Source organism: Ochotona princeps, chromosome 18 (assembly GCF_030435755.1).
Source record: "Ochotona princeps isolate mOchPri1 chromosome 18, mOchPri1.hap1, whole genome shotgun sequence".
NCBI classification, from domain to species: domain Eukaryota; kingdom Metazoa; phylum Chordata; class Mammalia; order Lagomorpha; family Ochotonidae; genus Ochotona; species Ochotona princeps.
The window spans coordinates 15,955,349-16,008,809 of NC_080849.1; the positions used below are offsets into that span (position 1 = coordinate 15,955,349).

At 41.2% G+C, this 53,461-nt stretch overlaps 1 protein-coding gene across 1 annotated transcript; it reads left to right on the forward strand.

Annotated features, from left to right (window-relative positions):
* Positions 1–14,006: 14,006 nt before the first annotated feature.
* CCDC68 (coiled-coil domain containing 68) lies at positions 14,007–53,146 on the forward strand. The gene is made up of 11 exons (XM_058676835.1): positions 14,007–14,124; positions 23,710–23,834; positions 25,960–26,046; positions 29,205–29,345; positions 30,048–30,173; positions 32,331–32,459; positions 37,423–37,505; positions 41,063–41,168; positions 42,394–42,477; positions 49,652–49,728; positions 52,774–53,146. The coding sequence occupies exons 2-11, from the start codon at positions 23,718–23,720 to the stop codon at positions 52,829–52,831; spliced, it is 1,008 nt and encodes a 335-aa protein (XP_058532818.1). The 5' UTR covers positions 14,007–14,124; positions 23,710–23,717; the 3' UTR covers positions 52,832–53,146.
* Positions 53,147–53,461: the final 315 nt, after the last annotated feature.

A 53,461-nucleotide genomic window follows, 5' to 3' on the forward strand; every position in this document is an offset into this window, starting at 1 on the left:
TATGAAAAAAAATGAGAAAAGTCCCCCAGCACTGGTTCACTTCCCAAATGCCTTCATCAAGCAGGGCTGGGCCAGGCTGAAGCCAGAAACCTGGAACTCAAGACTTGGGCCAACTAGAGTGCACAGAGGTAGGAAACTGGCAGCTGGAAGATGGACCTGGCATTTGAACTCAGGACTCATGATATGGGATGTGGAAGTCCTAAGTGGTGTCCTGGCTTCTGCTCCAAACCTCCCTCTAGATGGAATTTGAAAACTTTGAAAGGAACTCGCAGGTGTAGTGTTGAGAGAAACCTTTTTACTCTCCAGTCCCCACGCCCCCGCCCCGCCTGTTACACACTCAAGCACAGGTGGAAGGTGGAAAGGTTGATCTTACAGAATAACGGTGAGAAGTGGCTAACAGAGGCCAGGAAGGGAGTGGTGGAGAACATAGAGGAAGGTTGGGTCACAGATGGCAAAACATAGGCAGGTATGAGGAATGAGTTCTAGTACTTCCAGCATGCTAGGGTGGCTGTAGTTTACAACATCTTTGTATTCCAGAGAGCACGCGAGAGAGGCACTCCTTGACGCTAAACATAATAAAGGTAGGAGGAGGTGGAAATGTTGATTACCCTGATTTCATCAATACGCAGACCTACATGTATTGAATTAGCATGCTGTACTGCATAGAGATAAACAATTATTATGTGTCAATTAAAATAAATTGTAAAAATTTGCTGTCAAAATAGGTACAGGCAAGAATAAGAATGAGCTAGGAAAATCAATAAAAGTCTTGAAGGATCTTGCATATGGAGTGCTTCAGGAGAGGCTGCAGGAACTACACTTTGGGCATTTTAGACTGTGCCCTTTGGAGTGCGTCGTTTCAAATCAAGCAGAGTGAATAGACACTTATGTTTCTAGTTAAACTGAAATCTTTCCAGCATTTACATATCATTTTCAGTAATTCTACCATATTGCCTACGTTTTTGGATCTCCCTGCTTTCATCAAGTATGTTTTTAAAGAGTAGACCTGTCTTCTCTTTCTCTGTCTCAACTGACTCCGCAGTGAGCTGGACTTCTTTCTCAGCGTCCATCATCTATTCTGATTTATTTTTCATTCCCATACTCAGTTCATTCCCCACTCTTGATTCATTTTACACAGTAGTCTCCAGATGGCTGCTTCCAATCTACTCTCCTCATTCTGCAAAATTTATCTCCCTAAAGCATCGTTCTGTTCAGGTTCTGTAGGTCTTGCCTGGTGGGTCCATGGGGCCTGGAAGAGCACCCTTGGTAAAGAAGGATAGGCAAGGGAGAGGAGACTGTAAGTTCCAGAATCAGGGTGAAAGAATCTGCATCAGACACATCCAAGATGTTATCAAGAGGGAGCTGGGAAATCTATACCTTACTTAAAGACAGAGGGTGAGTCTGATGGGAAGGAGCTTGCGGGCTGGACGATGGAACACTTGTGTTGAATGTGATCTGAACAGCAAGGTGGCATTAACAAACAAGAAGCAATGTTAAGGTTGGCTTTCTCTGACCTACCTGGTGGATGGCTTGAGTCTGAGGTTGCCTTCCCACTCACACTTACCCTCTGGGATTTCTTGGTGTATAATCTGTGTCCACTGTATGCATTCTTGGTAGGATTGTCAAATGATGAAACACTGACACACCTTGATCAAATAAGGCTTCTTTCCTTGGACTTCTGAGTTGAGTGAAGAGAGCAGAACTGTTGGAGTTGACTCAGGAACTGCAGGGCCTTGTACAGTTGCCCACTGGTCCTGTTTGTTGATCACTGGTCCGGTGTAGCCAACAAGGTTTCTCTCCCTTCGGAAACCTGGTTCGGCAGCTTTTCTTTTGATTCTGTCAGCTTCTCTTGTTAGCAAACACAGGATTCCATTTGCTTTGGATGTTGCCAAGTAACCATCCTCAAGCAGAAGTGGCTCAAAGGAAATCTTTATTTACTTGTAATTAGTCAAGGAGACAGGGGGAGGGACAGTTCCCTGCTGAAGGAATTTGCCAGAACATCCACAGCAAGGTCAGGGAAGTGCCCAGGATGTAGAAAATGGGGAACAGCGGGGCTCTTCCTGTTCAAGTCATGTGCGTCTTCATACAATGTGTCAAGAGTCTGAGTCAGACTTTTCTCTTGTGATGTTCTTGCATGTGCTAGTTGGGGCCCTCCTATGAGTACAATGTTGCAAGATAACTTTCCTGGAACATTCTGTGAAAAATCGACTCAAGCAACTAAACTGTTTCAGATTCTCTGCTGTTGGTTATACATAATTCTGTTATTCCAATATTTCTGTTTAGAACATAGCTTTTGCTGTCTCCTATCTGAGAGTGTTGACTGTTCTCTGACTTAAGAATACCAGCCTGTGCATATTGGATGTTTCTACTTCAAACATTCAGTGACTGCCTGTGACCTGCCAGATTACCACCGGTTGTTAGGCATTAAAGCCTGCCAGCAGTGCCCAAGGTCACCGAGGATGAGGCAACGGTATTCTTTGGCCATAAGAACTACTGGAGACAAGCTGGTGAGGAATGTCCATTTATTCAGAACAAATTCTAGGGTTGTAAAAGCTCAGGGAGGGGGAGACAGGAGGGTATCTTCTGGCAGGCCCGTCGCCCACCAAAGATGTTGTAATTGACTACAACACATGTTTATTTTTCCTTACCTTCCAGTCAAATCAGAAGTCATGTTCCAGGGGTAGGCCTGGGAGTTGTGCTTCAGGCTATGGGCAGGTTAGCTGTAAGCCACACCTACCAGGTGGCTGGCAGACTCTGGAGTGATTGCCCACAAGGCATCCCAAAACATAATGATAATACGCAATTCCATTTCCTTACCCACCATTTCTCTACTTTTCCTACTATCTTCATCAATAAATGACCTGACATTGTCCATCTGTGGCGAACCATTCGAACAAATGCTGACATGCCTTCACATGGTCCCTCTTGCATTGACTCTAGCCTTGGCTGCGTGATCTACTTGAGCCAATGAGATTAGTAAATGTGAGAGCTACAGAGATTAGATAGTCAAATAGGAACAGTAAATTTAAGAAGTCTGTAATGCAACATGGTGACCATAATTAGTAACAACACTTTGCATTCTTTAAGAATCTTTTCCACACACAAAAAGTAAGTTGTGGGGAAATGCATATGTGAATTGACTGGAGCAGCCATTCTGGGATGTATTTTGTGCATGCATCCGTCTTAATTTAGAAAAGCCACCTTCTATCTGGTCAGGAACAGGGTGCTCACAGCTTCCTGGTTGAACATTGCTGCTTTGAAGTCATTGCTTGATCCAACCCTGACCTGGAAGACATGGTTTGACTGTGTGTGGATCACCTGGTGGAAATTTGTACTCATCTTTAAGCGCAGATGCAAACTAGTTCTCAGGCCAGTGATATCTTGTGAATTGTCCTTTTCTCGAACTTCCTATCTTGCCTCAATTATCCTTACTCCTATGCCACTGCTCCATGCAGTGACACGGTGAAAAATAATTCCCCCAATACATGCACCACTCAAAACAATCTTCTTGTTCGTTTGATGTCAATATCTGAAATGCTGGCCAGTCCTTTGAATCTTTGTTTGGACAGATTTTTTTTTTTCATCATACAGATAAGTTAGATTCAGTACAAGAAACTCTGGGGGGCATTTTTTAATCTACTTCAAAATTGAGAAGTGCCAAAAACAAACAACCAACCAAAAAAGCAACACCCTGATTGTTTTTAGAATAGCTTTCTTCAATTCAGTAGCTTTCATTTTCAAGGAAATTGTTTTAAATAAGTAACCCCAGTAAAAGAAAAATCACCAAAAAAACAACATGCCAACAGTCATAAGTAAAAAATAAACCTGGCTTTACAATAGAAACCACACTTGTTGTTTTACTATAGCCTGGTGACGTATTTACGTCAATTTTGAATCTTTTTTTTATCAATAAGATATCAAATAATTGAGTGATTTTACAGTTAATGACAGAAAAGAATTTCATTATTAAATGCATTATTCTATGAGACAGAAAGAAATATTCACAGCGATGGATATCTTTGGGGAGCAGTTAAGATGGCATTGGGAAACCCACATTCCATTCGCGTTCAAGACTCTGCTGTACTTCCCTTCCAATGTCCTGAAAACAAAGACCCTGGGAGGCAGCAGTGATGCCCCAAGTAGTTGGGTCCCTGCCACTCACTCTCCACTTCTGGGTGGCCCAGTCTCAGCTGCTGCAGGCACCTGGGGAGTGAACTAACCCATGCAAAATTTCTCTCTTTTTCTAACAAAATGGGATAGTAAATTAAACATACTCACAGATTTTCTGTTTATCACATGGAGGAAGATGCAGTGCAGTATCAGCTGTGGACCCCGAAGTTCAGCCGTATTTGGGCCTTGGCCATGGCCCTGCGGAGGAAGAGAGGCACACAGGGATCTAGGGCTGTGTGCACTGTTGTGATCTGGAAGCACATCTGAGGTCCTGAGACAAGGGTTAAATTTAACTTAGATCATTAGCCAGATGAAGCTTAGGCTGGAATTTCATCTGTAAACAATCTGACGGGTGATTGGCAGCCTCTCATTATGAAATTGTAGTGATTAATTAACACAGAGCTTAATTAATTTAGTAAGGCAAGGCACAGTATTTCTTTATAGTAAAAAATCAATATTTGAATACTTGGAGCCCCTCCTTTCTGAGTTAATCTCACTCACTTTAAATTCTCAGTTCTTGCTAAGTGTTACATGCTTCCAACTATTAATGTAATTGGGAATATTTATGATATTCTATCCAAGTTATTTTTAGAAGAATGTGCAGTATAAACGAGTATGTTCTTCCATTCTTTTTCAGTTTCCAAGGCATATTTACATTGTACAGATCAGGATGTTAGATTATATTATTAAATGCAAAGATGTATATGGAAACTCTGAAACAGTCACTACCACTTGTATTTGTAGAAATTGGATCAAACACTGTTCTTAAATGCACTTGAATCATTTTGATGTTGTTAATAGTTCTTTCTTTAAATATTACAGAGTCTGTGGAAAGGCCATTCTATCATATAATTTAGCAGTAATGTGTATTTTGCAAATGAACCAAGAATGGGAGGTTTTTATGAGAGAATCCAAAGAGAGATGAGAAGTTACAAGTAGGACAGCTGAGCGTCTCCCTCTGGCTGGAAGATGGCTGCCCAGGAGCTCAGGTGAGGGCTGACCTTGACATTAGCCACTGGACCATCTCAAGCCCTAGCTCAGAACAACAAATGAGAATGCCTTGTTTCCTCAGAGAAGGCAGCAGATGATGTGGCACAGCCCAGCTGTGAGGCACAGAGATCCAGAGATGGGTTAAGTGGGAATGGGTCTGTTGAGACTGAGGCATGCCTGGAGAGCAAGGACTCACTGTGAGACCAGAAGTTCCAGGGGGACCTGTGGGTAAGGTGGGTGGCGAGGGAATCCCTTATTCTTTCTGGTGAGTCAAGAGCCAGAGCAGGGCCCAGTGTAGTAGCCTAATGGCTAAAGTCCTTGCCTTGCACATGGTGGGTCCCATATGGGCTCCAGTTCTAATCCCGGCAGTCCTGCTTCCCATCCAGCTCCCTGCTTGTGGCCTGAGAAAGCAGTCAAGGATGGTCCAAACTCTTGGGGCCTTGCAACCTCGTAGGAGACCTGGAAGAGACCTGGCTCCAGGCTTCAGATCAGGGTAGCTCCATCCAGCCTTTGCGGCTGCTTGGAGAGTGAATCCTTGGATGGAAGATCTTCCTCCCTGACTCTCCTCCTCTCTTTATATCTGCCTTTCTAATAAAAATAAAATACATCTTTTTAAAAATAGAGCTAGAGCAAAGCTTGAGGGGACCCAGAAGGACAGAAATCAAAGAACAGAGAGTAAATCGCTCCCTCTGAAAGAACTGGCAAGTACCCTAGGATCCATGAACAGGGAGCAGTTCCAGGACTGACAGAGTAGCTCACCATACCTAAAGCTTGGGCATAATAGCTTTACCTCTGTGGAACTGCACCTCTTGGAAAAAAATGTCTCCAAAAAAATTAGTAGTCATTTGGTTAAGTTATGTGTTTTAGTAAATTCCATTATTTTTGGATCTCCTTGAGGTTGAACAGAGGGGAACAAAATCACCATAGAACTCAAGCATGGGGTATTGAAACCTAAATGTGTGCACACAAAAGCAACTGTTACTGCTAGTAGAAGTAAGCTGTGGTCTTTCATAGTTCTTTATTTCCAGGAACAGGATGCAAACTTGTTGTGTTTTCAGATTTTAAACTTTTTCATCTGTTTGAATTGTTGTATCTCCTTCTCAAAACTTTAATAAATTATTTTTCAGTTTATTTGCATTAACATATATACTTATAAGATTTAAATGTTTAGATACTAGTCATATTAATTCATCAGCTAGTTGAACTTGTGAATCCTATCTTCATAACATGAAATTTTGTCATTTGATTTCAGAGCTATATCAATCTAATTTTTCTCCAAAAAGATTGTTTGCTTTTCTTAGTCTTTGCTACGTCCTCCTCTAAAGATTTTCAACCTACACTGGTTCACCACATCTTGAAGCCAATTATATATTTCTCCATACATGTGGTAATTCAAATACTTATGTATATATATACATTATATGTACGTATCCTTAGTTTGTAACTCTAGACTTACATACTCAGCCAATTAATTGTGACAGCTTCCCAGGTGACTACCAGCTACTTGAAGCATAAAGGTTTTAATAAAACATTCAGTTTTCCTTTAAGCTACATTCTTCCTTTTTAAAATTCTGGTTTCACGGATTAATTCATTTAACCAGCAGTATTGAGTAAATCTTTAAATGATAGTTATGTTTAAGATAGGTGAGTAACAACCAAAGTGGTGGAAAGGCAGGAAAAAATGCAGAAGGAAAAAAAGCAAGAAAATGACCTTGCATGCCAGAGGGTAATCCGTGCTCTATAAAAACAAAAAAGAACAGTAGCTGTAGGGTACAATGGAAAGAGACCAGCAATATTAAATAAAAAGTGATGAGGGAGATGTCACAGTTGGTGGCATTTGAACAAAAATTTGAAATTGATGGGAGTGCAGGCTTGATGGACTGTTCCACACAGAGGAATAACTAACGCACACGAGGTGACAGTGGGCCTGTGTCACTCAAGCAGCTCCAGGAGGCTAGCTGCCATAGACGCGAAGAACTTAAAGCAGGCGGCAAGGTCAGAGAGGGAGCAGGGGCCAGGTCTTTGTAGCTCAGTTCAAGAACTTTGGTTTTTATGGCAGATAAATGGGGGAATCGTGCTGAGACACATGGCCTTACTCATGTTCTTGAGGATCTCTTGAACTCAGGTCCAGAACAGGTTTTAAAGAGGCAGTACTGAAACCAGGGGCTGTTGTTACCTGAATGAGAAATCCTGCTTATCCCAGAGTGAGGACACTATGTGCTTTAGCAGCAGGGCTGATAGAATTTCCTAGATGACTAGACATAGAATAACAGATGCCTAAGAAATACTACAGGAAGAAAGAATTTGAGGATGTCAAGATTTAGGTCCCCTCGAATTGGAATGATCAAGTTGCCAACCACCAGTGGTACAGAGTACAGGCAGAGCACGGCATGTCAGGGTTCATGATCAAGAGTTGAGTTCTGAACATGCGGTATTTGAGTTGACTGTGAGATAGCCCAGTAGTGACACTGAGAAGGCAAGTAGAAAGAAGAGTCTGGACTCAGGGGACAGCCCTGTTAAGAGAATCCATCCTAGATCCCATCCCAGGGCCTGTTGCACCCAAGGTTCCTTGGTGGAGGGAGCCTGAGCTGCCCTATTGTGTTTTACAGGTGACTGCTGTGTAGTTACTAAGTTCTAGAAGACAGAGACAGTGATAGCAACCATTCCAATGTTGGTCAAACCAGGGTAGAGCTGGTGACTTTGATGAGTCTTAGTATAAACAGCTCATTCTACAGAAGGAAAGAAAGGATCTATAAACCTGTCATGCTGATGAGTCAGTATTGAAAACAATAATAATCTAACAGCAAGGAGAAATCGGAGTAGTTGAAAGGACTCAAGAAGTGAGGCCCATTTTGCAGAAACTGAGACCACAGAGATTGTCACGTGCCTAAGTCAATCAGCCAACCTAAATGTTCTCTTGTGGGATGACATAAAAAGGTATCTTCAGAGAAGTGAAGGAGGAAAAAACAAGTTGATCATCTGGGCCAGGTTCCCGCTTGAGCTGGAGAATGAGGCCAGCACCCAGAACCACAAGTGTTCCATCTCCTGTGTTGCCACATGACTCCTGAACGAATCCTTGCCTGCCCTAGGCTAACTCAAGGACGTTGACTTTTCATTTCCAAAATTCTCATCTTTGTAACAAGCCATTAGCCAAAGTATCAATAAAGGCATTAACCAACAACAGCAACAAAACCCCAGAAACAGAGATCTGGATATTAAACCACACTTATCCTATGAAGCAATGCTGTCACAAAAAGCCTGGGGAGCCAAATCTCATAACCCATTCAAAGTGCCTTGAAAAATAAATTGTGGATCCATAGTCTTGGATTTTTAACTAAAGTAATGTGAAGAGAGTTGAAAGGCAGTTAAGTACAGAAAGTATAGCTCATTTGGCTTGGGAAACCATTAGGTTTTCTTCTATTGCTGCAGAACAAATAAAAAACAGTAACAAAGTGTGAACTGATGTCCTTACTAACTGAAGGCAGATTGAGGGGAAAATGGGAGAAAGCAAACAAATGTAGGCTCTATCTCTAATCAATGATCAATAAACATTATCTGACAGGATCTTCCAGTAGCTTTTCCAGCCTTTACTTAGCTTCTGTAAACTTAGAACTTGTCCCCTTTCTACATCTTTCTGAGAATGGCTCAGCCTCTCAGGGAAAAGACAATTATGATTACAGCTATTGATAAAACGGAGTGAACTAAATTCATCTGCTACAAAGAGCCTAGAGAGATGAGAATTTATTCAGTCCATGGGGGTGATTTGAAAGGCATTTCTGGAAGGACAGTTTTGCTAAGAAGGTGATAGCTTTTTTTTTCTTAAAGATTTATTTGTTATTTTATTGGAAAGTCAGATATACAGAGAGAAGCAGAGACAGAGAGAAAGAGCTTCCATTCACTGATTCACTCACCAAGTGGCCTCAACAGCTGCAGCCGAGACAATCTGAAGTCAGGTGCTCTGAGTCTCCTCTGGGGCTCCCATGCAGGTGCAGGGTCAAAAGGCATTGGGCCAACCTCCACTGCTTTTGCAGGCCACAAGCAAGGAGCTGGATGGGAAGTGGAGCAACTGGGACATGATCTAGTGCCCACATGGGATCCAAGGTGAGGATTTAGTCAGAAGGCCATCATGCGGGGCCCAAGAGAGCTAAACTTTTAAGTGATACTATCCCGACTTATTTTTCACAGAAGCATATTGGCTCCCTGCTAAGAGTTAACTATTACAACTGGCATTATTTCTGATTGGTTGGTGTCTCTGCTCAACCAGTAGGCACATATTTTGAATAATACTCTTGGTTATGTCATGGTTTCTGTGTCTATTATAGGAAAGCAAACTTAGGAAAAGCTGCACCTGCTCGAACAGACTTGTGTATATAAGGAGATGCTCATATATTGTTCACAAATGTTTGCTCAGAGTTTTGTCATTGAACTCACAACAACAGGAGTTTCAGTTCTCACAATGATTTTTCTTTCTTTCTTTCTTAGCATAGGTGAACAACAAGTTGCTTCCGGGACATTTTGTGTGTTACTAAAGGGTTGCTCCTATTGCTAACTCGTGTTAATCTCCTAGGGTCAAGCTGTACTGATCTGTTGGGTGATTTCCCAGGCTGTCTGAATGTTGGATTGTTGTGTGCCTTTTTCTCTGCGTGACCTTGAAAGGCTTCCCACAATAGTAAGATAATTATACTGAAACATGCTCTCCTAGAATCACAATAGTTACACTCAAGGTGCAACTTCAATTCTACCTCCACTTGAGGCCTTCCCTAATATAAGAACCAATATTAATTGTCTCCTAGTTTTCCAGTAGTTACTGGTTCTACTTTAACTCTGCAATGATTTGTTGCTCAAGCATATTTTAATGTATTATGTAACTGTGTTAATAGTTACTACCATGTGTATGTGTAAGATAGTAATTTAAAATGTTTATTTAAGACATAATGATAAAAATGGAGCCTTACCCTCAACACAAGGGCTGGCATAGAGTGGAGGGATTGCTCTTCCAGGTGGATAAAATATACTTGGGGCACTATATTTTCTCCAGCAGTCAAAGTGTGAAATTACAGCTGAATGTGCAAGATCTGGGAGTCCCAGAGAGCTAACTTTTGTCAAATGAATGTGGTAATGACCACATTCATACTCCGTTCTTCCAAGAAGTACCACAAAGACCAGGAGACCTGTGGGAATAGGGAAGAACTGAGGACTTGGAGGATTTTCCTAATGCCAGGTATTTCTTAGGGTGTCACATGAGTGCATCATGGGAGAGTGAGAGAATAAAGGAGAAAGGCAGATGGAGGGATCGCCCAGGAAGCAATGGGAGCATGCCTCTTGCACAATTACGCAAAGCTGGCTGAATTTATGTGCTAAATATGGGAATATTAATAACCAGACCTAATTCATACCAGTAGTAATGGGCCCCAATGATGATCACGTTTTAATCCTGAAATTGGTGGATATCTTATATGCCTAGTGACTGTAGGTGCGATGAAGTTGAGGATCATAAGATGGAACAATTATGATGGGTTATCCAGTTGGCTCAGTGTAGTCACAAAAATCATTATAAGTAAAAGAGAGCTAGTCAGTGTCAGAGAGAGGATACTATTTGTTTTAAATGCAGAGAAAGAGGTCAGCAAACAAGAAAATGCTACAAAAGGCAAGGGAACAAGTTCTCTCCTAAAGCATCCATCAAGGAACATGGTCACGTGTTTACACTGACATAGCTCAGTGACTATTACGTCAGGCTACATAACGTGATGATGACAAGCTTGTATTGTTTTAACAACCAGGTTTGTGGCTGGTTGTTATAGCAGTCAATCATAATACAATACCAAATTCAATGTATCAAACATTCTAAAGGAAGCCCTAAATAGGACACCCCACAAAACTGGGGAGCTTAGAGAGGTTTCCCTACATTTAGCTAACTAATTGAAGAGATGTTCCCAGGACCAACAGGAAGATGAAGATCAGAAACATTTTGATCCACAAGGTGGAATGGGGAGGAAACCAGAACAAAAAAAGACATACAGTCGGAAACCAGAGCTGGCTGAGAGTTTGAAAAACCATCCATCTTTACCAGAAGACAGCATACCAGAGAACAAGTGGGAGGGAGAGGTGATTCTTACCTCCTGAGAGTTATTTATGCTTTAAACTGCAAGTCATGGGGAAGGCAATGAGGTGTTTTTTTTGTTTGTTTTTTTTGTTTTCTTTTAAAGATTTTATTGTTATTGGAAAGCGGGATATACAGAGAGGAGGAGAGACAGAGAGGAAGATCTTCCATCCAATGCTTCACTCCCCAAGTGAGCCGCAATGAGCCGGTACACGCCAATCCGATGCCGGGACCAGGAACCTCTTCCAGGTCTCCCACGCGGGTGCAGGGTCCCAAAGCTTTGGGCCGTCCTCGACTGCTTTCCCAGGCCACAAGCAGGGAGCTAGATGGGAAGTGGAGCCGCCGGGATTAGAACCGGCGCCCATATGGGATCCCGGGGCTTTCAAGGCGAGGACTTAAGCCACTAGGCCATGCCGCCAGGCCCAATGAGGTGTTTTTTATAAAGGATTTGTCTATGCCTACTATTGGAAGTTGGAATGACATAGAAAATATTGCATTATAAATAACATCCACACAAAAATAAACTGATCAAAACTATAAGCCTGAGTCTGAACATCACACGTGAGAAGCATTGAATGTCACAAGGCAGGGCATCACATTTGTGGTCAAGTCCACTTTGAATATGGGTGACATTTTTGTACTGTGCCCTAGGAGGAAGACAGTATCTGCTATTCTATCCTGTACCCTAAATCCATTCCAGTTTTAGTGAATTCCACCTGCGGGTAAAGGAACAGGGATTCGTTCTGTAGGGGTGCCAAGCATCGATTGGCAATGCCTTAGTACCCAACAAATTTCTACTAACCTCTATCAGTCTGACCTCTCTCAGACCAAACTAAAGTCATTCCACATTGTTTAAAATACAATGTTGGGTAAAATGTTAAAATGTGAAGGGAGGCAGCTTTGTAAAATTTTAGATGATTTGTGCATGTACTGTCATGAAAAGAGAAACTGAAGGTCATATCCACATCCACCCATGAGAGGTTTCATTTTCCTACTCTGATTTCCTAGCATAGATTTCAGTTTAAAATATCATCACATTTGGGAATCCAGCTTCCATCAATGAATTTTTGGAGGAAACAGTTCACAGCATATTTGCAAAGACTTAGACAAAAATATTTTTATTTCATTTTTACTATGACTAATATTTTTTTTAATAGTTCAAAGACAAAATGGAACCATGTTTTCTCTGTGGTACATATCAGGCCATCCATCTTGTTTTCCTGTGATAAGCACGACTAGTAGAGAAGTTGATTTCCCTCTTGGAGAAGAATAATGTCCAGAAACAGAGGGAGGTAGAACCAGTAAGTAGCGCAGCATCAGATGGTGGACACTATCCCAGCCCAGAAGAAGGAAATGTTGTGTTTATGGGACCAACTTGTAAAGGCAAACAGCCAGCAAACCACAGCAACACAACGCAGCTCCGGCAGCTGGATTTCTTCGATGTTTAAGATAGTGATAAACTCCCACAGCTAAATGTGGAACATGATTTGTCTATACATATACATATATTTGTTCAATAGCATTGCAAGGATTAATTAACACAATATTACCCAAGAACCATCAACTTGGCACTTCTCCAAACTGGGCTGCAATCCACAAATATCTTAGGTGAGAAAAAAAAAATCTCTCTGGCTGTGGTAGAAGTTAGTAGATTCCCAGAAAAATTCTGAAAAGTTGTGTGCCCTGAAATATTTGGGCTGCAATTTTCAAATAGGCTATACCCAGGAGAGGTGGCAGAAGTACTTGCTATCCAAAGCCCTGAATGTTTAGGAACCTTCATAGTGACCAACCTGCAAGACTGCCCAGTGGTCAAATTTGGGACAAGGTGAGCAATAAAATAAGTAACAGAGCATTGAATTATAGCCCAGAGGATAAAATTAATATGCATGAAACCATACGAGTATACAAACGTAACTGAATTGATGCATCAGTGACAGGAGAGGGAAAAGCTTTCCTTAGCGAAAAATTCCAAATAATAACGTACTAGGAGACACACCAGAATTTCAGAGTGGAATATAATCCATCCTTCTCCTAGGTCTGGGCTGAAATGAAGGACCCCCATCAGAAGAAGTTAGGGAAAAGTGGCAAACAGTTAACTTTGCGGTGGAGCAATCCCTTATCCAAGGGTTCAGAGTCAACACCTGCAAAGAAGTCCTACTCCAGGAGAAGAACAAGGGCTTCCCCCAGCCCTGCCAAACCCCACAGCCACCGCACTGAGTAGCACGTCAGACGAAACCAAATGAAGGACTCTCAAAACAAACAAACAAGCAAACAAACAAAAAAAAACTTCAACAGAAATCTTCCAAAGCCATGTGAGTGAAGAAGAGACTAGAACAGCATCACTGGGAAATGCAGAAAACCGAACGCAGCGACACGACGTGGTGTAGGCAGGGGACATCCAGAAAAAAGTCAGCAGAGAAGTCAGCCGGAAGCCTGGCGTTCAGTGACGGCTCTTAATTTCTCAGTTGTGTTAGTGTACCGAGGTTAGTAAGATGTGACCATTAGAGGGCACTGGCTGGAACCTACTGGAAATTGTGTGATCCTTGCAATTTTGAAGGGGAAGATCTCAAACTATTCTAATATAAAAAATTAATATAGAAAATCAAGTAAAAAATTATGAATTTTGGGTAACAATAGAACTTCCGGAAAAAGCAGCAATCAGATGTGGGTTTTGTGCACAGGGCGTGCGCGTCCCGGGTGCAACAGGAGACGACGCTCCTCCCCGGAGTCCGAACTCTGCCCTGGACTCGCCCCGCAGGGCGGAGTTCCCTTCTGCAGCTTTCTGGGAATCCACTCTGGCACCTAGGCTAAGTGCCCGGGGTGGAGCAGCGCTGGGACCCCGCGCTGGCCGAGCGTCCTCCCGGGTAGGCGAGCCCTGGCGACGGCGGCGCGCCAGGTGAGTGGGTGTGCAGGTGCCCTGGGAGCGGGTTTCTCTCACTGAGCTCAGTGTTCCCAGGGTATTTCCGGTTGTGGGTCCTTCAGCATATTCCTCGCTGTAAATTCCAATCTGGAGATTGGATTCCTGGGACGCGAAGTTAATGTGACTCGCCTTTTTCCGAGAAAGTTGCTGTCCTTCGCTTGGCGGGCACCTGATGGTTTATTTATCTGCTCATTACACGATCCCTTAGGCAGGGTTGGTATTTTATACTTTCACCTTCCTGTTTGTGCTGAGTGGCTCCCCACGATTTCTGCCTGCTGCTTTTAGGGGCCTTGGAAAAGACTCCTCAGGAAAAAGCTGTCATCCAACTTCAGCCTGAACAGGTCCCTGCGCCCAGAATTTTTAAGAGCAAATTGAATGAAGGGGGTTGGCTTGCTCTCTGTTCATGTGGCTTCCCTAACGCCGGTGTAGTCAGAGCAGACAGCCCGCCGCCTCGGGACAGTTTTCTGCTGTTTGTGTGGAGGGGCTTTAGGGCATTTTGAAGCTGGCTGTTAGAGGCCTGACCAGCTTTGCAACGGAGCAGTGTTGTCTAACTGATACAAGAGTGCACCTGTATAGATGTGGCTTTTAAACGGGGAGATTCCCCAACCCTTTTTTTTTCTTCAAAAAGCAAAGAAAGAAAGAAAGAAAACGAATGTAGGGATCAGATCATGCAAAATCAGCCTTGACAGAAAAAAAAAGCTGTGCTGCTCACTATTGAGGAGTATTTGTTTTATTTCAGGAATCCAAATTTCTTTCATTTATTTTTTTTTTTTTAGCATACAAGTGTATAGAATGCAGTGAGCATTAGAATACAAAAGGGAATTATCCTGTATTGGAATAAGGAAAAGATAATGTGCCCTTTTGATTTTACCTGCTGTATTAAATATTCAGGGTCTGCTTTCCCAGAAAGCTGAGCTGGGCCGGAGTGTCAGGTGTTCTCCAGGCACAATTGCTGCTCTTGTTTAACTGTGGCATGACCGCCCTCCTCCCGTTCCCCCACACCCACGGTTGGAGAGTGAAGACGCCTGACAGTTTCAATTTTTGCTCGAGGTAGGGGGTATCTTGAGAACAGGTTATACTACCTGAGATCTAGACAAACATCTTAAAGTTCTTATCCTTTGGTATTTACCAAACTAAACCTGTTCAAACTACAAAGGGGCATTTGACACAAATTCAGATGTGATTTTGTGGATTAATAATGTGCGTATTAATCTTGAGCTTTTTTGTTTGTTTGCTTACAGTATGTTCCATGTAGACTTGAGCTGTAAAATAAATTTTGGCCAAAGATGAAAAGTGAGTTGTACTTTTCTTAGAGAAAAATAACTTCCAAAGAAAAATAATGAAGCTTTGGAAGGGACTTTAAGTGTCTTGGGGAGTAGTTTCCAACCTTATGAATTGAGGCACTTGTATCAAAATTGTATGTCCATTCATTGATTGAAACCATTTCATAATGGAAAATATTACCCTGAATTTCATCATAACATTTTAAAATTAGTTCACATTTTACTAAGCACAGAAACAACCACATACACGTGTTTGGAAAATAAAAGCCACTTTAATGTGTGTGTGTGTGTGTGTGTGTGTGTGTGTGTGTAGCGTCAGAGCCTGTGTGGTGCATCTGTGAGTTTGTGAATCTGTTTTCTCATTCACTGACCCAGTATTTATTGAGCATGTATTGATCAGGGCTCTGAGTCAGCACAGAGGATTCCAGCTCAGTGTTGTCTGCCACATGTCTGTCCTCATGGAATCTGCTCAGTCTTCAAGTCCTTCAGGGCATACTAGCTTAGGGACCACATCCATGACCATCCATCAGTTCTGACAGTGCCTGAAACTAGATGAGTTTACACCGATTTAAGCAATGCCTTTAAAAAATGTTGAGGAATTTGTTATCCCAATCAAGTTTCTTTTTTCTTTCCTTCAAGTTGGGAAAGAAGAGTAAATAGCATGGAAGTGTATGATCCGTGTCCTTGCTCCTCTTTTTCAAATTATGCTGGTGAATTATGAAGACAGATGATTTCATTTCAAAGAAATCTAATCGTGAGGTCAAACCACTTGTTCTCAAAAGATGAATCCAATCTATCATCCTGAAGATTTACATGCACTGTGTCGTGGTTACTGAGACCCTCCAAGCCTGCTGAAGTCTTGGTCACGTCTTCAAGTGGGTGGCACAAGAATCGCCCAGTCATTTCCTGACTGGTTGAGAGACCGCCAATGGTGAATCTTCTCCCTGCAGGTTCCTGCCCAGACAAGGAGGGGTCAGGCAACACTTAAAATCCCCCAATCCTTCCGAAAGCCTTTGATGTCTCTCCCCCTCTCATTTTAAGAGGTAGCCTACCTCCTGGTCCTCTCCCAGGGGTCCTTTCCCCTTCCTCTTCTTTCTACATTCAACTCGTTACTTTGCAAGTAATACTTTTTTTTGAAAGATTTATTATTTATTTTATTACAGTCAGATATACACAGAGGAGGAGAGACAGAGAGGAAGATCTTCCGTCCGATGATTCACTCCCCAAGTGAGCCGCAACGGCCAGTGCTGCGCCAATCCGATGCCGGGAACCTGGAACCTCTTCCGGGTCTCCCACGTGGGTGCAGGGTCCTAAGGTATTGGGCCGTCCTCGACTGCTTTCCCAGGCCACAAGCAGGGAGCTGGATGGGAAGTGGAGCTTCTGGGATTAGAACCGGCACCCATATGGGATCCCGGGGCTTTCAAGGCGAGGACTTAAGCCGCTAGGCCACGCCGCCGGGCCCACAAGTAATACTTTTTATTTCTGTACTAAACTGAGGAAAGAACCCACTGAGCTTTCTGGTAACAGTTACACTTGTAGATATGCTGAAGATAATAACTGTAGCACAATATCATAATGATAATGTTGACAATAGATGAAGAATAACTTTCTGATAAGTTGTATGGAACTTGTTGATAATATATGTGTTTGTGCTTGTGCTAATGTTTGCATGCTTTTTCTTCCAAAAATATTTTGTTTCATATCTAAGCCTTTTAATACACATATGTATTATTTACATAATGTTATTATATGTGTTCATTTCTGCTTAAGAAAATGACAAGATTATCACTTGGAAACCGACCTTGGCTTCAGTGTTAGCACGCATGTTTGGTATATTGGGCATGAGTTTCAGGTATAGTCACCTGAGATTTAGCCAGCTGACACTGGATGTCACCATTGTGCTGTATAAGGCAGCTGCAGAGCAGGTATGCTGATAAGTATTCGGGGCATGGTCATTCTCTTCAAGAGATTGGAGCTTCGTGAGTTCACTTCTCATGGTACTTTTGTTGGAAGTGCTTTTGCAGTTTCTGCTACGTGACCTCTGTATGATAGTGGTCAAGAGAGAAGAAACAAAAATGCAAACTGAAAACCCAGAAAGCACAGAACCAGTGTGAGCTCTTGGGTTGCACACTGACACCCTGGTGCTGGCTGACTGGGTAGGAGGATGTGAAGCAACTCCCTTAACAAAAAGGAAAGTTGGAAAACAGTGTCAGGATCCAGTGTGCTGTACTTGCCAGCCTGGGCAGCAGGAAGAGTGGATCAGTGTGTTCAGATATGTTCAGAGGTCTCTGGGGGCCAGTGCTGGCATTGCTGCCACTGCACATGAATAACACTCAGTGTCAAACTCCTTCCCTTTCCTGCACGGTAATGTGTTTTATCACCCCTATCATCAATAAGCCTGGCGGTCTGGTCTGAGTGGCATTTCCTGTGGGACACCCAGCCTGCTGAGAAAACTCTTGTGCTTCTGCTCCTGCTCCAGGGAGTGAGGAGCAGTGAGGCTGGTAATATTCACATGATGGTGAGTCCCTGTGTCCGCAGGCTGGAGGTTGACGCACTGGGTGACTCAGAGCTACCCAGCACCTGCCTGGGAAGCTTCACTCTGGACCAGCAGTAGATGCTGAGACCATTTGGCTTCATTGCCCCTTGCCTGGACTGTCCTTGCAGCCTGAGACAGTGTTACAAAGTTCGCTGTGTCCTGCCTTTCCTTCAGTGTTTGGGGAGTCAGGCCAGTCTTAACTAAATCTGCTTAAACATACCCAAAGAGACCACTCCTTAGAAAAACAAAAAGTTTAAGTCTATGTGCAAAGGAAAGCTCTGCAATATTAGAGAGACTGATGGGAGACATTGCCTGATGCATGGCTCTTAGAATGCTGCTTGAAGCAAATGCCAGCTCTGCTTTGGCTCTCCTTGTGCCCGGAGCCCTCTTCCTCCAGGCACAAGAGCCTTGCACCTTGTTTCGTTCGCATCTTGCTCCAGTGCCAGCCCCTCAGAGCGGCTTCCAGGAACAGTCGTCCAAAATAGTACTCCCTTTTGTCCTGTTCTGCGGGTCTGCTTTTCTTCAGGGCACTACCACTGCTTCCCATACTTGTTTGTTTATTTAGTGTGCACCTTTCTCTGTATACAAAGTCTCTTGGTTCACTGCTGCAGCCTCAGCGCCTGACAAGAGTATTCAATAAACACTGACCATAGGGCTGAATGAGTCAAGGGTTAAGAATGGAAACACCTATGTTAGAGTTGCCAGGCTACACCCAGTGCCTGTGTTTGTTTCTGACGGCAACTCTAACCAGTCCCCAGAAGCCCTGTGGAGGAAGTACAGAAACGTGTCACCTCCCACTTCTAGAAGTTGGCACACAGATCGATGTGTCTGCCGTTGGTTCCTCCTGAGGGCAGTGAGGGGGAGTCTGTGCCAGTACTCTCCGTGACTCCTTGGCACTGGCTGCCATTTGTGGTCTTTTTTTGGCACATGCAAGGACCACGGTTATCTCTGCCTTCATGCTGACCTGGTGTGGTTCTTGTATGGTCATCTCTGTTCAAGTTTCCCCTTTCTGTAAGGCTGTCAGTTTTATTAATCCACAGGCTAATGGTTGAATGAGAGAAATGGAACTGAATTTCACTTGGGTATAAAGGATTGTTACCTGATCATCATGGACTGCCTCCCCTTTTGGGGTTTCTAGTTTTACATGTGGCAGCAGGACCTTACATCTGCCATGACCAGGATCTTGCTTGGGGCTACTGCATAATTACACCTGTAACAATGCCTTGTATGTATCTGTCACATGTTTCTTCAGCTATTTGCATGTCATTGTATGGAATAGTAGACTTAAGTGCCCAGTGATCTGTTAGTTTAGCCCATGGATTACAGTTTACAGTTATGTATATACGTTGTGTAGATTGTAAGCTTTCCACTAAATGTCAAAATTGTTGGTCAAGGATACTGACAGGTTGCTGATGTATTAGCATTAAAGTGCCAGTGTCAAAGACTTCGTAGTCTCAAAATCCTCCCAAGCAGATTTTCCTTTGTAGCCCCTCTCAGATGCAGACTGCTTAAAATATTACCTGGTTCTTCCCCTTCAGAGAGGCAAAACGATCAGATTGCTTGTCAAAATTAATTGTAGATAATTATCTCATATTTTACTTACTGATTAGACCAACATGTACAACTCATTTACTATGCATTACCTTTGCTAAATGCTTGAACAACCTCATGTTCATTATTGTTGTTAATAATTACTACCCATTGCATTTTTTCCTGCTAAGGAAACCAGGCACAGAGCAGTTAAGGGTTTTGTCCAAGATCACACAGCATCTTGGTGGCGGAAGGAGGCTGAGAACCTAGGTTGCCTCTAACCCTTTGAGTGGTGGAATCTCTTTCTGGCCTCATGGAAAAATTCAGAGTTTGATAGAACAAAGCAGAGCCTGTTTTGTCAAAGTTCAGGTGACGGAGTCCTGCTTGCTGGACCGCCCACTTCCTAGGAGCCAGTTTGCAAAGCCAAGTCTGAGAAATAAGCCCTCCTGGCATGGTGCCACTTGTAAGCCGTCTTCAATCCATTCCAGCGTAAAACAAATAAAAGTCTTTCCTCACTTTAATTAACTGATTGTATTTTATTCTGAAAATTTTATCTGCCTAATCTACTTCTGGCTGGAATAAATGCTCGCCTGGGTTTTCCCCAGGATGGTAATGCCATATGGTAATTTGGATTTTGCTGTCTTATGTTCCTCTTGGGGTTTCTCATACAAATCGAGGACTGTGGGCAAAAAAAGCTTTGTGAGCCAATGAGAACAATGGAATTGAATTTCAGTTAGATATAAAACACTGCCAACAGATAGGCGTGAACCACGTCGCCTTGTATTGGCTACTTGCCTTTCCTGGTAATTTATAAAATCAGACATAAGCCAGAGTTGATAACAACTGTCCACGGGTGCTGTGGGAGACCAACAGTTTCTGTGTTTTAAACCTCCTTTTCACAACTGTAAGTGTTAGTATGCCCATTCTACAGATATGTGAAGCTAAGATTTTATTTAACTGGTTTTAGGTGGCTTAACAAGTGTTGGAAAAGGTAGGATTTTTGAGTTATCCTTGTGTGGCAGAATTCCTCAATTGCAGGACTAAAAGGGCCACCATGGAGTACAGTTTAGCATATCTGAGATGAGGTCAACGGAATTTTCAAGTTCAGAAAGATGCTGAGGATGCTGTGGGACTTGTTCTAAAGGGAGTTCATTCCTGAGCAGAATGCCTCTTCTCTGTTGGTACGTACAATGCAAAACATGCTAAAAAGAAAAACAAAGGTAAACCTATAAGATGAAACTGCAGATCAAAGAGGATTGAACCTAAGGAAAAACTTAACTAGGTCTGTTCCCATCACTACTGTCACCTGGAAGGGTGAGGTTGTCACTCTGTTTGCCATGGGTTTTCTCTGTTGCAACAGCTCAACTATGGCCAAACAGCAGAAACCGTGTACAGACAGATAAATGACCAGGGCAGTGTTACAGTAAAGCTTCATTGACAAACACTGAGAATACAATTGAGTTAGAAGATACATCCATTTTTGTGCAGAAGAGCTTTGAAATCAAAACCAGGCCAACATGTCATGTTTGTTTTTAATGTAAAAATGCATAGTAAAATGAAAATTTTAGGTTTTAATTTAAGAGTCCATACAGGAAACCTTTTCAATTGAAAAATTTGCATTCTTATGTAGTACATTTGAAACTAGTCACGTATCGTTGAATATAGTTGTGTTATCATTCTTAACCATTTGACAAAGGTTTAACACAAAGATTGATAAAACACTGTATTCATAGCACAACTGATAAACATGTTATCCTTCTGATTTTTTTCCCCTCCAATGATTCAGAAGCGTAAGAATGCAGGCAGGTGGTGTTGTGCCCCAAGGTAAGTTGCTACTTAAAAGACTCAGTCTTTACCAGAATGCCTGGGCTCCAGTCCTACCTCTGCTTCCAACTTTCAACTTCTAACTAACGCACATCGTGGATGGCAGCAGACACTTGCTCAAGTACTTGGGTCCTTGCCACCATGTGGGAGACCTGGTGGATTTCTTGGATTTCTTGGTTGCTGGCTTCAACCTGGTCCTATGTTGACTGTCATAAGCATTAAGGGAGTGAGTCAGTGGAAGGAAGTTAACATTCTTTCTCTCTCCCTGCTAGTGCGCCTTCCAGAAAGAACTTATGTTTATATATTTTAAAATATGAAAACCTTTCTTGGTTCAGAAACTGCACCAGCAGGTCAGAAGGCAGATTGATTCACGGGCTGTGGTTTGCTGACCTCTACCCTGGCACCAACTCCCTCCTTCTGGTTCCCAAGCATATTACATATTGTGTCCATGGCTTCTTTCACTTCTAGCATCAAAGCATTGTTTTAGGACCAACACCTTAATCTGGGAAGGGACATCCAATGACGAAGAGAAGTATTTCCACTTTCATTTTGCACAAGCTGACTTTTTTAGTTGCTGCTGCCAAGTCATCTTCAGCACAGAAAAAATAGAAGCATAGCCGCTAAGAGGATTTTATAATAAAATGGGAAACTCTTGGCAAGCCCTGTGAGTTTCATTGAAGATTGAAGGATAAATGCAGGACTTGTGGTACTCCCACAAGCAATCTTGTTGTGAAGTGATGCAGGCAAACACAAAATTTCTTTCTGTTTTTCGTAAAATAGGTTGTTGCTAGATCAAGATGGGAGTCCTGGTTTCCTTACTGGTGAAATGGAACAAACAATCCTATCTCATATATCATTATAGTCTTTTCCCCCTAATTCTTCCTCATAGAAATGTCAAGTGTTGGAAGAGTAGAGTGAACACATTTGCTCATCACACAGCTTCAATGATTACCTATATTTTGCTAAATTTATTTCTTCTCTGTCTCCACTTGCTCCTCCCAATTTTTAAGAAAAATTATTTGAAAGAGAGAAAGGAAAAAGTTGCCTGTCCATTGGTTCACTCTCCGAACTCCCTCAGCAACCTGGGCGGAGCCGCAACTGAGCCAAGCATCTGGAATTCAGTCTGGGGCATCTTGGTGGATGGCAGGATGTGCGTCATTGACCTTTCAGGCCGCCTCTCACGTGCCCGTGATCATGACACTGGACTTGGGAGAAATTCAAGATTTGAACGCAGGAATCCCAGTGTGGGTGAAAGCAACATCCTGACCACTGTGTCGGGCACATCGCGCCCTCTCTCTGTCAAGCACATCCACCCTGTCTGCTGTCTGAAAGCAGGTCCTAATGTATTCTCAGTTCACCTGCAACTATTTCAATATGTGTCAGTGATAGATAAAATATTTTCTAAGAATGTCATAATTATATTATAGTTATCAAAACTATAAAAATCCTGTAATGTCAGCTCTTTTCTAGTCTCCATAAAGTCATGATTCAAATAACATGCATATAGTGTAAATGACTATGGGTTTTCTGAGACAATTAATGACCATTTTTAGCTACATTAAGGTTAATAATGAACTCTGTTAGGTTAATAAGTTTTTCGCTAAACTTTCCTCTGGTATCGTTAAATTTGGTTCAAGATATTGCTTAGATATATTATTTCATAAGAACCTGCAAGTTATAGCCTTGTTAACCTAGAAATTCTTTTCAATGTAATAGAAGGAATTTATAAAAACTTCCCTTGAGGTTTTATTGTCTAGGAAGATGTTCAATAAAAGGAGGAAGTTTACATTTTTCTTTGTTGGATTATTTAGTTTTAAAAATTCTAATTAAGGGCCCGGCGGCATGGCCTAGCGGCTTAAGTCCTCGCCTTGAAAGCCCCGGGATCCCATATGGGCGCCGGTTCTAATCCCAGCAGCTCCACTTCCCATCCAGCTCCCTGCTTGTGGCCTGGGAAAGCAGTTGAGGACGGCCCAATGCCTTGGGACCCTGCACCCGCATGGGAGACCTGGAAGAGGTTCCTGGTTCCCGGCATCGGATTGGCGCAGCACCGGCCGTTGTGGCTCACTTGGGGAGTGAATCATCGGATGGAAGATCTTCCTCTCTGTCTCTCCTCCTCTCTGTATATCCGACTTTCGAATAAAAATGACTAAAATCTTAAAAAAATTCTAATTAATAATGGCTTTAGGTGGTATTGCTTTTAAATTAGATGATTGTTGAATTTACAAATATAGACTAGTGATTTATAATTTTGATATTGTATTTGACTACAACAATAACTTCTTCAAGTTTATGAGACATATTTTCATGCAAGATAAAGTCTGGTCTGCTAAATGGATGTATGTTTTTCTGATGCTAGGATTCACAATGACAGCGGTAACGGTGACCACGGAAGTCTTCCCAAAGGGCAAGACAGAAGAGAATTCTGCCTGGTATGATTCCACATCAGCTCACATTATTGAAGAAACAGAATATGTGAAAAAGGTATGTTTAGCACAATGGTTTTTTTTAAGATTTATGTATTTATATTATGCATTTATATTGGAAACACACACACAAACATATATATATATATATATATATATATATATATATATATATGGAGAGAGAGAGAGAGAGAGGAGGAGAGACAGAGAAGATCTTCTGTCTGCTGATTCACTCCCCAAGTGGTCATGTCAGCTGGAACTCAGCTGATCCAAAGACAGGAGCCAGGAGCTTCCTACAGGTCTCCCACACGGGTGCAGCCTCCCAAAACTTTGGGCAGTCCTTAACTGCTTTCCTAAGCCACAAGCAGGGAGCTGGATGGGAAGTGGGGCAACCTGGATATAAACTGGCACCCATATGGGATCCTGGTGTGTGCAAAGCAAGGACTTTAGCTACAAGGCTACCAGGCTGGGTCCACAAGGTTGATTCTTAAAAGATTTATTTAGTTTAAAGAGTTACAGAGAGAGGGAGGGAGAAGGAGAGAGAGAGAGAGAGAGAGAGAGAGAGAGATCGATCTTCCATATGCTGGTTCACTCCCCAAATAATCGTAATTGCCAGAGCTGGGCTAGTCTGAAACTGAGAGCAAGGAGCTTTCTCTGGGTCTCCAGGGTAGGTAGGTACAGGGGCCCACGGCCAATACCAGGGAGCTGAATCGAAAGTGAAGCAGCCGAGACACAATTAGAGCTTGCAGGGAATACCAGCACTGCAGGCTGCTCCAACATGCTGGCGCCAGGGTGTGAATAGCTAAGATAAACTGTAGAAAGTATATAATGAGTTAAACCACTACTTGGGACACCTGTCCCCCAGGCACGAGTGCCTAGTTTGAATCCCAGCTCTGCTAGCTGGCTTGCTTCCTGCTAAGGCAGCAGATGATGGCCCATGCACGTGGTTCCCTACCCAGCCATGTGGGAGACCCAGGTGGAGCTCCTGGCTCCTGGTTTGGGCCTGGTTAGCTCCAGCTCGTGTGGGTTTTTCGGGGAGTGAACCAACAGAAGGAAGAGATTCTCTCGTTTCCCCTTTTTGCTTCTCAATTACATTTTAAAGCAGATGAATTCTGGAACCAATTGGTATATTTGGTCGTCTTCACGGCAGAACACTCCTTTGATCAAGGGCAAATTGGTAGCTGAGATGTAAACAGGTTAGTCATGCCTCTTGAGGGTATGAGCATGTTTCGCACCTAGAATGAAATGATCTTCCCTCACTGAAACTGAGTGATAGGAAAGAGGGTCCCAAACAGCAAACAGCACTTGTTTGTGCCACACTGGTCAGCCTGGCCTTCCTTACTCTTTTACGATGTTCCCTGAACGTTCCATGAGGGCTGATGCTGTGTTCTCAAGTGGATGTTCGTGTTTCCTGCTGAGCAGGTGCCTCCTGCATCCTTGCCCCTTGTTACAACTCAGGGGAACTATTGCCAAGGACTGCACGCTGCTATGTTACTTCCTTAAAAGTCTGAAGTCCTATGAGAATCCAAGATGATAAGGAACGCTGAAAGTATGTATTTTCATCACACTGACTGTTAGAACACAAGGATAAATTCTGACATCCATAGTTCATAACTTGTTTACGGCGATTAATTAAATCATTCCAGAGTGCTTTTCCATAGGTCACCAAGACATGGAGCATATATTTCATGCATAAATTTTTATGCTCTCCTCTTACTAATTATTGTGTAGTATTTAATAGCAATTATTTTGTGGTAATTACTAGTTAGCAATTATTTTGTAGTAATTGCTAGATTGTAATTATTTTGTAGTGATTACTAAATAGTAATTGTTTTATGGTAATTACTAAACAGTAAATTACTACTAAATTACTATATGGACAAAATAGGGCTAAATATGTTGCATTATGTTCTAATTACTCAATGATGATTATCTTGTAATGTTCTATTCTGTTAAGTGATTATATTTTAAGGTTTTCTTTAAAGGATTATAAAGATCAAAGGTTTATTTTTAGTAATCTAAACAATATCAGTCTAAATGCATATTGATTTTATTGCAGTTATTTATATCTGACATCAGAATATATGTACTAGTTTCCAGACAAATCAAGTACTTTTATTTAGTAGAGAGACAAATAGCATTTGGTACTAAATGTATTTGAAACAAGTGATTTCTTCCTATAGATTCGGACTACACTGGAAAAGATTCGGAATCAAATGTTTAAAGAGGAAGTAGGACCTAATAGTACGAACCACAAACCAAATGCAAAGGTAATAGATTTATCACCATTCTACTTGTGTTCTTTAAGAAAATTTGCACAAAACCATATAAACGTCATTTAAGTCACTTTTTGGAAATTATTATTTTTGAGAGTCCTAAACAATGAACTGGAAATTATTTTGCACCAATCAAGATGTCAACAATTATATTCATGAAATGTTTTACCACAAAAATAATTCAGAGGATCAGATTGGTTAAGATCTTGCCTGAATATTTTAAATTGTGATTACTTATCTAAAGTGTGTGGGAAGATATTGGCCCAGCCAGAATACATCCCAAAGAAAGATAAAGGCATAAGCTGTTCGTGTCACGTGGGCTTTAACAAGGACATTTCAAAATGATCATGGAAAGGGAAACTTAAAAGGTTTTATTTTTGTGCAAAACAATTTATTTGTTGTAATGAATATTTCACTTTGGTGTAAAACAATTTTGAGATGCATATATCCTTTTTTCATAGTTATGTGTTTCCACAGATCTTTGGCGGACCACTCAGGTGCATGGATTGCAAATTTAGTTTGCACCAAAATAAATTTTACTTCTTATTTCATTTTCCATGAACTTTCTGGAACACCCTCATAGACCTAAGGTCTAGCCATCAGCATTTTGACTTGTCTAGGTTATGCCAAGTTCATCTTCATGTAAGCCTAGTGTAAGTCTTAAGTGCGATCTGCTGTGTGCAAGGTCAGAGTACATCAAAGCATAGACTTAGTGTTCCCTGTGCATCCTCCACTACCAGTTAACACAACCAGTTTCCTGTATTTCTCAACTTAAGAGCCATCAAATAGTGGGAGAAGGTTATGTGTGGGGATGATGGAAAAAAGTTAAACGCTCAGTTTGCGCTATTTAAAATTATGTGTTAGTCTTTCAATAAATGAGTGTCTGGACACAGGAGTTTGGACGTGAGAGTGAAGGTCACTACTGCCAAGTTTATGTTACTGGGCAGGTATTTTGGGTATTTTATGGATGCTATGTAAAGTTATGACTTGGAGGAGATAACCACGCAGGTGTCGAAAGAAAAGTGGGACAAGGAGCTGGCATGGTGGCCTAGGGTTGGCATGCCACTCCCGGGGGCTCCTGCATCCCTGGTGGAGCACTTGCATGCAGTCCCAGCTGTTTCACCTTCCGACAAGCTTTCTGCTAATGCACGTGGGTTACAGCAAATGAAGATTCAAATAACTTGACTCCTGTCACCCACACAGGATTCCCGGAGGGAATTCATGTCTCCTGGCTTGTTGCTGATTGACTCCTGGCTGTTGCAGGCATTTGAGGAGTGAACTGATAGGTGAAATATCTCTTTGTCTCCTTTCCTCTCTCTGGCAGTCTGTCCCTTTCAAATAAAAAAATAGATCTTTAAGAAAAAAAAAGCTGAAAAGGAGGAATGAAGCGAGTCCTGACTTGAGGCCTGGCTTCATCCCAACCTCACACCACAGCAGAGCTCACCCAGCCTGATAGAGATGCCATGCTCAGAACCTGGGGTCTTGTTCCCTTCGAGGTGTGGCTGCCACACAGGAGCATCAGCCTCAGTGTCAGCAGAGACCTGTTAGAAGAGCAATTTGACACTCCACTCCAGAAACCTGGCTCAGAATGTGCATTTCAAACCAGACCTATCACCAACTTCGTAGGAAAGTTCTAGAAGGCCTCTTCTAGGATTTTTGTCATGATGAACCACAGCCAATAATTTCCCTTCAATGAGAAACCTTTAGCAAGTTAGAAACTTACTCTGTCAGTGGAGAGAAACAGTGTTCACAGGGGGTTTGAACCATACACAATGAATTCATGGCGAAGTTATGGCAAGGCAGAACGCTACCTACAGGCGGTGTGTTCCTTTTATTTGCTGTACCTATAAATGCAGTCAGGCTATTGCAGGGGCGAGGACTAAAGTGGATCACTTGGATTCTCATTCTATTTCTGGCAGTTAATTTAAGATATAACTTGAGTCTTATTGAATTCTGTCATCTTTAAACTCTTCATCCATACAAATTGTGGTGACCACTCTTGTTTATAACCTAGCACGTGATAGGTGCTTTATCCAAGTACAGGCTGTTATTGTAATTGCAGGGCATGTATTTTCCATCATGATTTCTCTACCAGGAGATAAACTGAAAGACAGAAAAGTGCAGATGAACAATACGCAGGCAGGGATGTTAGATCTCCCACAAGCCGCCTAACCTTGGGCAATGATCCTCAATTATTTTTTCTGTAAAATGGATGGTTAAATTAGATGATTTCTAATGTACTTTTCATCTCCACAATTCTGATATTCTAGGTAAAGTTTATTTATTTGTTATTTATTTATTTAAAAGATTTGTTTGTTTTTATTGGAAAGGCAGATATACAGAGAGAAGATAATAGAAAGATCTTCTGTCCTCTGATTCACTCCCCAAATGGCCACAGTGGCCAGAACTAAGCCGATCCATAGCCAGGAGCCAGGAGCTTCTTCTGTGTCTCCCACGTGGGTGCAGAGTCCCAAGGCTTTGGGCCATCCTCGACTGCTCTCCCAGGTCACAAGCAGGGAGCTGGGTGGGAAGTGGAGCATTTGGGATACAAGCTGAGGCCCATATGGGATCCTGGAGGATGCAAGGCAAAGAATAAGCCACTAGGCTATTGTACCAGACCCCCAAGTGAAATTTATACTTGAATTTTTATTTTAGTGAACTCAAGTACATAGAATTATATGGCCAGTGATTTTCAGTTCTGATATCCTGGATGAGAAATGCAATATTCAGTGATTGTGGAGAAATATCATTAGCACTGGCTAGGGTATATTGTATCTACTAGGCCTTATGGTAGCTACGAGTCTGTAATGCAATATGAACAATTGCATTTATGTAACTTAGAATTTTTCTGTAAAAAACCTTGTCTTGTGAATATTATTTACTTCTTAGAACATTTTAACAGCATGTTGGGAACTAGGAGTTATAAATGAGATAGTTCTTTCTCTTTTAATACAAGAATCTGTATGTATTCAAGCAAATACAGAGCCCAACTACTTTCACTGTGTTCTCCACTGGGATTTGACATTCCAAAGACTTGTTTGTGCTGACTAGTTTGGTTTGGTATTTGTGAGAGTGTGTGATCGTTATTGCTGTGCAAATGTGTCGCAGGCAGACACAGTGAGCTTTGCGATTTGCATGTTTGTCCGTTTCAGCACGAGGGAAGCATTCAGAATGGCTCTGACTCAGAAGTGGACCTCACTGGCTGCAGTTTGGACTTACTCAGGGAAAAGGTGAAAAGAAAGGATGTGCAGCTTTTGGAAATGAACAAAGAGAATGAAGTATTAAAACTCAAGGTATGACTACTGGGTGAAATTGCACACTTTGTGTTGCGAGCCTTGGTGGTAAAAGCATGGTTTGTGGACACTGGTGAATCTGCAGAGACAGAGAAACATCCCACACATGAATTGGCATGTATGTGGAAAAGCATGTTTATGTCTCACAATGTAAATGTCAGATTTTTTTCTGTTTGTTTTGGAGACTGCTCACATCATTGAAGTAATCCCACACAGGTTTTGGTTATGCTAGAAGATTATGTCCCAGAGATCCGTGGCTCAACACTGTGTGTGTATAGCCTACAAGTGTACACTGATACACTTACACATTGGTTAAAAGGGTAGATCTCATATGACCCATTCTGATCACAACAGATTTTGAAAACCTATTTATTTAATAAATACTAATCGCAAACGTCATAAATTGGATTAGTCTATTACTGCATTCTTTACATCTTCCTTTTTGGGTTTACATTACGTGCAATTGATTTCCTGAAAGGCAAACCTTCGTAGCCATCCTTGATGATTTCTTTACATTCTACTCTTGAAGGGCTTCTGACATTTATATTTTGCTGCCTCTAAGGCTCCTACCTCATGTCAATTCTCCTTCGAGAAGACACATCTTGCAGTACTTTTGTGGGCATCAATAATAAAAGGCTGGCATGTAAGTGGGCAAGCTGTGGGGCTCAGAGGCATTCTTTGAAGGTTGATTTTGTTTCCTAGCTGGAAGCTTCCAGAGAGGCAGGCGCAGCAGCCCTGAGGAATGTAGCCCAGAGGTTATTTGAAAACTACCAAACAAAAGTTGAAGGTGCAAGAAGAAAGCATGAGGACGATCAACACTCACTGCAGGTAGGGACCTGGCAGCCTATCTCCTGGACACGGAGATGGATGTGAGGCAAGCAATGGGCAGGTGACAAGACGGGTCCGAGGACAGGCCGGGGTGCTTCCCCTCACCGACAGCCCAGCACCACATGCCACCGAGCTCCCGTGTCACTGTTCTCACGCAGTTCCCACGGGGCACAGGCTGCCACAGGCCTTTGACCAAATGGATCCAGTTTGAGTTCTTCTGCCTTTCTGGCCTAATTTTCTCTTTCTGGATTGACAGAGCTGGTCCTATGGGTTCCTTCTTTTTTTTTTAGTTCTAGAATACATTCTTAAAATTAAATAATCAATAAAATATGTATGTGAATATATATTTAAAAATTGTCTAGTTTTACATTGTCATGTGTTTACATATAAATAATGAATATAAAATGTGTATACATTCATGTATATACATTTTTTGAAATCAGAAGTTGCGGTATTAGGTCTAAGACAATGTTGAAAAGCGTATGAGGGTGCATCCAGATGTTCACAGGAAAATAAGTTAAGAGATGAATCTGTGTGAAAGGGGTGTGTTTGACCTAGAATTTGAGATGTTAAGACTTCCTCATCCCATCTTGAGGGGCCTGGGTCTGATTCCTGCCTCCCATTCCTGATCCCAGTTTTCTGTCTCTGCAGACCTTGGGAGGCAGCAGTGGGGCTTCCACTGGTTGGGTTTGTGCCAGTGAGGTGGGAAGTCTGGATTGAGTTCCTGGCTCCCAACCCTTGCCTCTACTTGGTCCTGACTGGAACAATTATTTGAAGCATGACCCAGTAAATGGGGGAATCTGTTTCACAAATTAAAAAAAAAAACCATAAATTCATATTGATCCAAAAAAACTGAAATCCAGGCACAATTTTCCTTAGAATATTTATTTTCTCTGATATGTAAAAATTATATATATATATATGTGTGTGTGTGTGTGTGTGTGTATATATATATGTTTATAGGGCACTATGGGGCATTTTCCTACATATGTGCTTTATGTAATGTCCATTCAGGGTGAATATATTATCTCTATAAATTTCTTCATGGTACAAACATCCATAACTTACATTCTAATTTTTATTTTCTGTGGAGAAATACCCAGCACATTGAGGTTGTCAGGAGTCATCCTACTGTGCAATGGAAGTTTTTGAGGCTTCTTCCTGTTGTGGGACAAGATGAGAAAGAAGTACTGTGTGTGCATATGCGTGTGTGCATGTGTGTGGTGAAACTCACAAGACTAAACAGTTGCCAGGCAAATGCCTTCTTGGTGGGGCTGCTGGGTTTCTGGCAGCTCAGGCCTTGGGAAGGTCCCTGGTGGACCACAGTAAGAAAGCCACTGCCTAAAGCTGACACCTGTCATGCCTTGGGCTCCCATGATGCTGGTCACAGACTCACCTGTGTGCCAGGTGCAGATGAATCCTGAATCCATGAAGTGACTGGTGGATACAGCTGACAGCTGCACTGTGTGTGGTGCTGTGTCCACGGAGACAATACGCACCTGTTACTATGAAAGAGGCTCAGCTCCAGGCTGAAGTGGCCTGGCAGGAATGACCACATGGTGTTTTCAAGGGAAGTCAGACATTCTAATTTTTTAATGAGACCTTGATTTCGGTTAAATTGACATGCAGCTATGTGTGTGCATGTCAGCTGAGTGTCAGTTGAAACCTGCCCAGTGTGGTTGATGGACTGCCAGATGGACAATGCACTTCTATGATATTTCAGCACAACTCCTGCTGTAGGTTATGGAGTAACGTCATGACTCATAGTGATAATTATTATGCTCTTATGACATTTTCTGATTAAAAATAAAACATTTATAGTGAACATCTAAACCTTTCTTTCTAGATAATTGAGAAAAAAGTGAAAAAATATTGTCTTAAACTAGCATCTCTTTTTCTTATGCCAATTCAGTATGTATATTTTGTGGTGACAAATGTGAACATTATAGAAATAATGATTACATATTATCAATTTCCTACTAATTTAAATTCGCAGAGTACAACAGATGTATGTTGAGGAAAACTACCACCAAAGAAGTAATTTTCTGAATCAGTGTGAATTTTCAATTTGGGGGGCTAATTAGAAATTTCTAGAAGAAAATTATGTATGTAAGCTTAATAAAAATAAGAGTCTGATAACTGCTTTTCTGATCAAAGGTTAACAAGCTTGAAAAAGAACAGAAGTTAAAGCAACATGTTGAAAATGTGAATCAAATTGCTGAAAAGTTGGAAGAAAAGCAGAGTCAGATCACGGAACTGGAGAGCCTTGTACAGAGAATGGAAAAGGTCAGTCCCTGGGGAGATAAGACCATTTCTTCCAGACAGGGATAGATGGAGAATGAACAAAAACACCATTGAAGTAAATACGACCTTACACGAAGTGAGATGATATCAAGTGGAAGAATTTCTTGCAATACTCGGTGTTAGCAAGTATCCAGTAGCATTAGTTTCTGCCCTGACACACTAAACATGAGCTGCATTATGGTTATCAATTTAGTTCTCGGCAAGGGTGTGTAGTCACATCATTTGCTGTCGCTTTCTCTATTTGGTTAACTCTGTGTATCAGACAGGAAACGTGTGAAGCTGTGAATGGAAATTATGAAAAAGATCACCAAGTTCTCCCACGAGGAATAGAAGTACAGAGGACCCTGCAAGTCGTTAACATTTTGAGCTAGTGTCCCATCCATGCCTAGCCACCCAGATTCACTTTGGATTTGTGAAAGCTTGCAGCTGCACCCAGAGAGGCTTTTCCCATTAAAAAGAGCCTAGAGCAATTGGAGCTTGCACAAGAGCAAAAATAGAACAAAAATTATAAGAAGTTTCCCACTGTGTTTCTTTAAAAGCCTGACAAACCAAACACAAACAAAAGGCAGACACATAAATTTAATTTTGCAAGCCTTATTTAGAATTTTAAAGAGAACCATTATATTTTAAGAACAAAACAAATGGAAAATTTGCAACTCTGAATTCTGGTAGATATGAATATAGGTGTTGACAACTAGGAAAAAGTGCCCAACACATTTTTCTTCTCATATTATTGTATTAATTCTGATTTGCCTCTGCTCTTCTCAGCCTTAATTTGTTTTCTGATTCTGTCTGTCTCATGTCAATTCTGAAATGTCATGTCAGATTCCCTGTATGTCAGTGGTATTCAAATATCTTAAGAAAAAGGAACCTTAAGTAGTATTAAAATATTACCCAAGATTTCAGTGTTTTTATTTCTATGAATTTGGTTGGGTTTTTCATCAATATGGAGTTCTTTTGAGGAGATCTCAAGACTTTAAGCTCAAACTTAACTGGATCTCATGACAAGAGCATAGTTATATCTGTACCAGGTGGTGGGACAATGCTCGTTAGGTGGAATAAATGAGGTACAATGTCCTTACTTAATTGGATTATCCAGATATGCCAGTTTATAATTATGCTGTTTGGGACAAAATAATATTTTATTGACTATTTGGTGGTAATAGAATACTTTATTCTGTGACACATAGTTTAATAAAGATAGCAGAAAGAATGCTTGCACTTAGAAAGGAAAACAGTTTTAGAAACAGCTCTGTTTAACTAAACAACTTGATTAAGCAGCTTGAAATTTAAACTTAGATTTGTGATCACTCTATCTCAAATCCAGTAACACTAGCTGCCTCCCAGTGCTTGAAAACTAATCAAACAACACCAGCTCCTTAAGAACTGTGGAAGATGGTTTCTATTTCTAGTTCCCCTGGGGATCTGTTCCACATGAATGCACCTTGGAATTCTGGGGATTGTTGAGGTGGTCATTTCTCAGCAGGTGTTTGAGCCTCCACCACATGCTTCCCCTAACGGGGAGTGGAGGCTCTGTATGCATTTGAAGATAGAGCAGGCAGAGTGATGTTTTTTTTTATTATTATTATTTTTCAAAGATTCTTTCATTTTGAAAAGGTTACAAAGAGAGGGGGAAAGAGAGAGAGAGAGAGAGAGAGAGAGAGAGAGAGAGAGAGAGCTCTTCCATCTGCTGGGTCAGGTTGAAGCAAGGACTTTACTCGGGTCTCCCACACAGATGTCCAGGGCCCAAATGTTTGTATCATCTTCCACTGTTTTTCCCAGGTCATTAACAGGGAGCTGAGTTGAACGGGAAGCAGCTGGTACATGGGCCACGCCTACATGGAAAGCCAGCATCTCAAGCAGGGGTCCTCCTGTCACCCCACAATGCCAGCCATGCATAGCCCAATGTTAATGTGGAGATGAAGTCAGTGGGCCTCAAAAGACCTCCTATATCTTTTTTTATATGCCAGGACAAAATTCAGCGGCTTAGACACTAGTAGCACATTAGGAGACCTTGTGGCCTAGCTTCTGCCTTAGTATTGGCCCACAACTTGGCCTGTCAGCAGGACCTCTGTGACAACAGGAGTGGACGCTCCTCGTTCAGCAGGGCCAGCAGCAACATGCCCTGTGACTTGCTCTGGGCATCTCTGGAAGGTGGAATTAATGCAATGCGGTGGAGGAGCAATGTGCAAGATTTTTTATAAATAGTATGTTTTGTTGAAAGATTTTATATTTAGAACAGGAATTAGCAGATGTTCACGAATACAGCTGTAAGAATCAAAGTATGGCACTATCTTCTTGGTCGGAGGAAGTTCTAAGAAGAGACATTAGAGAAAAATTTCCCGAGGTGGGGGCAGTGCATATCAGATGAGGGGGGGAGCACCGAGCCTTTGCTTTAAAGTGGGAAAAAGAAAGAGTTCCATTCACTTGAGAATAGAGATGCGTTCTGCAATGCATCTTCATTTCCCTAGTCTCCACCGTGCAGTACCTCTGGGAGAATATATATATATATACTCATGTCTATCTATGTATGTATTTATCATGTATTTTGCATGAAGGTCGCTTTATATCAGAGAGTGTTATGCTATTTGTCCTTTTAGAATTGGCTTATTTCACGGAGCATACTGGTCTCCAGTTGGGACCATTTTGTTGCAAGTGGTAGGATTTAAAAAACTGTTAAATATACTTTGACAAGAAGATGCTAGATTTTCTAGCATTGCTTGTACCTACAATGCTATGACACACTTAAATAGCAGACTGTTGGATTTGTACTGAAGGACTATATTAGTGTAATAATATTGGAGGAAGCGGTGAGGTGAGAATGGGAAGGAAGGGAGGGGAGGTATCTTTAGATCTATAAAACTGTATCGTGGAAAATAATATGAAAAAAGAAAAAAAGGCGTGTGTTCCAAAAGGAAGTGGAAATAGACAATGAGCACCCACGGCCATGGCTGTGGGTGCCCCAGGAGAAGGCTGCCCTTGCTCCTCCCTGGGGTAAGGCCCTGCTCCAGTGAAGAGCCATTAGTGATATGAGGTCTGGTAATGAACACATTACTTAAAACCTTCCCCATCTGTCGCGCCGTAATCATGAATGCAGTGAGAATGAATTCCACACACTGTGGAAAGGCAGCACGGATGCCCAATAAGAGTGTTTTAATATGGCATATGTTACTTTTGCTGGCAGTGCAATTCCATTGCATTGTATTTGTTTCTAGAGTCATTACTACTGTTTTAGAACTTGAAGGCACTTTAAAACCACTTAGTTCTTCCCCTTTGTATAAATGGCCATGGCACGAATGAGAAACCATTCTCTAATCGTCCAGCCTCTGCTTTTCGCCGTGCCACTGTCTTCTCCCAGCTGGGTTTTTCTCACTTGCTCATGGGCTAAATTGGCTCCCACTGTGGCCATTAGGGGGCAGGAAATCTCAAGCTCTCTGGAGGCATGCCTGGCTGCAGTAGGCTGTCTGCTGTGTGGGGTTGCGAGCTGCCCTCTTTTTTTGGAAGACACTGTCCGAGAAGCATGAGGTGATGTAATGATTTCCTGGGTTGCAAAAGAGGAGACACATATCAAGTCCAAGCCCATCACTAATCCAGATCCTGATCTCCTGGACTCCTGGTTAGGAAAATCCATTAATCAAGAGCAATTATGTTAGCAAAAACATTGTTAAACACTATTTCCCCTCATCCTGTACACTGAAATACATTACCTTCGATGTGTTTCTTTGAAACCCGCAGCATCATCATAAGCCTGTGAGCTATGTCTGTGATCCTTCAGAAATAATTTGAATACAGCATGGACTGACTTGAGACAACTTCTATGTTGCAAGAATGCAACAAGATAGTTGAGAGAGTATAATTTCAAATGGTAACAGAACACAAAGGTAAAAGGCTTCCTATATATTAAGGGCCAAGTATGTGCCATGGAACCAGGGACACCTTTCATGTATGTTATCTCTGACTGTCACAGCACTTCATTATACACAATAACACCCCTAATCAGGGATGTTCAGAAAGTTAGAAGCACGATTAACACGAATATAGAATGAGTACATGTAGGATTTTTATTTACACAATGTGTTGAGGAAACTGGTAAGGCAATAAGGTTAGATTCAATAAAATATTTTTAGAAACAGGCTCTGTCTAGGTTGCCAAAGGAATCTAGGATAGAATGACTAGATTAGATGATAAGTTGCTTAATATTTCCTAGGCAATTCAATTATAATTTACAGGATTATCTCTCTACCAGATAGAAATCCACAAATTAACATATAACATCAGAGAGTCTGAGCTTTAAGTAAATAATACAATCTATCACAGGGAAAGTCCCTGAAAACATTAACGTTCTTGGGTTAGATAATCAAATAATGAACTGATACGGTATAAAATATTTTATGTGACTTATTGTACACTGTTTTTCTAAGTTTCTGGTTAATTTTTCCTGAATATGATAAGATCCAGAGAAGTTAAAACCTTGGTTAACATTTCCAAAGTAGATTAGTCTATATTCTGATGAGAACATAAAACATTGCTTTGTATATCACCCATACAAATATAGCAGCAGGTGATTTGAAGCAGTGTTGTAAGTAGTTTCAAAATATCTTCTCCAATCAGTTTCTTCCTTTTTGTTCTATCTCCTCCCCTGAGTCTCTGACTTGACAAGTTGCATCAGCCAACCAAAGTTCTAAATTCCTATAATGGAGTGAGGACAACTGCTCTTAACTTCTCACTGAGCTGCTTGTCAAGTACCCTGAGACATGTCTGAGTAGACTCCCACGACATGGGTGGTAACCACTTTCAAGAAATTAGCTCTTCAGGTCAAGCTTTGTTGCTCACATTACAAGAAGCATCTTTTACAACAGCTTGCAAGAATGCTTTGCCAAAAGCACACATGTACACACACACACACACACACGCTAAAAAACCCATCTTCTTTTTCTCCCTTTAGGAAAAAAGAACACTACTGGAAAGAAAACTGTCCTTGGAAAACAAGCTACTGCAACTCAATTCCGGTGCTGCGTGCACTAAAAGGTTTGAACATCTATCTTCTAAGTTCAAAGAAAATCCTGGCATCTTTCCTTTCCATTGGTACTCTGGCAGAAGGTTGTGACATCCACCCTCCTAACCCTCCAAGAAAAGGCATGAAGGCAAACTCAGAAGGGATTTTCAGTACTGGGCTTCCCCTTTCCATCCACTGAGGAGCAGGATTCATGAGATCTGGGGGGAAGTGTGGAAAGATTAATCCTAAAGGGTGGCACCTGATGGAGCTGCTGGAGAGGTCTCCCTGCCCCCAATGAGTCTGTCTTTGTTAATGAGTCTCTTCCACAGTGGTGTTAAAAGGGTTGACCTGCCAGTGGAATTCTGTGGACTCCTTGGTTCTGTAGAGATGGAAAGAAGATTTATGGAAAACATGCTTAGTTCTTTGGACTTACCTACAAATACTGATGCTTTCTAAGGAGCCTCAGTCCTTTGTATGCAGCAGGCAGAAGTAGATGTATCAAAATCACCATAGTTGCTTGACAACTCAGCTGCTATTAGGAAAATTACTACGGTGCATCAAGTATTATGTATACTAAATTACTCTTATGTTTCTGTTTAATAATTTATATCACATTTTATGAAATTTTTGTTCTCTTTTTGCATTCTAAGCTCAGCATAGTCATTGTATCTTCGTATTAATCTTATAAAGTTAAAAGTCAAGCCTATTTCAAGATTGTACTTTGGACGTCTAGGACAGTTATTTTCTAGTTTCTAGGAAACTCTCACATGCTTAGAATGGGGAAATTCTTCCTGTCATTTATGCAATATTATATACTTAAATATCCCTCTTTCTGAGCCTTCTGGTCTCCTCCATGCACTTCACTGTCTTCCCTTGTTGAATCTGTGCTCACATCTTACGTGCTGCGCCTTCTGTTTGCTTCGTGCTCATGCATTTCTCACCACAAAAGACCTCGTGCAGAAATGAGCTGACCCTTGCGGTTGCTCATACATTTTTGAGACATACTGAGGCACCAATAATTATTAATTTATAAAATCTCCCATATGAACTGCCTATGGTCCCAGACTGCTAGGATAGTTTTGTAATACTGTACTGTCTGTAGAGAACGAAGGAAAAGCTGCAGAAAGTGCCCTTAGATCTTGGTATCACACCTACTTCTAATTCTAATTAAATCTTTGGGTTACTTTTGTTTCTTACATAGAGCATCTTTTCCATTCAGTAGAACTACTAGTTTGTACAATGTGCCTCTGAATTAGAGTTCAGGCAAGTCTGTGCCTGGAAGTCAGTGCGGGTCTCTCCTGTGAGTGGCAGGAACCCAGTACTTGAGCCATCATCCCAGAGCACACGTTGGCAGACAGTTGCGTGAGCGGAGTCCCCAGGGCTTACATGAAGCCCCCTGATGGGGGATGCAACTTGGAGGCTGTGCCAAATGCCTGCTAAAGGTGGGGCCCTTGGTTAATCCATTTGCTGTAATCAGTGCTGTTCAGCCTTAAGGGGGATTCAGGGAAACATTTTACCTTCATACCACACAATCAGCATCCCTCTATACGGGAGCAGGATTTTTCATAGCTCAAAATAAGCTGTAAGATTCCACTAACATTATTGCCTTCCTCTCTTAATTGGGAATCCCGTGTGGGATATTTCATATTACCAATGTCTGGAAAATGTGTCATGTTCCAGAAGTAGAATCTCTAGGTATGTGACACAGTTTCAGTAGCTACTTTTACTTTCAGCTTTTTTCTTTTAATCTCAATATCTCGTTCTTTCTGTTTCTTTTGGAATTTTCATTTCTATAAACAGCATGCTACACGAATCCATAGTAATCTAGAAGTAGTTGTGATACCAAGATCTAAAGACACTGAGAGGTAACCCAGAGGAAACTCAGGACTCCTGGCTTCAGATTAGCGCAGCTCTGACCGCTGCGGCCACTTGGGGAGTGAATCAACAAATAGAAGATATTCCTCTCCATCTCTCCTGCTCTCTGTATATCTGACTTTCCAATAAAAATAAAATAAATCTTTAAAAGAAGTGTAGCCCAGACAATTCTGCGAAGCTGTGAAGTTTATTGAGGAGGCAGGTAAGCAGACCAACCAGGTGGGCTCAGCTCTGTTTTCCTTCAGAGTGAACCCGAGGTGAGGGTTTCATGGGTTTTTATAGAAACAGTGAGTCATGCAGCTGTGAGAACCAGGTGAGTTGGGCAGCCATGAGAACAATGGGTGAAGTAAATCTTACAGTATCAATTCATGACACCGAGAGTTATTGGTAGGGATGTTACATCTTGTGCTTCGACCCAAAGAGCAGGAAGTGGGCAAAGCATTTTGTACAAAATCATTAAAGAGCAGGTGAACAGACTTATACAGGCCTGAACCAAAGTGACTCCATTTTTGTGATCGGATGTCACAGGACATGTTTTTAGGACACACACACTTTATTTGGGCACTCGTTCTCTCATCATTTTAGGCCTGCTCTTTTGCTTCTCAGGGCGCTTATTTGTTTTTCTCTATTGTCCTAGATCCCATGTCTTATCCACTTGTAGCACTCCTGCCTCTTCCTCTCTGTAACCTTCTATGACTCAACTGAACTGATCCACATGGAGTTTTTGTTTTAATACAGATGTTTCCCCAAACGTTAATCTACTTTTTATTGGATAATTTTCGGTGTGTATTGGTTTTGGTTCTTAATTACTCTTCTATTACAAAAGTAATACATGCCCATTGATTAAAAAAAATAGCAGCAATGTTTAAACTGCCTCGTCCTTGCACAATGGTTGATGTGGATTCAAAATGTTACTTGGGATTTGAAGAATCTAACATCGTGACAAAAGGTAGAATTGTCAAATATAGGAAGTAAAGCAAAAATTAAAAAGACAAACACAGGCAGTTACAACATATAAAAACATACCATTGAAAACTGATGAAAAGTCTCCATTCCTTCTTGTGTATTCTGACCTCACTCTCCACGTGTGATTGGGGGTGGGATTAGAGAGCCACCATCCTCTGGCTCACTCTATCAAACACTCATGATGCTATGGGCTGGGCTGTAGCTGAAGGTGGGAGCTGAGCGCTCAGTTCAGGTCTCAGATTGGGTGGTAGGAGCCCAATTATTTGCACCATTACTATTGCCTTGCAAATTCTCTGCTAGCAGAAAGCTGGAGTCAGGAACAGCTCTGGGTGTGGAGCCCTAGTGCTGTGTTGTGCCATGTAAGCATCTTAATGACTGGGATATCTGAAATTTGATGGATTCCGGGCCTGTGAATGTTTGTAGACAAGGTAATTTAGACATGTAAGAGTTTCACCCCAATCAGTCCAATCTGATTCGGTTATCTATTGGAGGAAGTCACAGATAGTTCGAAGGGAGATTTGACATGAGTTGATATTGTCATTCAAGTTCGTATATATGCAAAAGAGAGGCTAATTCTTAGCTGCTTATCTTCAAAGGTCTGTATGGCATATGGGGCTTGGGAAACCACCTACCTGATGCTCAGTACTGCTGGGTGTATGAGGAAGGCCTGGCATCACAGGCATAAAGAAAAAGCAAGAAGAGGCACCAGGAGCCATCTTCCTCTCTCCCTTTTCCCTTGTGTTCTCAGTTGCCAGGATCTTCAGGTGGAGATTTCTGTTCTGCAGGAGCAAATTTCTCACCTGCAATTTGTGATTCACTCCCAGCATCAGAACCTGCGGAGCATCATCCAAGAGGTCAGATTGATCAAGTGCATTTTTCTGGTCAATGGTGTGCTTATACCATGAAGGTTAAGTACAAGTGCCTTGGCGGGATTTTCAAAGCAACAAAACATGTCTCCTCACTGAGATATCCTTTTTGCTTCCCATGCAAAATACCCTACTTTTTAGTGCCCTCTCTTGTCTGTGATGCCAATACCTGTTCTTGGCAAAGACTGTTTGCAAAACTGTCCTTAAATGCTTTTATTAGACATTTCAATGTTTTTGTAGAATATTCTCAGTCAGAAAATGTGTGTGTTTCTTTGGAAGATTTTGTAGGTCGGAATGAACCATGTTCATGACATTATCAGCAGGAAGTTCATTTAGAGGTGTTTTAGGTAGTGTATATCCCAGCTTTTCTTTTCCAGGAACATCCTGGCAGCCAAGAAAGCAGAGGTAATTGTGATAGCACCCAACTAGATGAATACTGAATGAGTACTAAAGATCTACCTCAAAATTTGTATTGATCTGTTTGCGGGCATACTTTAGATTAAACCCAGCCTCCTCTTATTGCTTTTTACTCATATTTATTTCCCAAAGAACTCTTCCCAGCTATTTCCAGTAAATTTCCCAGCATAAACATAGCATTTGCACTTGCTTGGGTATGATTTCTCCAAAGGTCCAGGGAATCAAATGGTGAGATTTGAGAGTCAGCAGGGACCTGGAGAAGAGAGTGCGCAGCACCCCACACTCAGCAGCTAAGAAGCTGCGATCCAGAGTAGTTCAAAGGAAGGCAAAGCTACTAATGTCAGAGTTGATTTCAGAGTTCATGCCTTCTGCTCTCTGCAGGGAGCAAAGCCTCTTGGAAAAGCACGCTCACTGTGTCTTGTGGTTGGTTGACAAGATCTTCTCCTCTGGGCACGCCAGCAGCTGTGTCTGCAGGATGCGACCATGAAGCTGCAATGATGATGGAGCATGACCAATGCCCATTTTCACCTGGGAGATACACTCTTGCTTGATTTAGCAGAAAAATTATTTATCCAAAGCTTAAAATATCTCCCTGTGCCATCTGAGTGCTTAAAAGCCCAGGTGCCAGGGCGACATTCTACTTTCTGTAACCTGCTGCATCTGGATGATACTTTCGGGATTTTATATTTTTAGTTGTTAAGCATCATGTGACCTCAGGAAGTTGTATGCTTTCTGACTTCGGTAACTATTCTCTATGGACTGACAAGATTTTTCCAATCGTGTTTCTAACTCTTAGATGGAAGGATTAAAAAATAATTTAAAAGAACAAGATGAAAAAATTGAAAGTCTCAAAGAAAAAGTTGACATACTTGAAGCTCAGGTAAGGAGGACATTGATTGGACATGTGTGTGTGTGTGTGTGTGTGTGTGTGCCTGCCTGTGTGCTGTGTGACAGCATCTCTGAGGGTGACTACGTGGGAATGAGCTTGTGTGATTGTGTGTGACTGATTGCGTCTAAGTGTCATTCGTGAATTTTTGTGCATGCATCTGTTTATAAATGAGTGTCATTCGTGAATGTGCGCATCTCCTATGCGTAAGAAACAGCTTGGGGAGATGTGTTTGCAATCATTGTTAAATTACTGTTGAGCATTTAACATGATTTTATTATTACCTTACTGCTGCCATTGACATTAAATACATGTATTAGATAAATGCTATTAAATAGTCGCTAATATTTCCTCCAAGCTTTCTCAGATACTTGTTTTACTGTTACCACCTGTCTCTCATATGGACTTGAATTGGAGCATGGTCAAGGCCACTTTGATGTTAATTCCATCTCCTCAGAAGACCAGGCTTCTCATCTATTTTTGTTTCTTGAACTATTTTGTTCCTGCCCCAAGAGGTTCTTTCTCCTTCTCCACCTTCCATGTGTATCACAGCCTTCAGGCTGCCTCTGGGCATTCTTTGACTTTCACTGTGTAAAACTTCACATTCTATTTTCTGATCCATTGTAATGAATCCGTTTTCTTCCAGCCCACTCAGTTCTCCTTTTCTCAAGAGTCACTGCCTGGTTTGCAGTTGCTGGTCTGGACTGGCAGTAGCCTTGACTGGCATGAAGTTCATGGCCTCGCAGGCCGAGAGTGCAGCACTTCTGAGGACTGCATGGCTGCCTGTCACTCAACTTGGTACACCACTTTGCCTTCCTCATCCACTGCCTGGGTCTGGTTGTCATCTCTTCCTTGTCCCTCCATGTTGTCATTTTTTGCTGTTGCCTTTCCCAGAGCTGTGCTGCCCTGTGAAATATGGAGGTGCTCTGGTACCCATGAGAAACCCCCTGCGTTTTCTGAAACTCCTCACTCCAAGGGAGAGCCAATGGAAGCTGGTTCTCAGAGCAAGCACAAGGCCATATCATTCCTTCTAACACCACGTTCTATCTGCTTTACCTGAATAGAAGCTACTTATTCATAGGACACAGAGGTGGCCAGTATTTTTACAGCTTCAAGTTTTTAGCTCTCTTATTTTTCTGGCTTCCCAGAGAACCACTTTTCTGCTTTAATGCTGGAGGAGAGAGACCCTGAACTCTTCCTTCTTTCCGTCCTCAGCCACCGCACACTCTAGGGGATTGTTGATTTGATTGAGAGATTGCTCACAGCTTCATACGGCTGAAAATGCACTGAACATGGAGTGATTGGCTCAAAATTGCCATTTACTCAAGTGCCCAGTAATGGCTGGTTAATTTGTGTCAGGGGACTTCCAGATTAGATACTTCAGGATGAATTGGGGACTCTTCATTCAAAGAAACGCTCTGGCAAAGAAAACAGCTCTTTGCCATGTCTCTTACTTAGTGGTTTTTGAGGAAAATTAATTGGATGAAATAGTTTATATCATTACATATTTTATCAGATGTTAATGTAGCTTGTGTTGCTTTTGTTTTTACATAGTTTTGTTTCATATAAATTGGGAAAACTTATAAGCAAATAGAACAAGAAAATTACTCCTAAAGGTATTTTCCTTGGGTGCTACAGACTCCGCACAATTGCACACATTTCCTTGGATATCTGTGTCTATCGTATACCTGTGTGAACCTGTTAAAGCTGTAGTATATATGTGACAGAAAACTGTGTCTATTGCATTCTATCAAACTTTTGTTAATTTCACTCATTTGTTCACGTCACTGATTATGTAATTATTTTCGCAAGTATTTAAGTAGGCACTAGTTCAGGCACTGAATTCAGGAAGCCAGTGGTGAACAAAACAGATAGGAGATCTGTACTCAGAATTACTGACTAATCAACGCAGTAGAAATATTCATTTATGGTGACAACTGTCCCAGTAGCGTACCTGTCTCTTTTGGCTCCACAACATGACTGCTGTAACTAGGATGCCTCTGTCATAGATTTTAGCTGGAGAGTTTGTTTAGACTTGACAGTTTTTTCTGATCTTTTACTTCTTTCTAGTTCTAGGCTCTGGTCCTGCCTGATGAAGTGCCAGTTCTCTATCATAGGGTGAAGGTATTCATAGGACTAGTACGTTTGGCTCAGTTTCATGTTCTTTAGTTGTTTCTGTGTTCATACACACGTGTGCACACACAAAATTGTCCTAAATAAACTGGCAACTTAACCCAGACAAGCCTGGATCTTCTTATTGGCCTTCTGATCCAATCATCACGTCAGGAAATTGTACATAGCCTATTGTATTTTGTTTCAGCATTCAATATTTTGCTTCAGCATTCAGCAAATAATTGCTGACTCACATTGGAATACGGTGCAGCAAGAAATGTGTGCTTCTCTAGTGGAAACTTCTTAAATGGCGACAGACTCCACAGTGATTTTTGTTTATCTGAAAAAGGAGATTTGAGCTGAATACAGTGCTTCTTGAATGCATGTTGTTATTTATTATGAATACAAGAGAAATTAGTTTATCCGATCTCACATTTCTCTGCTTACATACCTCCAATCTCATTCATTTGTTTTTTAAATATAATAAATATCATTTATAAATCTATAAGCAGGATAGGCTGATCGCATTCATGAACAGTGGTCGCCAAAGCTTGATAGACTGTTTCTAACCGTCAACCTTCCAAACTGACTGCACCATTTTCTTATCCTTGCTAAAACCATTTGTCTGCTTTCAGTGTGTTACATACTTAATTTTGTCTATTTTTAAAAGCTACTTCAGGAGAAAGTTAATTCCTATTGTATTTGCAAGTTTGAAATGAGATTTATGGAAGTTAAAAAGAACTTGTTCAAAATCAGTTAGCTAGTAGGTAACTGAACTTCAGTGTACGTGGGTTTGTGCATGTACCTCTTCCCATGCTGCACAGCGGCTGTCTATCGATAGGCTGGAATGTGTGTGCACAGTACCCATTTATGTGCAGATACATAGACGTGCATGTGAATTATGCATATACTATAGAAACAGTGCATGTTTACGAATTAATATTGTTAAATTTACATGATTATTTATACTTGTTTTAGGCATTGTACCAGCAACTATATTAAATATTTTTAAAATTTTTGCTTTAAGTTTGCTTTTTTCTGTTAATCCCAGCTTGGTTTTAATTAACCCTTGTTTATAGAGGATACACTTGACTCAGTCGACCAACTTTTTAAAAAAATCTTCAAGTCTCACAATCTTCTTGTAAAAATCATCAGCAAATTTTGTTTAACTGTTGAAAAATATATTTACCTCCTTTCTACTCTTGCATCTTTCATCAGCTTAATTTACAACGCTGCCATCTATTTTATATTTTATGCATCTCTAGCTTCTGCACTAATGACCTGTTCATATGAAAATGAATAAACAAAAATTACTCCATTTCCTAAGCTTTGAGGATGATTCTGCTTTACTGTATAATCACCAGAATCCTGAAATTTGATTTCACTCTTAGAGTTTGTTGGGGATAGATCGAGTAGGCAAAAATATGTTCTTTTGGAAAAGGAAAGCAGTAAATTCCTTTTGGGCAGAGCCATACTAATGGCAGGAATAGTCAGGCCAGCTGTTCGTCACTTTAATTAGTGATGCAGTACAATTAATGCTTATGTCTGTGATGCTTAAAGGAAAAACAGAAAAGTAAATGAGTAAGACTAAATACCTGAGTCTGATGTATGACATGTGTCAGCATAGAATTTGAAATACAGTTGAACAATCTCTCATGCTTATGTGCTACTTGATGCTCAACAGTGTAAGAAAGTGGAAGTATATTTTGGAAAAAAATTCAAATAGTTTCTAAATAATATTTCTGTTACTTATGTACTAGATTTATCTCCCTTATTGAGGAACACTTTTATTACTAATTTATCAAATTGTAATGTATCCCCTGAGTAATACTTGCATGTAACTATTAAAATATCATGGAGAGATGATGGATGGGCCTGTAGGTGGCTTTATTCTTTAGAGAATACTCCATGCAGAAGCTGGGGGGCGGGCGGGGGTTGTGATGGGGCAAAATCCCGTGCTTCAGGAGATCATCAAGTTACATTACAATGACTTGCAGAGTTTGGAAATGACTGAACTCAATCTATAAAGTGAAACAGGATCTATGGCATTAGGTATCAGCAAATTTTATTCTTCCTTTTTCAACAAAAAATTTTTTTACATTTTTATTTATGTATTTTGATTTTATTTAAGAGGCAAAGAGATCTTTTATCTGCTGGCTCATTCTGCAAATGTTTGCAACCATCTGGGTTGGATTAGGATGAAAATCAGGGACCTGGCACTCAATCCAGACATCTCCACAGAGGTGTTATGGAGCCAAGTACTTAAACCATTTACCAGTTTCCTTCCCGAGTGTGCATTAAGTGTGCAGGAAGCCGATACCTGACACGGAGCTGGCATTTTAGCAAGGTGCTTCAGTATGGAATGTGGGTAGACCAAACTGTCTTAAAGCCCTCTGAGTAATGTTAGTATGCAGTCAAGACTAGAAATACTTCTGAGGCCATTGTCCTCAAAGTGAATAGGCCTTGGAATTATTTCAGGAGTCACCCAATCCACATCACAAGACCACCCTGGATTTCTGGTTCAGCAAGAGTGGTTGAGAGTGTGGGTTTGTGGTTCCAGCAAGTTCCCACATGATGTTGACACTGCTGATCCCAGGGCCACACTTCAAGAATGGTTGTCTCAATCTTTATTCTCCCTGCTTTTCTACACAGCCCCATTTCATTTCATTTTTAATGTTCAGGTTAAGTCTCCAAGTGTACTTAGCTTTGTATTCTGATCACACTGATTTCTCCTTTTAAAATCTCTTATTCAGTAATTAATTATGTACCACTTATGGCTTATTGAATTGCTTCTATTTTCTTGTATTGTTTAGTATCCACATGCTTGTAGTATCGCTTCAGCTATAATGTTCCATCTGTGTACTGAAAGAGATCCTATGTTCTGGTTCCTATTTGCAAGTCCTGTGGTCCTGGCTTGGAGTTGATGAGATGCAGGTGCTGAATAATAGAGAATGTTCATGTGTGAGTGAGTGACTGTATGTGAGTTTGTGTGTGTGTGGATGGTTGCAATAGATAAATCATGGATTCATTTCCTATTTTTAAGTTTTCTGTTTTGTATGTATCATCCCAGGAGGTCCCTTCTGCAGTCACTGAATCTTTGTGTTTCTTGGGCATTGCCATTTACTCATATGTAATATTAAGGTGCTGGGTTAATTCCTCTGGTTGTAGAGAAAAATAACTCATTCTACAGTACCATGGGAAACCTTCTCAGTCATTTTGATTTTTGCTAACTTCGTTTCTTTAGTAAAAATTATGAGTTGGCTGGGCACTCATATTTAGTTACCTTTCTAGTTCTCATCAAAATTCCAATGTCTATTTCTGAAACTCAGTATCTTGTTGTTGGCTTATCCCAATGCAAGAGCTTACTCAGACCATCACAGTCTTAGAAAATACTGTTTAAACTTGAACTATCTGATTCTGTGTAAGACCTTAGTTTTCTATCAGGCATTGGTGCTGCTGTATTCTTGAAAACCTCATTTGCCTCTGTCATCATTCTACCATTCACCTTTTGATCCTAGATTTTTCTATCCAGGTGTAGTCTTCGAAGATCTCTGGCCTGGAGGCAACTAGTAATTCAACTTTTCTCACAATCTGTCACTGTTTTCAACTCCGACTTCTGAGTGCTGTGAAGTGAAAATTACCTGGCTTGGCTGTATTGCAGAAAATTAACTAGATCTGGATTAGGGACCTGACTTACCACTGAATTCTTTCATGATTTCAACCTTCAGTTATAAAAGCAAAACACAGACTGAATATCATAACCATCTTCCTTGAAATCCTGAAACATATGCCAAACATCGTTCTGAATTTTACCTATTTCCATCTTAATCTAGGCTTAGAAAGAAAATGCTAATGTTACACCCGATGTGTAGATCAGGAAGTTAGGCTTAAACAAGGCCAGAAAGCTTATAATCAGCAGTATTTGAATTATATAATTTATGCATTTACCTTTCCTTTTATTAGTTATTACATTATTTCTTAGAATTATGACAGTGCTTCCAGGTATAGACTATTGAATAATATTGAATAATTTAGAATATCATATGTTGTGCTATTGTATAATTTGCTCCTACTAAAGAAATGAAGAATTGTATGCTTTGATAAGAAAATAAGGCTGAAGGTGCCACAACTCATGTAGTAATCATGGTGCCTATATTCATGGGATTTGTAGTTAAGAAGTTGCCCCAGAAAGACAAAAGTATGCTCAGTATTGTGGGCATTGTTAGCTTTTTCAGCCGCAAACCTACAAATCCAGACAGAGAGTCACACAGGAGGTCTTTTATTCCAGTGAGAAAGGTAGCTGCAGGAGAGAGAGAGAGAGAGAGAGAATGAATCTGACGAACTACCCAAGAGTGGGAGACTGCCCAGGACCATTTCCACGTGGCAGAGTTGCCATGTGCAGGAAATGGCCACTCAGTGTGCGCAGATACATCTTAGGTGTGGGGAATGGGGGAGATGGCAGCTCCTCACTGCAGTGTCATGATGGTGGGAGCTGATCTTCTGTGCGGACTCGGCATTTCAAACATTCCTGGAAGGGAGTTTCTGTGTGACCTCAGCAAAGACAGCATTGAGTCCGGGGATGCTTTGTTCATGGCCAGAGGGAGGCAGGAAGGAGAGATAGCATGGGGACTCGATCTGCTGCTTGGTGTTCCAAGGCTTGCCAGGTGTTCCTGGCTTGTAATAAGCTCCCTGTCCTCTGACGCACTCAGCTGCTTCAGGAGTCACTTTGGTTTGGCCCAACAGTATCTTTAACAAGATTCTCTAGAAAAAAAATTTAATTGTTTATCTGAAAGAAACCTTGTAAAAATCAAACACAGGTCAGTCATTGAATTTTAAAATTCTAAACTTTAATCCCTTAGCATACTATGCATTTTAATTGTGTATTTAAGTCTTCAGAGATAATATTTAGTGAATTTCAACTAACCGTACTTTGTGTTCTAATAAAGCAACCAAAACAGACAATGGCAAGGAGTGAGCCAAGTCATAGGTTTAAAAAAGCATTAAGATTACAGCCAGTAGATGAGCTATTTGATCTCTTTGTTCTTTTAAATTCTAGAATAAAGAACTAAAAATGAAGGTGGCACTTTGGTCTGAAACTCCTAGAACAAAGGTATCTAAGGCTGTGTCGACAAGGTGAGGTATTTGTTCCTACTGACTTCCAATCTTGACTGTTTATTGAACTGGGTTAAATTCAGTCTGTTAATATTCATATAGTAATTTATTTACTGTCTACCCCACTTACCATTTGGAACTGTTAACATTATTTACCATTGAAACCTCAAAATCTAATGTACTAATACAATGAATGAATGAGTTTGGATCACTTCTTTCCTCCCCTTTGCTTAAAAAAACCAATCTTGACTTCAACATTCTTTCCAAACATTACAGATGTTTTCTTTCATTGTCATTCTTCCACCGAGACTCACATTTTAAAAAGATCTCTTTATCTCTTTTTCCCTGTAGAATTACAGGCAAAGAGATCAAGAGACACAGAGAGATCTTGCATCCATTGCTTCACTTTCCACGTGGCTACAACAGCCCGTGCTCAGGAGCTTCTTCTGGGCCTCCCATGTGGATGCAAGTGCCCAAGTACTTGGGCAACCCTCTGCTGCTTTTTCAGTTGCATAGCAGGGAGCTGGATCGGAAGTGAAGCAGCCAATACAGGAACTGGTTTCCGGTTTGGTTGCTGTTACCACAAGCAGCCACTACGGCCACTGTGCTGTACCCACTATCTCATAGCACCAGCCCCAAAGGCTCATGTCTTTCATGATAGAAATCTTAATCTCAATTTCTTAACATTTATTGAATTTGGGGCTCTTTAAAAAAGATTTATTTATTTTTATCAAAAAGTCAGATATACAGAGAGGAAGATCTTCCATCTGCTGATTCACTCCCCAAGTGGCCTCTATGGATGGAGCTGAGCCGGTCTGAAGCCAGGAACCCTGAGTGTCCTTTGGGTCTCCCATGCGGGTGCAGGATCCCAAGGCTTTGGGCCATCCTCCACTGCCTTAAGCAGGGAACTGGATGGGAAGTGGGGCTACTGAGATTAAGCCAGCGCCCATATAGGATCCTGGCACGTGCAAGACGAGGACTTTAGTCACCAGACTATAGTGCCAGGCTCTTGGGACATTTTAAAAGTTTCATATTTTTGTCGCTCACTTGTAACAGATCTCAAATATTGTCAAGACAAAAAATGCTTACTCGGATTTCTTTTTTACTTTCTGCATCCATGATTAAAATAATCCAATAATAAATGATTTCCAACTGATAGTGATCCATTAGCATAATCAAAGTGATGATTGTAAGTATCCATATGACTTTTTTTAATATGCAGCTTTTTTTTTCCTGGGAAGAATCTGAATCTGTGCTCGCATTTCTTTTCCATAAACTCTAGGAAATTATCACGTCGAAGAAAACAGCCTGCAATTACATGTATAATTTTTAAAGTGATTAAAAACTTCCTATCCTAGCAGCTTTTGAATTTCACAGTCTTGCCTCTTTCTAGGGAAGCATCTCATTTCCTGAAGGTCTCTTGATCACAGCCTGAGGTGGGAAATGAGACTCCCTGTGCTTAGCATCACTCTGAGGAATTTAGGCAGATTCCTCCCTCTCCAATACTCCCTGGTATAGTGTTTCATGTTGCTAATGATACCTGTGATGAGAGAGGAGAGAGGGAACGGTGAGCAACCAAGTCCTTTAACATGTCTGGGACACCAGGAGCTCAGTTCCCAAATCTTTCACCACCAATCCTATAGTTTCTAGAGGAAACTAAACCCCAGGGGTATCCAATGGAAAGGTGAAATGCTCACATTTCAAAAGCAAGGAGAAGGCATTACCTCGTGGGGAGAGGGCAGAGAACAGGAGGCAGACAGGATTTTCCATGAGAAGGGAGCATGGCTCCACGGTTCACCCTGCCTTCCATCCAGCTAATGTGCCCTGAGGACTCGGGGCATCACCGTGACCAACAAGGCTGCTTTGGCCTTGTAGGTATTGGGAGCAACTGAAGCAGAGAGCATCACCAGGGGTCACTTTCAGCCCTGACTGCCGTCTACAGAGGGCACTTGGTGGAAAGAAAGACTGCTTTACCAATTCCTAGGCTGCAGTCATGAATAGTATTGAATTAACAGTTAAACATCTATTATCTCCTTAATGCAGATATTCCCATTGTTTTATAATTTTTGGAAAAAAATTTCAGTATGAATGATATAAATGTGGGCCTCATATTTGCAAAGTGGAATATAATCTACTGGCTGTGTTATGACTTCAGGTGGCAATATTATTTTCTAAGTCTATTGTCAGCCATTCATGGAAGGAATTATACCTCTGGGATTGCTGTGTTAAAGAGGATAGTAATGAAAAATTGCCATATGCTCTTTAAATTTAATCTTGGCAAATCTATTTTTTGAGTTTTATTTTTATTATTATTCGTAGGTTATTGTGTTTTTTAAAAAATTCATTTTTATTTGAAAGGTAGATTTATAGAGCTAAGGGGAGATAGATCTTCCATCCACTGGTCCATTCACCAAATGGCTGTAACAGCGAAAGCTAAGCTGATTTGAAGCCAAGAAGCAGGAACTTCCTCCAGGTCTCCCACATGGGTGCAGAGCTTGGGAAATCTCCTAAGCCACTCATACAGGATGGTTCAACGCTATTGCTCAGGAAGGACAAACAAGATTTTATGATTGTTTTTTCTTCAGCACTGACACACATTTCTTGAGTTGAATTCACAAAAGAGAGTTTCTTTTAAACTGGGGGCCATATCATCAAATAATGGCAACAGATCCACTTTGATATACATGGAGATTTAAACAATGAATTACACTGTGAAGGAAGCAGTTTAGTCTGTGAGAATCTGTGGAACTACGTGTGGGAACAGTTCATTGAATCCTCTCCTTCCCGACTCACTCTGGTGCATACACCCAAGGAGAATGGCAGACGTAGGTTATAGACCCTGTCTGACTTACTGCTGTTGTAGCGAAGTTTACATACATTGAATGCTTTCACCATGTGAGCCTGCTCAGTCTCACGGGAGTTTGGTCAGAATAAATCAATTACAGCCATTTAGGAGGAGAAGGCAAGCTTGTTCAGATGAGGTGGGACGCAGTAGTAGAGGTCCTACAGCCACTCTATCATCGGAGTTCAACAGACTCCATTGATGAACGGTTTTATTTTTTACAGTGAACTGAAAATGGAAGGAACTGCTCCCTATCTGATGTTGATTAGGCTGCGGAAATGAACTGGCTGCATGAAGATATGACTATGAAAGACAACGTATGTTTAATTTTTGCCCTGAAGCATTCCTTAAATGCCCATGTTAATATGGCATAATGTCAGTTTGTAAATGGAATTTATTATACACCATGAGTTTGTCAAGAAGATGGCATTTCAGAAAGTGAAGCAAGTATATATTTCTTCAAAATTCATGAAGCAGGTGTTTTCTCATGATGGTGGATGGATTTGGCTTTAAGTAGAAAGAAATGTAAATCTTGTTTTCAGATTTTTGCTGGAGGAATTGTTTTGTGGTGTCAACTATGGCTTTTGATAATGTTTTTCAAAAATATAAATAGGAAGAGTGTAGATATGTTCAAATAAATTATTTATTTTAAAGCCAGCCCTCTGAATAAGAAAGACTTTTTTCATAACATACAGTTCATCTACTGGACCATTGCTAATGGAAGGTTTCTTGATTTAGTTATGGATATGTGAAGAGGACATTCTGTTTGGCCAATTCCCTAAGCCAGAAGCTTTTCAACATGTAGAATAATGGTTGCCTCAGCACACTTAAGGAAGCCGCAGCTTTTCAGTTGTTCTGGAAATAAGCATTGGTTACCAGTGGCAATACATACACATAGGCATGCAGGAAGCC

What these genes read in the sequence shown, in the direction of transcription:
- CCDC68 (XM_058676835.1), top strand. Translation starts at nt 23,718, where the DNA reads ATGACAGCGGTAACGGTGACCACGGAAGTCTTCCCAAAGGGCAAGACA. An exon ending in GGTGCTGCGTGCACTAAAAG is followed by an intron (nt 37,506 to 41,062) that starts GTTTGAACATCT and finishes TTGTGTTCTCAG; the next exon opens with TTGCCAGGATCTTCAGGTGG. An exon ending in TCTAAGGCTGTGTCGACAAG is followed by an intron (nt 49,729 to 52,773) that starts GTGAGGTATTTG and finishes TATTTTTTACAG; the next exon opens with TGAACTGAAAATGGAAGGAA.